The 72089-nt window shown below is 35.9% G+C and overlaps 3 protein-coding genes, 1 long non-coding RNA gene and 1 pseudogene across 15 annotated transcripts; 2 read left to right on the top strand and 3 right to left on the bottom strand.

Moving 5' to 3' along the window:
- Positions 1 to 15921: 15921 nt before the first annotated feature.
- Positions 15922 to 18798, top strand: LOC113356316. Of its 6 annotated transcripts, none has more exons than XR_003362936.1 (8): positions 15941 to 16093; positions 16244 to 16301; positions 16433 to 16493; positions 16633 to 16820; positions 16963 to 17082; positions 17214 to 17264; positions 17961 to 18063; positions 18343 to 18798. It is a non-coding gene; the product is annotated as an uncharacterized LOC113356316 (long non-coding RNA). The 6 variants fall into 6 exon arrangements; XR_003362935.1 differs by having other exon boundaries at positions 15941 to 16102; XR_003362937.1 differs by lacking the exon at positions 16433 to 16493 and having other exon boundaries at positions 15922 to 15953; positions 18343 to 18790.
- Positions 18799 to 19048: 250 nt separating this feature from the next.
- LOC113356315 (inositol transporter 4-like) lies at positions 19049 to 22472 on the bottom strand. 3 transcript variants are annotated; one of them, XM_026599429.1, is made up of 8 exons: positions 22242 to 22472; positions 22056 to 22140; positions 21428 to 21559; positions 21022 to 21092; positions 20559 to 20906; positions 20202 to 20309; positions 19972 to 20101; positions 19049 to 19840 (listed from the first exon to the last, which is right to left on the bottom strand). In XM_026599429.1, the coding sequence occupies exons 3-8, from the start codon at positions 21477 to 21479 to the stop codon at positions 19656 to 19658; spliced, it is 894 nt and encodes a 297-aa protein (XP_026455214.1). In that variant the 5' UTR covers positions 21480 to 21559; positions 22056 to 22140; positions 22242 to 22472; the 3' UTR covers positions 19049 to 19655. The 3 variants fall into 3 exon arrangements, with proteins under 3 accessions (XP_026455214.1, XP_026455215.1, XP_026455213.1); XM_026599430.1 differs by having other exon boundaries at positions 21022 to 21330; positions 21428 to 22140; XM_026599428.1 differs by lacking the exon at positions 22056 to 22140.
- An 876-nt stretch (positions 22473 to 23348) lies between these two features.
- LOC113356314 (splicing factor 1-like) lies at positions 23349 to 28300 on the bottom strand. Of its 4 annotated transcripts, XM_026599424.1 has the most exons (9): positions 28177 to 28300; positions 26915 to 27274; positions 26441 to 26566; positions 26313 to 26358; positions 26150 to 26232; positions 25631 to 25708; positions 25470 to 25523; positions 25209 to 25343; positions 23349 to 25095 (listed from the first exon to the last, which is right to left on the bottom strand). In XM_026599424.1, the coding sequence occupies exons 2-9, from the start codon at positions 27218 to 27220 to the stop codon at positions 23599 to 23601; spliced, it is 2325 nt and encodes a 774-aa protein (XP_026455209.1). In that variant the 5' UTR covers positions 27221 to 27274; positions 28177 to 28300; the 3' UTR covers positions 23349 to 23598. The 4 variants fall into 4 exon arrangements, with proteins under 4 accessions (XP_026455209.1, XP_026455210.1, XP_026455211.1 ...); XM_026599425.1 differs by lacking the exon at positions 26441 to 26566; XM_026599426.1 differs by lacking the exon at positions 28177 to 28300 and having other exon boundaries at positions 26441 to 26614; positions 26915 to 27052.
- Positions 28301 to 28650: 350 nt separating this feature from the next.
- LOC113356313 lies at positions 28651 to 34298 on the bottom strand (annotated as a pseudogene).
- Positions 34299 to 46872: 12574 nt separating this feature from the next.
- LOC113356312 (putative 1-phosphatidylinositol-3-phosphate 5-kinase FAB1D) lies at positions 46873 to 54979 on the top strand. 2 transcript variants are annotated; one of them, XM_026599422.1, is made up of 15 exons: positions 46873 to 47147; positions 47424 to 47480; positions 47669 to 48060; positions 48150 to 48183; positions 48327 to 48947; positions 49188 to 49371; positions 49454 to 49795; positions 50121 to 50313; positions 50422 to 51008; positions 51133 to 51446; positions 51537 to 51660; positions 51732 to 51893; positions 52364 to 53827; positions 53914 to 54177; positions 54278 to 54979. In XM_026599422.1, the coding sequence occupies exons 3-15, from the start codon at positions 47826 to 47828 to the stop codon at positions 54509 to 54511; spliced, it is 4758 nt and encodes a 1585-aa protein (XP_026455207.1). In that variant the 5' UTR covers positions 46873 to 47147; positions 47424 to 47480; positions 47669 to 47825; the 3' UTR covers positions 54512 to 54979. The 2 variants fall into 2 exon arrangements, with proteins under 2 accessions (XP_026455207.1, XP_026455208.1); XM_026599423.1 differs by lacking the exon at positions 47424 to 47480.
- Positions 54980 to 72089: the final 17110 nt, after the last annotated feature.

Raw genomic sequence — 72089 nt, 5'->3', positions numbered from 1 at the left:
AATCCCAAAGGTTGTAAGTTTAGAATCATCATTGTTGAAAATCCGTAGCTATAACAACAAGAAAACAAAGTTCTCAATCATTGTTATACAATGTCATAGTATCATTACACAGCGTCAAAGTCCAATTGTATCACAACTTCAACAACAATACTATGGTGATATGTATCACTCCTCCTTAGTCAATACTCCATCTTACATGGAAACCACTCCCCCTTACATAATGATCCGAAAACCATATGTATTTGTAGTGTGAACTACATATTAATTCTCCCTCTTTTTGTCAATAAAATTGGCAAAGGTACAAGAACGGGATCCTAATGAAATTTCTGAAAGAGACATTTCTTGACCAAAAGAAAGCAAAAATATATCATCTTGTTTAGATGCAATCATAAAGCCGAAGCTAAATGCATTCACCAAGGAGTTTAAAGATACAAGATAACCCCTATAATATTCCACAGTCGCACTCCCCACGGAGATTTGGCAATTAAGCGCAAGTTCAAAAAGAACCCTCCCTCATAAAATATCATTCCCGAAAGAACAACAAGATCGACCTTAATTTCGAAAGAAAATAAGGATTTCTTTGGACATAACAAATCACATACGAGTATGAATTTGAATTCAAAATACTCAATTAAATTAGCCACAAGAGAATCCATGATTAATTTAATCGAAAATGCTCAAAAATAAGTGAACTTATGGAGACTAAAAAATATACAATTAGAATAATCACAAGAGAACCCATAATTAATCTAAGCGAAATACACAATCAAACTAATCACAAAAGTGATCAATTTAATTGGTCATGCTCCACATAAGAAAACTTACGGAGCAACAACTAAATAACCAAACAAGATGATTAATTTAGTTGAAAATGCTCGACATAAAGTTCCTTACGGAACAACAACAACAAAGCTAATCATAATAATCAACTTGGTTGTTTAGTGCTCAACATTAGACACTTTATGGAGCCTCACAGTAATACATAAAATATGGATCAGGGAAGATCAATCACTGCGGAATACACAAGGATTCATTTTATTCTCCATCACTATTCGTATAATGACATTCAATAGACATAATCCTTGCAAACAAAAGATTTTAACCTATCTTCCATAAATAATTGACAATATAGGCTTAACTTTTGTAATTGTCAAAAGTCTATTCATTCTTTTATCAACATATGAATATCGATTTACGAAAGACTTTACTTTTGACAAGATATGGGACAGTCAAGTTCACGGACGTAAACACACAAATCCCATAATAATATTGCAATATATAAAACCATAAAGATTAATACTGCAAAAATCATCTTCCAGACAAATTTAGAATTTAAACCAATAAATCTAAAAACATGAAGATGAAAACGTTGGACATAGCTATGTGTAATCACAATAATGGATATTCCAAACTCTAGTTATTCTTCTAATAAAACAAGAAAAAATAGAATTCTCATCCGAAGACTTGCTAGTCTTTGTAGATCTTTCGCAGAGTCTCTACTGAGAATTCCTTCTCATTATTGAAAAACCCATTGATAATGGGATCGTTCAATTCCTCCAAATCTTCAGAAATATCAGTTAACTCACTAAGTTCTCTTTTTAGTTCACGCAAGGTGTTCTTTGAAAGAGACAACATTTGTTCATAGTGAGCTATCTCTTCTAAAGACGAAACAATTTGAGATTTTAAATTATTTCTTTTGTTGATGAAATCTTTCACCAAACCTCTGAAGTTATTATCAAGCTGATAAAAAGACAAGAGGCAGTTAGAGGAAGAACCTTCTCCACACTTTGTAGTCTTCACTTTCTTTACCCTTGAGGAAGAGATTCCTTTACATAGATACACATTAAATGATTCGACTGCATCCCTTCTTGTGGTGCCTTTAGTTACAGGAGCCATGAAACTGTATCTTTTTACAGAAAAAGGAAGTCTACAAAAGTATTAAATATACTTGTGAAATGTCTAAACCCTAGAAGAATATGTCTTCCGTAGTTTAAAGATTCAACATCTATATTGATAGGAGAATATTTCTTTAACAAAAATAAATACACTACTTGAGTCACAAAGACGCAAAAACCCATTTTCTCAAGTTAAAGATGAGGATGCGGACGTCTATGGAGTTAGACAGAGACGTTGTGAGCCAGACGCTCCCCTTGTTTACCAAGGCTTGTTGTATAAACAGATTTCCTACCTCTTCTGTTTCTGGAAGCATTGGTTTTATGATTATCCAGATTCATCTTTTGCATGTTCTTTTGCATGTTCTTTTGCAGTATGGAAATTCTTTTATTGTTCCTCTTGAACCTCCAACACGTGCTTTGAACATGATTCGCATTTCCACAAAACGAACAAATCAAGGATCCTTTGTCTTGTTGAAGTGCCTTATGTTTATCACAACCGTCAACCTTTATTTTTTCATGAAACAACGAGGTTGACAATACCTGCAGTCTTGCTTTTAAATCCTAAACCATTTGTGTTTCCAAAGGATTTCTGACCAAATAAAATTGCCGAGATTTTGTCAGAACTTCCAGATAATCTTTGTAGATCATCCTTGAGAGTATTACTCTCTTTTTCCTTTAGAGCAATGGTTCTGGTGAGTTTATCATTAAGACAGTCTATCTCAAGATCTTTCACCTGGATTAATGATTCTAGTTTCTTCAATGAAGCTTTTAATTGAAGATTTTCTTGAAGAACCTCTCTATTCAAGAAATCAAAAATCTTTGTGTCAGACTCAATTTCTAAATCAGACCTTGAGTATGTGGATGTTTCTGCTGCAAGAGCTGCGGGTTCATCACATCCATCAGACGCATTCAAAGCGTTGACACTTAAAGACTTTTCTTTCACAGAATCATTAGCAGCAAAAGCTGACAGAAGATGTTTATCACATCTAATGCTTCTTTTTACAAAATCCTTGATCCTTTCTGTTATCAATGGTTTATCGAACCAACCACCATTTGAACAACATTCATCAGCCCAGGACAAGTTAGAGGACTCACTTGTGTCGGAAACAGCATTGAGTGCAAAGGTTTGAACAGAATTTGGATCAAGAATTTTTACTTTTCCAAGAGAGGTATCTTTGGAGAGGGTGTTGAGGTTATTTCCTCCATCGATGGCATACTTCTTAGAAACGTATCTATCGACTTCAAATATAGTTTCTAAGATATCCCAGGCATCTTTATACTTAGTGCAGGCAGACACATAGTGCTGAAGTTCTGGGGTAACGGCTTTTCTGATAGCATTTAATCCGTCAGAGTTTTGCACTGCGGCAAGAGATTCTTCAGGACTATAACCACCAACATCCTTAGGTATAGATACATCGAATTTTGTATTAACCGGGGGATCATAGCCTTTAACTACACGTACCCATGTTTGAAAATCACGAGCTTGAAGATAAGCATATATAGAAACTTTCCACCCTGGGTAATTTGAGTCATCGAAAACTGGTGGTACGTATATTGAGATAGCACCTCTGCCCATAGAGTCAGATCGCTACAAACACAGACTTGTGAGGTCTTGAACGTGTTTGCCTGCTCTGATACCAATAGGAAAAGCGGGTGTACAACAACCACACCCAATATTTCGCTTAGCAATCTGTATGGAAAAACTCCAATATACTTTCTAGAGAATCAACTAGACAGTCAGACTCAATCTAGATCAAACGTATATCAAAGAGTTTATATCTCAATCTCTCGATTTGATATATATACTCAAGCAAATAGAAATCTGCGAGTCTTTATCAAATACTAGAGAGATAACTTGGATGGTACCAAAGACCAATATCCAAGTGTCAATCAATTTAAATCAATAACCAAAAGGTCGGATATTCTAATTGATTGAACAACGCACAACCTGTGATATTTCACTTATATAAAAAAAATATAATGCGGAAAAGAAATAACACAGACATCAGAATTTTGTTAACGAGGAAACCGCAAATACAGAAAAACCCCGTGACCTAGTCCAGATTGAACACACATTGTATTAAGCCGCTACAGACACTAGCCTACTCCAAACGAACTTCGATCTGGACTGTAGTTGAACCCCAATCAATCTCACACTGATCCAAGGTACAGTTATGCTCCTACGCCTCTGATCCCAGCAGGATGCTACGTACTTGATTCCCTTAGCTGATCTCACCCACAACTAAGAGTTGCTACGACCCTAAGTCGAATACTTTAATAAACAAATATGTATCACACGGAAAAGTCTACGGTAATAGATAAATCCGTCTCCCACGAATATACCTACGAGTTTTGTTCCGTATTTTGATAAATCAAGGTGAACAGGAACCAATTGATAAACCATACTTATATTCCCGAAGAACAGCCTAGTATTATCAATCACCACACAATAATCTTAATCAACGCAGCGAAAAAAGATATTCCGGAATCACAAACGATGAGACGAAGTGTTTGTGATTACTTTTCTATCTTGCCTATCAGAGATATAAATCTCAAGCCAATTATTATAATTGTACTCAAAACGATAGAAACAGCAAGATGAGATCACACAACTACAAGAAAAGTAGTATCTGTCTGGCTTCACAATCCCAATGAAGTTTTTAAGTCGTTAACCTAGTTTTAGAAGAAGAAACCAAAGGTTAAAGGAGAATCAACTCTAGCTATGCAACTAGTATCACAGGTAAGGTGTGGGGATTAGGTTTCCCAGTTGTTAGAGTTCTCCCTTATATAGTTTTTCAAATCAGGGTTTGCAATCAATGTTAGATTGGTAAAAAAACATTCAATATTCACCGTTAGATGAAAACCTGATTAGATTCAAGCTAATATTTCTCAACCGTTGGATCGAAAACTTAGCTTGTTACACACAAATGAAATGTCCAATTTTGGGTTTATGAACCGTTCCCAAACATTAACATTTGTTGGTTCAACATAAGTTAACCAAATGGTTAGCCATATGATCACTTTCATATCCACCATATTCTTCTTCACCATAACTAGTCCAAATGACTCAAATGAACTAGTTATAGAGTTGTTCAATTGCTTAGATCTTATGTAACTACACAAGACACAATCGAAGCAAAATTGGTTTGATTCACTCGAATCGGTTCATGAACCTTATAGCCACGGTTTGCAAAAGCATTCCTTAGTTTATATAAACATGAGTTCAAGAACAACCGATTTTAGATATAACCTACTCAAGTTCGCGGACTGGATTCGCGGACTTAAGCTTGCGGAAGGAGTTCACAAACTCCAGCAGAAATTCTCGGATCGAGAACTTCCGCCAGTTCGCGGACTTGGCTCACGCCACATTCTGTTTCTCTTGATCAACAAAGTTCGCAAACTTTGGTTCAAGGAATAAGGACTTATACATATATGTGTTTCCACAGTAATGCTTATATCATACCAATGGTTACGTAATCTAAACTCTCATTTCAATCATTGAAACATTCTCAGAGGACGTTATATAGCCGTTATTCACAGACCATTTTTCGTCAGAGCAATTTCCAAAGTGATTGAAACATAACATGACATTTGTCACTAGGTAAAGATGAATTTGGCTAAAGCGAAAGTACCAACACATATTTCGAGAAATATATAGGAAAGTTAAACTCGGCTCAAAATAGCAAATGTGTATAATGAAAATATATATATCAAAACGACTTTTGTCTCAAGAGTAGGAGATAGAGTAGATAGACTTTTGAGTGACAGATAAGTTCAAGTATCCACATACCTTTTAGTCGATGAAGATTCACATGTTCCTTGAGTATTCCTTCGTCTTGTATGATGATTGCCATAGAGTCTTGAGCTCAACTACACTTTCTATCCTAGTCCGATACCTTTAGCTATATAGGCTAGAAATCAAGACTTATAGTTTTGATCACTAACATTGACAAACATGCTTGAGATAGCAACGCATGCGAGTTCGACCGAGCAATGCTCTAGCACTTTTTTTTCCCTTTATCCTCACAACCAGATTTCTTGAAGGAATCATCAAGATTGATAGTTTCAATAGAATCTATTCCACTCAACGCTTTCAGAATTTTAGCTTGAGATCTGTTTGAGGATACATCCTTTAGTATTAGTTCTCAAACAGGATGAGTACATATACTCTGGAATAATTTTTAAACACATACCAAACATAGGTGTCAGCCTTAATTAAGTAATTTTGGCTAGATTTGAAAAGATTTCACATCTAATATGTTTTTTCATTTTTAAGATTCTTTGGTAAGAATCGATCTTCTAGATCAGGTATCAGATGATATATTAGACAAGTAAACTTATCTTGTTTTCACAAGTTTTTATAAGACAACTTTGCTACCCATGTAGAATGTGTATTCTCTTTATGTAGAATAAGAGATATTTACAGGATACATGATGCCCAGGTACTTGTGCTTCCTTACATCAAAAGATCGGGCATTGTAAGGAAGCACTTTCCAACGCAACTAAGCATTGGGGTGAGAGGTATCTTTCTCACCGAGTACCTTTTAAGGAACTTCTTCCTTCTTGTCTATAGGGACACGATCATGTTCCCTTGAGTGGGTTTCGGATTCAATCTCTTTATCAGGAATATTACGTGATGTTATATCCTTGATTATATCTTGTTCCCAAGATGGTAAGTTCTTTGAATTTGAACCCGTGTGATCTTGATCTGCCATTAAACAGATTTTAGATGTCTTTTGTTCAAAACATTCTATATGTCCCTTTAAGATATTCATTCCCTATTAAAAATGTTTTTCTAAACACGTATCAAGGTATACCTTTCGACATGTCTCTGTAAGAAGTTTTTCTATAAGGATTTTGTTCCTTATTTGTGAATGCTCCAGTGATTGAGTAAGAATTTCACACTCTGAAGTTTGCTGATATATTTCATCGCACAAGGCCAATTTTTGTTCCAAATAATCTGCTAGATTATTTTGAAGACTGAGTTTTTCTCGCTTTCCTTCACGGATTCTTACATTTAGTTGAACAATAAGTTCTAAGACATCATCTACGTTGTCAATGGTTTTTCCTTCTTCTGAATAATTTTCAATATGTTTGAAAAAACTTTCCAACACTTTACGAAATTCAGAACTTGAACAAACCAGTGAATCAAATCTCTTTTCTCTTTTAAAAACATAAGATTTTCCACTGGTGATTGGATATGGATCCAAAACATGTTCCTTGTTTTTTGGATGCATTCTTTTCTGATCAGAATCCTGATCCCTAATCAAGTTATCAGTCTTAGACTTTCTCCTTGATTTTCGAAAAGATTTATGAGACCAATTTCCATTGACCTTTTCTGAGACCATATTCTCATCATCTTGATGAACGTTAACTGAGTTCTTCATAAGTTTAGCTTTGCTTTTATTATTTTGACTCATTTCTTATAGGTTGGATAGCACCAAACACAGATTGTTAGATCTTTTCGTGTTTGTCTGCTCTGATACCAATTGAAAAGACGAGGGTACCCAAATACACCACAATCTTAAACTTTTACACCTATAAGTCCTCTTACCGAAAGTGATTGTCTATGTACTAAGTCGAGACAATACATCGAATCGGTATTCACACTTTGTGTGATCGTCTATGATTACTTGATAATAGGTTCGGACTTAACCAAACTTTATAGGATCACTATCAAGTAATACGGAGTTAACGTTTGTGTAATTTACTTTAAATTATAATAACAACAATTATAATTGCGGAAAACAAAAGTAAATGACACAGCAAGATTTTGTTAACGAGGAAACCGCAAATGCAGAAAAACCCCGGGACCTAGTCCAGAATTGAATACTCTCAGAATTAAGCCGCCCTACAAAATCAAACCAACTTCGTATAGTTGAGACCAAGAAACTAAACCTATAGTTCACCTAGTTTCTTCAGTATCCCTGCGCTTATGACATTCAATAAGTGCACGCACTGTAACAATTCCTTTGGTTCGTATTCCAAACAGTAAAGGAACAACAAATATGTTCGGTAACAACTCTTTTCAATCTCAGTGATATGAGTTAGACAAAGGCTCTTCTGTTTAGTCCAATAATCTTCTTTGTCGGGTTTAGATCAATCTATCCAACAACTACCAAAGTAGCAGAGTTTAGATTATTGCAATCAATAATAGGATCTTATCAAGATGCTAAATACTCATACCGATCTACGCAACTAATCAATCAAATCTATCAAGGATAAACTGGTTATAGTTGGATCCCAGCTGATCAAGTTTTGTGCACACCAAAGATTATGAACCCAAATCAGAAATCTTCTTCGTCTTCAAATCTTCTTAAATCTTCAATAAACACCTGCACACCACAACTTGAATCTCTTGTGATCAATCACGCACAGAACGGAGTATGTTAAAAATGGATTATCACAAGACGTCTTTAGATCTACAAAGAGTTCTAAAGATCCCGTCGACACTTCGATCTAGTTTGAGTGAATCTTACATCAGAAGAGAAGATTCTCAAGAATAAACAAACTAGGTGCAATCAAAGTTCAATAACCGTTAGTCAATCAAATCAAATTGAAAACTAATAATATTGCAATTATCTAGTTTCCCACCAACGGTACTCGTAGAGCTTCTTTATTCCAAAGAAGTTTTTAAACGAGCGGTCGTAAGAGATTTCGCCTAATTAGGGTACTTTCCTCTCCGAATAGACGGCTCCACCAGTAACAACACAACAAGGTAGTTTTGCTGGCTCTTAAGATAGTTTGCTCGAAATGCAAACTTGGGTATTTGTAGACCAAGGAATTTCCAAACCCGAAAGTATTCTCAATATATGCAATATATTTCCAAATTCGGTTTTCATAATTCCTAGAAATGCTCTGTCCAATACTAACCGAAATCCTACTAGAAAATCTCCAATTAGTAAATGCACATTACCAATTTTTATTTTCCAGAGATATGCATTTTAATTGCTGGTAATTAAAAGCATATAAAATTAACAACCTTATTTAAAAGATTCTCAACTTATTTCAGTCTGAGATCTCCTTAAGTTATTAAGGAATATCTTTGAACAATAAAAGATAAGAGTTACTGAACATGTTCAAAGTATGTCGACATCTTATTTCTTTGTAAATCCTCTTTCATATTTACAATCTTGGAAACGGTTATACCACACTTCCAAACAAGTTTAGAACTAGTTCATCTGATTTCCAAGAACTATGTGATTGATCAAATCAACACAGTAATCATGGGTTTACGGTTCTACCGAACACAATGATCGGTTCTACCTTAATATGGTTACTGGGACCGGTTACATCAATTTCCAAATTGGTTACATCAATTACCAGTACCGATTACCATATTCTCATGGTATTACTTGTGATTAGTCACACCAGTTACCAGGATCGGTTACACCAATTACCAGGACTAGTTACACCAATTACAAGGATCGATTACACATCTTTTGTGATCGGTCAACACCAATTACTAGGATCGGTTACACCAATTACTAGGATCGGTCACACCAATTACAAGTTCCATTTATTTATGTACGACTTTAAAAAATTATTGTATTGGTACAAATATATGTGAATATTGATTTCAATGTCCAAAATCAAGTTGAATGGAAAGAGAAAAGAGTATGCACCAATTATTCGAAATATTGTGACATAAAATTAAGAGATAACAAAAAAAAAAATCAAAAAAAAAAATCCCATGTGGTAATTGTACCAATCAAATCATTGAAGAAACCAATGATAATAGAGAAAATAAGAATGCATATTGTAATATTAACAAGGGTGCATCATTAGTACAAAACAAAGTTAGGATAAGTTAGCATGTGTTAGTGGTGGTCAGGATTTGTCCACACAAAGATAAATCAAGGGTTTTAGTTCTCCTGACCACCCCCTACAACTCGCACGCGTGGCATTAGTTCCAATATTATGAATGAAAAATGAATACTCAAGTCAAGATATGGATTTTCAAAAATTATAACGAGGAGGTTCGAACTTATGACATATTGTGTCATAAGAATGGCCTCTAACCAGTGTTCCACCTTGGTTGGAATTAATAGAAAAGATAAATCAATGGTGGTGGTTTGTTCAACTTAAATATCATAATTGCTTTATTAATTAGTGTTTCACTAATTGCACATAATAAATAATCTATTCATTATAAAGTGTTTTATTAATATGTGTTTCACTAATTGCTCATAATAAATGACTAATAATTTTTTAATTATAAATGTTTTCTTAATTAATTATAATATGTATTTCTATTAATAACTAATTTTGATAAACAATATCAATAGACATTTTTGGCGACAATGAGTAGTAGAAGAGGTGGAGGCCGAAAGATTAGTGGTGGTTAAGGGCGGCGCCAAGCACAATTATATTTATTTTTGTTATTTTATCATAAAATGGGATACGAAGTCCATTTTTCACGTGTATCCAACTTGCCAAGAGTTTTTTCTCCCTCTTTCCTCAAAATCCTGGCTTCGCCCTGGTTTGTGGTGGAAGAAGTAGTGACGGTGAGCGCTGGTGAGTAGTGATGGACGATATTAATTTTATGTTATCGTTACAACATCGATAACATCGTAGTGTGGAAGATGTGGTTGGTTGTTTTTAACACTTTTGATAAAGGAAGGTACCATATATTTCCGGGATGATATCATACAAGATAATATTTTCATGATCGTAGTTGGATCACCCAAATGGTACCCCTATTATCTTTGGTACTATATCGTATAAATCATGATTTTTTAATGTTAAAATAAAATTGATTGCAATACAAAAAAGAATATATATACACGGAAAAAAATAATGAAACCAATCAATTGACGACATTTTGTTCAATCTAAACCTCATACATGGCATTTGTGATTGAAAATTAGAATTGCGTCCAACAACCTACATGGGGTGGACGGCAGTGATGGTGGCAGTGGTGGAGTCAAAAATTGACATTGAGGAGGCCTACTTTTAAAAAAAAAAAAAAACAAGTAAACTTTGGTGGACTAAACTATAAATATATATGGACAAAGTACTATTGATAAAATAAACTAAAAAATTCATGTAGTTATTAAAAATTTAAGGGGTTAGAGCCAGGTTAGTCAACCCTTGGCTCTGCCACTAGGTGGTGGTGGATAAAAAAATGGATTCATATGGTTTTATGGTGGTGGCGGGTATTGGTGAACAAAAACATATTATGCTAATTTTGTAATGCCACAAAATATGTAACGTTATATTATAAAGTATAAAATGTGGTTGATCATTCTAATGTTAAAATAAACTCGATAAAACACATGTCCATTTTAAAAAATTGGTGCAATCAATTGTCATGTTGTGTAATAACTAAACGAACGACACGAAACAAGATCAGAACATATGAAATTATTTATTATCGATTTGTCTATGTAAAGAGTTGTCAGGATTTGTCCTTGGCAAAGATAAATTTATCGCTAGGGTTTGTTTAACTTAACCATTTTTAAATACTTTATTAATTAGTGTCTCATTGATTGTTCATAATTATTAATTAAATTTATATTATAAATGTCCCTTTAATAATCTAACATAAATACATAATTTTATTAATAAATAATTGCACTAAAAGCTATATTAATTCTAATGGTGGTAGTGGAAGTAGGGTTAGTATAAACGGTGGCGGGTGTTTGTGAATGGTGGAGGCGGTAACATTACTATTGGTGGAAGAAATAGTGGATGGTTTTTATGGTGGTGGGTGTTGGTAATAGTAGTGGAAAATAATAGTTTTTGCTTTTTAGTGAGTTTTATTGACCGAGTAAAAAAAATCTTCACAAAACATGCAACATTGTATTGTGAAAGATGTAATTGGTTGTTTTTAGCACCATTGATAAGGACAAAAATCAAATATTTCGAGGATGATACCAGAACGTATAAGACATTATGATCATGATTGTTGGATCACCGGAACGGTATCCGTATTATATAAAGGCAATTGGTGTGCCCGCGTAAGAAAACATTATCGCTCTCTCAAGTACTATTACATTTTTTCCTGAAAGACCATCAATGTCGAGTTGTTTCGCGACAACTACCTATAGAGACAACAATTGTTTGAAAATATTTGTTTGTTCATCAAAATCATCATAAAAAACTCTAAATCATAAATCTAAATTTCGCCTCCGATGTTTATATAATATTTTTTATATTTTACATTCTCAAATCATGCGACCTCTTGATTACAAATCAACAATATCAAATTATGGATCAATATATATAGGTTTCATTCACTAGGTTAGAAGGTAGAGTAGATACAGATGGGTAAATCACACAAAGCAGAACATGACTGAGAATACTTCAATAATTTGGTCAAGAAATAAGGTCAAAAATTTAAGATTAACTTTCTATAGGACTAATTAGATCGGGTTCGATAGGAGCCGACTAAAATATGGATTAATAACAATTTCCACGTAAGACAATTTCAAAACATAGTTTGGCTAACTCTGCTTATGTAAAGAGTGGTCAAGATTTGTCCTTCCTCAATTGCTATGTTATATGAGAAGAAGGTGATATCTAAGATTGAGGTACAATTCAAATCCATTAGATTCATACCATTTACAACTGGACGCCTTGAAAAAAAATTGACGTGTTGTTATTATTATTACAGGTAAGGGATACATTGACCACACTTGCGCAAATAGCTCACTTCGCAAATGATTGGTGTTGCATGTACTGTCTAGAATGCAACGATGAATTTGAGGAAACAAGGCACCAGAAGCAGTGTCCAGAGTATTTTGGATGTAGTAACTTAGACCCGATGAAATACTTATGTTCTTTTTTTTTTTCCCACAATCTATTTATTTAAGAAAAATGAACATTGCAAATACATAACATCAACAAAAATTTGACAGATTGCGTTTGATAATAGTGGATACCGATGGTCCGGAAACGGCAAAAGAAATGAATTGTTGTAGAAAAACTGTTGGGATATACAATGAATTACTTGATACGAATGAAAGAAGTATAACTATTTCGATTCTGAAATCACATAAAGTTCACAGTAGAAGATGACATCAAGTTTAAAGTTAGTAACAAACATAATATGGCTAACTAAAATGTTAAAAACAAACAGGATATATAAACTTAGAAAGTCGTGGGACTTGAAGAGACCAATTTTGAAAACTACAATTTAAGAAAGCAACGATCCACAATGCCATAAATTTTTTTTATAAATATTCAATATAGAAGATGTCAACTTTTGGTAAAGGATCTATTGACAATCTATAAATTTGAAATAGGATCAGGGAGTACAATATGTGTTCAAGGTTCTTTATGAGGTAATGTGTCGTCAGATTGTATTCCAAGTGAAGGTAGGAACATATGGAAGTGACAAAATGTCCAAGACTTTTGAAGTTTCCAAAGCCTTCGTTAAGACGAACTGTTGGGCACAATACTTTATTGAAGATTTAATGGCACATGTTTGCATATATACAATCCTTTCGGAAAGGTAATTGGTACACATTTTAAACATTGTCATCTGATGGGTGTTGAAAAATTACAGGAAAATCATGTCACATTGGAGAGTTTGTATCATCCGTTCGATGCAAAAAAATATTATTCTCGGCCTATTTGGAGGATCGACAACATGACCATGATAAATGAGTCAGCTGGAGCGAAATAGGAGCATGGGGAGACTTTTATGGACGATATTGATTAGTTGATTTCACTGAGATGAGCGTTGCTGACGACATATTTCCAAAAAATATTTAAACTTCCATGTTCATGTAGAGCATTATCTCATTATAAGCAATGAACCTAAATAAAAAATTATCTGGAAGTTAAGATTATATTTCTTTCGTTTGAGCAAATCTCCGGCGGTAAAATATTAAAGGAAAAAAACAAGAAAAAAGAGAGGAAAATACCGACTATTTTTATGACAAACCCTTATTAAATCATAAGGAGTTGATAAGCATTCGGGACACAAATTATACGATATATTAAAAATGAACCAACATCATGGCCCGTGCCGTTACGGCACGGGTTAAGGGCTAGTGTTTTCATAAAACAGATGGCTTAAATCTCCATAATTATATGGTTAAAATAAAATTAATAAATAACCTGAAAGTTATTGAAAGTAAGTTCTGTATATTAATTCGTTTCTAATTTGATGGAATTCCAATGAATAACTTTTGAGCATTGTTTGAGGTTCAAAAATCCTTAGGATGTTCAATTAACTACTCCCCTTTCCATTGTAATTGTTAAACACGATTTTAAGAAGTGTAATTTATATTTGAAACATTAGAACAAGATTTTGGATGTTTTTTTCTTTTTTTTTTTGGTCAATCAACAAATTTTAGTCCATTCAAATCAAAATAGTGATTACAGGTTAGCGTACATGATTAACAAAAACATCAAAATACATAAAAAAAAATATCAAGATAATCAAAACCCTAATACAAATAAGGATATCAACTATAGATTGCGAAGAGAAAGAGCAATAAACCGCAGAGATGCCCAATATTTGATTATGTATAAGGGAGAGATGATGGTATATTCCGAAATTAATTCCGACCATTTGATTTGATTGTATTCTTCTTTGAAAAGAGATGCTCCTAGAAGGAAGGAGTATTTTGCCCATAAACTTGTAGATCGAATCGTTGATGTTTTTGAATCAAGAGTAGTAAGACACGAACCAGCCATTAAAGATTGAAGAACTCACCCCACAACGACAAAGAAAAATCGCCCCAAAACGGCGAAGAAACATGTCAAAAGACACAAAAAGTGATGTAGAAACATCTTATTCAATAATCTAAAACCTAAAACTAGAAAGGGAAGAGAAATCCTTGCTCAGATCTGGTCCAAAAGGACCAAATCTAAGCAAGAAAGATGAAAAGACTTTAGCCTTTTTTTTAGAAGAAAGAGAAAAAAAGAGGAGAAAGAGAAAAGTTTTCTTCCATGAATTAATTGGGATGTTTTTTTTTTCAGTTGTCGTATAGGTGTTTGGGATTTGAGTGTTTACCGATATCTTTACTATTATAAGAAGGCTGTTATTAGGGCGTCACACTCCTTTAGAAGGGCGTCACTTGGATATCTGGTGACCAAAAATTTGGTTAAGGGATACTTTTGATTCAATAGCAATTTGTCCAAAATGACCCTTCAATTAAAACTAATAAAAACAGATGAGGAATAAGCAAACTGATCCTAGTGATGGTAATCAACATCTCAATCAACCTCAACTTCATCCTCAATTCATTCCACCGATTCAATCAATTGAAGAATGAATTTTTCAAACTCCTCAACAACAACCCATGGTGTATGTAAGGTAATAATCGAACAAACCCATCTTTTTGTACTCGTTTTTGTGCTTAAATCGAATGAAATCAAAGTAAAATTATGATTTTATTTACTTTCTGCTAGTGTTACGCCTGGGTACGGTACTAGATTTTTCAATCGTAATTTAATTTTTGAAGAACTTACGCCTAGGTTTAGTTCAATTCAAGCGTAAACTTTGATTTCCATGTCGTTCACGTCTAGGTTTAGTTGATTTCCAGGCGTAATTCCAATTTACGCCTAGGTTTAGTTGATATCCAGGCGTAATTCCAATTCTACGCCTAGGTTTAGTTGATTTCCAGGCGTAATTCCAATTTTACGCCTAGGTTTAGTTGATTTCCAGACGTAATTCCAATTTTACGCGTAGGTTTAGTTGATTTCCAAACGTAACTCCAATTTTACGCCTAGGTTTGCTATATGTCCAACCTAGACGTAATTAATTAAATTAAAATTAGCCAAACAAGGATTGTTTGGTCATCATAAAATTATATAAGATAAGGGGTTTTTGATATTACTTGACCCGTTTTTGTCTTATTAGGTGGCGCCCCTCTAAAGGAGTGTGAGCCCCAATAACGGCCTTTTATTATAATGCAAAGAGGGTTTTTAAGCCTCTTTTACCAAAATGACACCGCAAGAAAATTGAATGTAAAAATAATTCGAGGTCGTATGCGTCATTTCAATTCCTGAAATATCAGAGAATAAAAAAACTATTGCATCACTTCCAAGAATTCAAATTTCAAATCTCGCATCCCCTTGTTAATTCCATTTCCTCTGATGGTGAGAACTGTGAACTCTCTCTTATGCTCTAATCAATTTAATCCCTTGCCAGGAAATATATAATCAAATCAATACTTACAATCAAAATCTTAAGCTAAGTTGGGTTTTTTAATCTTTTACAGTTTTTTTGTTCTACATAGGTAATACAGGTAGTTAATCTCCAACCAACTTTTAATTCAATATTGTACAATTTCATAGTTTCAGCTTTGTTTCTCTATTGTTCATTTGAGTTTTTCCCTACATATTCTGTTGCGGTGTTATATGAATCTTGCTTTTTCTTTTGGATGCAGCACAAAGTGCAACATCGTTGCAACATGTGATGGAGTTTTGAAGCGAAGAATTCTCAAGGTATACAAACACATTTTGATCTTCCTGGAAAGAAAATCTTTTGCTTCTCTTTTTTATTTGAGAAAACTGTAAACTTATAAGATACGGTTTCAATTCGAAATTTAACTGTTGATAGCTAACCTCTAATGCAGCCTAAGTGTTTGCGGAAATGCCTAGCATAAAAGAGTTGTTCAAGTCCTTCTACTAAACATGGTTACCATATATTTCTTTTAGTTTCCTGTAATTCTTCTTTCTACATGCATAAGTCACAAATCCATTAACATTGTCTTTAAATATTCACATGTATTTATTGTTTATAATTATTTGGTTTGTTTCCGGCTATTTGTTATAGGACTTAGATGACTTCTTAAAGGACTTCAGATCAGAACAGGCTAGGAAGTTAATGAAAGATATCTTGGTTGTAAAGAGACATCGGAGGATTCGTACTCCAGAGGAATGACATCTTGATTGGAAAAGAAAAAAAATGTCTCATGTTTTTAAGACTACTACTCACAAAACATTGTTACAGCAGAGTGATAGGTAACAATAACATTTATGGTGTGTACAAATTTTTACATTAATGTATATTAAATTTTCATGAATTTATCATCATCCAGCAAGTGTGCATTTTCCGACTTCCTAATGAAATTTGTGTCTATTTTGGTTATATATCTTGAACCAGTACCGGTCAAGCAACAACGATAAGTTACAATTCCAGCTTTATGCTTGAAAATGAAGAAGAATGAAATTTGGTCGCTACGGCACGGAAAAAAGTCTGAAGTGTCGATTATTGTTGATCCCAGTAAGTCAGCTTTCCCTTATTTGTTCCAGATTTCCTTTATTTCATTAATTTGTTCCGGACGTATTAGCTTACCACCCTATCACTATTGGTGAATCTGATTTTTGAATTACATTTTTGCATAACCATTCCAGGTTGGTTTATCTGAGCAAAACAAAGTTAGAAGCTTTGTATATGAAAAACAAGTAAGAGAACATCTCTGTATTTAGTTCAACCAAGCAAGTTATATGAAATGTGTGCAATAAGCTTACATTTGTCTTTCCACAGTTTCAAGTTTTTGATACTTCATTGGTGAGTTTTCGTGTGCAAGAGTTCTTAGGTTTTGCTTTCTATTCCTCAGGGAAGTTGACATCATTATTCCCAGTTGCTTTCATTTAGATCTTGCCCGCCTATATTAAAACCAATTATAAACATCTACTGTGTTGCTTTGTTTTGATCTTGGTCGCCTGTTTTGAAACCAACTATAAGCATTTATTTCTAAAATTTGGTCATTTTGAGTTTTTTTGTTTACTTGGAGTTCCATTTCCTTGACCAGAGATATGTTTCAAGAATTTGTAGCTGAATAAGTGTTGAAGTCCAAAGTTTATTAACGAGGATGAGGAGACGCCTCTCTCGCGGCTCTTTCATTGTTAGAACTTGCAGTAAAATTTTGAGTTCTAAAATACCTACATCATTGAACACAAAAATGCACACCAAATTAGTAGTTGGAAAATATGGTACTTAAATTTTGTTTTGCTCTGACATAAATTTGGTGATCTGATGCTTTGCGATTTGTAGAACAAGTTAAAAATCCTTGACATGTTTATACGATGCTAGAGCTTGCTTTGCGAGTTGTGCATTCTACTATTTCCTTATAAAATTGTGTCTATTTTTGGTTGTAGATCCTGAACCATAACAACCCAACAACAATTAACACGCTTTAAATGAAGATGAATTTCGCGCCGCGGATACAAAGTCAACGTTTAGATTATGTTGTTGATCCCGGTAAGTCAAATTTTTCGGGGATTCCTTCTTTCATTAATTTATTAATTACTCCATGTTTAGTTTTTAGAAGAATCCAACTGTTCTTCAAGAAAAAATTTCTTTGGAAGTACATATAAACATATTTAAGGCGAAAAATGAAAATTCTTATGTCACTGCCAGGTTAAACTAATTGAACCACGCCATTATCAGGTGATGAAAAGGCATGTTACTTTTTCGATGGCATTGATGATGATGTGTGAATATTATACTGACAAGAATCTTTGAATGAAATTTTTCTAGGAGTGTTTTCGTTTTTCTGTTGGACGATCAACGGTCAAGTCCAAGACAAACAACAAGTCCTTCCTGGTGAAGACATATTTTATACAGATAATGCAAGAAAGATTGTCCATTGAGCTTCAGGTTAGCTACTGTTCGAAGTGCGTATGTTCTTCCTTTTCTTTTCTTTTGTAACCGTGTACAGGTAGTTTTATGTGTACGACAATCATGTGCGACACAGAAAAACACCTTAAGTAGAAACGTCGGAAGTTAGATGGTTGATAAAAAGAGGGACTGGTGGAACAAGAAAAGAAGTTCAGTTTTATGTGTCTTTTGTTTATGATGGTGTGCAGTTCTCTTTATGATTGTGTATATGCACAAGGAGGGTGAGCCACTGATCCTGATCCTTACATTGATAAACTTACTGAAGTATAATTATATTAGAAAAAAACAAGAAGTTGTGCTCCAGAATGAACTGTTTCTGGGTTCCGGTGATGGTGTAGGGCTTACAAAATGCTAAGTATATTGGCAATAAACAAGAGGTAGTGCTCAAGAATAAATTTGGCGAAACAACTGCATACGGATGAAATGTTCAGCTTGAACAACACGTGTGATGCACGTGCCCTTTACTAGTTATTATAGAGGTAAGATTACCCTGGAATTGTACAAGTTGCCTATTTTTTAAGACTTGCTAAAAATAGAGGTGTTACGGCCCCGGTGATACCAGTTATAAATAAAAATTATCTTTTGAATAGAATAAAATAAAAGAGATTCAAGCACGACAAAATTTAAGTGCGTTGACTACTAATCTGCAAGTAAATACGCAAGGATAGATAAAGGACCAACAGTAATATCTACATCTTCACACTAGGTTATTAGTCTGTCCTTGCATTCATCGTCACCTTCCCGGAGCTTGTTATTTTCCTCTTGCTGTAACAAAAGCTTCTCCATGTCTTCTAAAGGGAATCCCTTGGTTTCCGGAACGTACAAGTAGATAAACAAACCGACAAGACATGAGAAAAATTGCAGCAGAAAAAGCATATAGGCAATTCCAACATAGTATCCGATGACATCCAGAAAAATGTGGTGAACTACTATTTTAGAGGCCCAGTAAACCATCATACCCCTTACTCCACCAACAATTCTATACTTCATTGGGTATATCTCAGAATTTATGATCCACGGAACCGCTTCTATGCCAAGAAGATAAAGTACATTGCTACTGCTACCAGTGCTAATATTCCGAAACCCGATATTCCGTCTTCTTTGCTGTACCAAATATGATCCTGTGCACCAAGGTCACGGCCCTTGACGCCTCAAGTGAACACATAAGATAACTACCCAAGCGATACCATGATTCCAAATATGCTAATTAAAAGAAGTTTTCTCCTCCCACAACGATCTACCAAAACGATACAAAAGATTGTCCCAACAACACAGAGGACAGATGTGATGAGAGGAATTGCTAGTGCTGCCTGTTCCGTCATCTCGTCATCACTTGGACTATTAAATCCTCCGCCGCCTATCAAACGAAATATAGTATAGCTGTAGTGCATAATCATGTTCATACCAACAAAGTGCTGAGCAACTAGACAACCAATACCAGTGACCAGCCTTTCATATGGGGCGCGAATTCAGTGTCGTACCACTCACCATGATCGTCAATACTACCTTCTTTGGCTATTTCAGCTTCCATTGATAATTGCATCGCCTTCACTTCTTTGGAAACTTCACATGGAGATCTTAAAGTATTCAGAATTTCAACAGCTTCCTTTTTGTATCCCTATAAACAATTTGAAACTTCTAATTTAAGAAATTAAATACGATTGGGTATAATTGATGCAGCCTACACTATAGACCCGAGAAAAGGTATATATAATCACCTTTCTGTAAAGCCACCGAGGAGACTCAGGAATCCCACCTGCGAGTAATACTATAACATGAATTATACCAGGAACGATTCCAAGCTTCCAGTTCCATGTTTGATCCTTCTGAAAAGATGTTGATTAAAAGAGACAAAGTGACTTGTCAGTCATGTTAATCTAACTAAACACAAACAGTAGTATCCTAATTTCGAAAGCGTGATTAGAGACAAACCGCTATAAACCTGTATTAGCGGTTTCAAATGTTCTAAGAATTCTACCCAACAACGACAAAGATCAACAAATAATTGGGTGGACATATCAACAAGCCCCTTTAAATTTATAAAGCCAGATAGTACATAGTAAGGATAAATATACCTTAACCGAAGAATACAGATTGTTGAGATAGTAAAGTATTTTCCCTCCTGTAATTTGCAAGAAAATTGTGCTAACAAAGGCACCTCTCGCAGTAGGTGAAGAAAGTTCTGATATATATATAGGGAAAGTTGTCATAGTCATCCCCCCTACGCAACCTACTAAAATCATTCCCCAGATTGTATGATACCGATCCACGATATACACATTGAGAAGTGGAACAAACACAATGGCCAACAAATCTACAAACCCAATATCTACCAATCGACCTGCATTGTCAGTTGTCATATCAACCAAGAAAGCAGCAAGGGACATAGCTCCAAATGGAATATATAACATATTACTTGCCTCCTGTGTATCGACAGATTCAGAAAACATGAACGGTAAGTATTCAAAAGAACCAATAAAGAAAATATTAAGGTAACTTATATCAAGAATAACTAATGTTGAGTTGAAACTAGCTTACTATCTGCATCAAAAACCTCCAAGGAGATCTCTTAAACTCTCTTGGAAAGAAGGAAGTTGCATAGATTATTGCTGCACCCACAAGCATTATCCCAAGTTAATGAAAACTAAAAGATCAATGATGTAGTTAAGTCTTTTTTTTTTTTTTTTTTTTTTTTGATACGGCATAGCTGGACCCACCCACTTGAGCACTATAAGTCCAGCGACATCGCATAGGAGAGATGGGAACAAATAGGGGATCCAACCCTCGCATTGTGGGAGTGATCCCATTTTTTGCACTATAAGCAAAGAGGGTGGGTTTATTGTTGTGCTACACAATGGAACCCAATGATGTAGTTAAGTATAATATACTATATGATACTGGTACGTAGGCGACATATAATTCATAGACGTTTACGAAAAATTACCAGAATAATATCCAAAGAAGAGCCCCCCTGTACCAGCTATGAGTGCAATCATGCAAGGGCCGAGAAATCTTTTCTTCAAATCCCCAATACTTGTTTCATGCCCGTGATTACTCAAGCAGTTGCAGCATTGATCTGGATCATCACTATCTGGTTGTCATTCAAGAACTACAGCACTTGTCCCCATTGAGGATTTGTAATTTAAACTTTTCTCTTAGTGAAAACAAAAACAAAGAATATGAAGTTCTCAATGAATAAGAGTCTAATAAAAATGTACAGTTAAACAGCGTTATATTGCAGATGTCACAGTAGTACAGTGGTAAAGAGTGATACTTTTCCCTCTTTTTTATTGTCCCAAATAAATTGATACTTTTTTTATTGTCCCAAATAAATTGATACTTCAACATTGAGTAAGGCCACATTCCTAAGATCACCCTTTTAATTAATTATTGTAGTTAAAATTTTAATCTAAGAAATATATAAAATTTGATAGTCCTGTTTATAGTATCAAATTTCCTGTGTACAATTGGAAAAAATAATGAAAGTACCAATCTTTCAGTAACGATGAAACTAAAAAACCTAATTGAGATCGGAATACTACTTAAAGGACTTAATGCAGAAGTGTGAATACCAGCATATGTTCACCAGATTTTGATTAAAACATGGAATATGTTAGTCAGGAATTTCAACCAACAATTCAAAAGCATTAAACATATCTGCAGCACAAACAATAACAACAAATCGAGCAAAATAAATAAACAAGAAAACCATCATAAAAATTTAAATTTGGTAACTAGAAATACCAAACACCACTTACCGATCGGTTCAGAACCTGTTTTCAGTCTTAGGGATCGGTTGTTGTTTGCAAGAGTATTCTTTTTCCTTTACAAGAGAGAAACTTGCGGTGATGGTGGGGAAATTGAAGCTAAATAACGTTCAAACTAATGGTTGTTTGCGAACCCTAGACCGTGATAAGGTAACGAGTCTTTCTCGTTTTTGCTTTTTATTTGCGAACCCTAGACCGGGATAAGGTAACTCCCTGTTAACCTTCCATCTATGAGTCTTTCTCTTTTTGCTTTTTTTTTCTTTTTTAAAAAGACAGGCAAGCTGGGCCGGCCCCTCTGAGAAATCAGCCGGCCCTGCCTCCAACAAAGCCCGCTAACCCTCCAAGAGGGTAGTTAAAAGTCAATCCACAACATACAGTTGAACCTCGATAAACAAATGTTCGGTAAATGAATAACCTCGCCGAATGAATAATTTTCTCCGGTCTCGATTTGGGCCAAAGTAATAAGTGAATAACCTCGTTTAATGCATTAATGAATAAAACAAATTGGATCCTTAAAAGGCGCTATATAAATATAAACGAATAATTATATATATATATATATAAAAATAAACCAAAATACATAATCAGAAAATTTTACATAAAAATATGTAGGAGTGAACTCAAAAAAAATCATATATGGTTGATTGTTTTTTTCTTCCACCCAAACCAAAATGCACCGTATTCTTAATTTTATGTAATGCTTGCATAATTTCTGGAATATTTTTCCCGTGTTGTAGCAAGTAGTTTTTTAAAGTGACCATCGCTTTAAAAGCATCTTTAGATGACACATTTGGTACGACGCTACTATCATCTGGTTCAGGATCATTCTCATTATTTATTACTAACTCAATAACTGTATCATTCTCGTTAGGATAGTTCAAAAGATAACATTTCTATAACGTAAATTAGAAACGACGCCAATTAATCTTTGGATTTCTTCTTCTAATTGACCATTTTCTGGTATACTTACATTTTCTCCTATACAATTTAACTTCTTAATTGAGAAAATATTGTTTAAATGAATAAATATTCGTTTATCGATAAATGAATAACCCCGCTAAACGAATATTTTTTGTTGTCCCTGGAACATTCATTTATCGAGGTTCGACTGTATTTCCTTATGAAGAATCAGAGCATCTTACCACTTAGATAAATCAGATACAAAACTGACTGTTATAACATATTGTCTAGTACATTAAGCTACTTTGATTTCTATTTCTAGTCCTCTTTTCTTTTTCAGGATGTATTCAAAGAAAAAAGCACTGTCAAATTTTCCACAACTCACGAAACTAACCACTTCAATGTATCCCACATTCATCAAAAATCCACCAGATCTTCAGAATATGGTTCAACTCCCCGGTTTCCTTGCTAAATCTTCTCTTTGGTTCAGCAGTGCAGAGGAAGGTACCGCAGTGGGGGAGAAGGGATCGTAGCCTTGATTCCAAACTCCAGGACTAAACCCTTGCATATTATTACTAATTTGTTGGGTTTGAACAAAGAGGTTGCCTGATGGAATAGTAACACCAAACTTGTTCTGCTGAAGTTGAAGATGATTTACTGTCCGAGGCGGCGGCAAATTTCCAGGGGAATTGGGCATTTGGAGTCCCTGATGCGGGATTTGTGATGTTAGCATAGGATTTGGATTTGGAAATGCTGGAAATCTTAGTTGAGGCTGTGGAATCTGAGCTGTGTTGGCACCAAAAGAAACCAGAGCTTGAGGTTGTCCAACCTGATATGCAGCCCTGGGGCTTTGATTACTTAGAATGCTTACTTGCAATGATGAATTGTTCATGGCTGGTCGGTAAGATGGCAGCTGAGTCGGTGAAGTCTGTAGCGTTGTTGGTCTTGGCAGCATTTGAGGAGCTAGGGATGGAGATCCTGGACTTGCTTGAGGAGGAGGCACCAGAGGTCGAAAAGTGAAATCACCAGAATTTGGGCGCTGCGGTCTTGGAGTTGTGACTGGTAGCAGAATACTTCCCTGCTGCAGTTGGGATAATGATAGTGCGGGAGGAACATGTAATTGAGTGGAACCTAATGTGGGTTCAGCAATTGACGAGGGAGTTGATGCTGATGTAAAAGAAGGTACATTTGAAGGTGGGGGATACGGAGACCGACCTTCAGAGGGTGGACCCATTGGGTGATTTATACGCATCATACTAGATATCCCTTGAGATGTTGATGCAGCTGGTGATACACCCGACCATCCAACAGAGCTTCCAGAAGGAGTTACAGGTCTACCAGTCAATGGTCTCATTGATGCATGTTGAAGACTTGGATATGAGAACGTTCCTGTTGAAATTGGTCGATTACCAGTATTTTGATGTGGCATGGCAGAATTAGGTTGAGGTGCCATGGCACGGAAAGCAGGTGAGTTCTGCTGACTCTGCATGGGGTTGTTCAACATCGGAAAACCCTGAGATTGTTGACGAAGTTCAGGCATGTAAGACTGCTGTAGACTTTGCATCGGCTGTGGTTGACCAGGAATAAAAGGACGCTGAGAATGACCGCTAAAACTTGGATGCACAGTTGAAGTATTGATGGATGTTGGACGACATTGGACAGCATTGGACATGTGTGATGAGGGGGCATAACCAGAGTGGGGATGCACTGCAGGTTGGGGTGGGCCTAGTGGGAACCATGGACCATGGTATGGCTGAAATTGAACTTGTGTGCGACCAGACTGTGAAGGTCCTGCCATTGGCTGCATAAAACCGTGGTTAACACCAGCCATAGGTACCACATAACCAGCAGAACTAACGGCATCCTTCTGATTCTGATCAAACACATTCACACTATTCCCAGTGCCTGTTGCTGTATCTGTGGTAGCCGTCGCTGAATTTCCATGCTAGGAAACAACAAAAAAAAGAAGCAGAAATGAACAGAAATTAGGCTTATTAAGAACTTGGAAAAGGAGACGGCCGACTGCGTCTTCATCAATCTTATGAATGCTGAACTTACCAGTACTGGGGAAATGAGTAGTTCAATTAAGGAAACCGCGGCATCAATTTTCTCAAACGAGTCAGCTGATACATGGACATATAGCTCCTCATAAGCAATTTGAACATCATTTCCATCTGATGAGGTTGTTTCACCCTGGATATATGTTACCAAAAAAAGAAATCAGAGCCATATCTGTGCACAGTCTAGAGTATTTACATCTGAAGAGGTCGTTTTGATGCAACAAACGCGGATTTTCCTTCTATTGAAGTGCACAATTACCTTCTCTCCCGTACCCACTTTAGTACCATGAATTTGTATAGTAGCTCCAGTTTCCTGATATTGATTATAATAAGGAATTAATTCAAAGCCTTTTGTGGAGATTTTGATGAATTGCATTTGTTGAAAGAATATATAGATGAAAGCAGTTTAAAAAGAATCACCTCTTCTAAACGCTTTTGAGTATGGCTTCCAGGCCCTAATATCACGCCAACGAAATTGTATCCAGGGTAACGTGTGACCTGCACAAGTACACAGGGAATAAAAATATATATCACGCTTTCTAGTAAAAGTCAATCTTTGAAAAACCTGCTAAATTTGTTCAGAGAATAATCAATGTATAGATGAGTAGGAAAAGACACAATGTTGCCAGGAACCAAATCTCTGTAGTCGTCAAACAACAAAGCTCCCCTCTAGACAGTACAGATACCCTTAACAACGTCTGTTTAACCTAAAAAGCTGGTAATCTTACGGCTCTTGCAAATGCTGCAGCACCATGAACGATGACAAGAACAGTCCATTGATATAATCTTACACCTCTACTCTGCGCCAAATATCAGCAAATACTTCTATATTGCTTTTGGCCACAAACTGGCGAAGCCAGCAAGGATTATCCTTTCAAAGAATGAAAAAGATCTATAGAAGAGCAGACTATAATAAGAATGTAATAATCAGCGCCTTACAGGAATAGGAATCTTGGCCTCCTTCAATAGTGGTTTGTAATCCGGTGGAACCTTGTAGCTCGGATTCAACTTTAGTATCTCCCCTGCAGGCAGAATGACAGATTATTGTATTTAAGATTGAATAAATATTAAAATTAAGGTCTGAGGATGGCTGCCAACTTACCAATAATCTCTTGTTTCTCCAGTGCTAACATTTCAAGCTTCTCCATCTGCTTTTGCAGGGAAAATGATTAGCCAAAAGCGAAAAAAGAAAATGTAGACACTTAACTAATCACATACAACGCTCTTGACCTGGTCATCTTTTTGAGCCCTAGAAGATTCAGGATGTGGAGCATCTTTCAGTAGTTCTGTGCCTTTTTCATCTTCCTCCTCGAGAACTCCCGATTTCAACTGTTGTGCTATTTGGTCTACTCGAGTCTGCTCAAAATTTGTACCACCACACAGGCAGTAATATCACTTAATCACCTGGAAGTGCAGCTTCCATATGAGACTACACAAGGAAGCTACGATATTTTAGCACCCAAACAGGGAAGGAAAATGCTCAATTGCTGAAGGTTGAGCAATTGACTTTTCTCCCTAACAGGAGCTAAAAATATCGTTGACCATATCTAAAAGTTTCCATTTTTTAAAAGCTAAATTGATTAAAAAGAGATGATACACTGAGAAAGATGTAACCATTTCAAAATGATGGTATATAACAAAATTCCAATATACACTAGTTCATAACTGCTTAACCTTGCAACTTGCAAGGAGTCTAGAGGATACCTGATATGCTAAAGCTCTTCCTTTCCGAACAGCAGCATCTTCTGAGAGATCAGCACCCCATTTTGTTTTCCTTTTGATTTGTTTATTATCCTCTACTTTGGCTGCATCTCGGGCTTCAGTCTTCCTAGGACGGATGGCAGGAACCAGCGAACCTGCTAATTTATTCTTTGGTATAACAAATCCAGCCTTCTTTATGAACATGGAAACTTTTGGAGTACTAGCTGATGCTACAGATGAGGTGGCCATTACAGTTGTCTGAGCACGATGAGGTTCAACTGAAGATGCCTGGTCAACTTTCGTGGCCATATTGTCCCCAAAATGCCTTCTTAAAAACGGAAAAGGATTTCACCCTCGAAAGCACTAGAAGAATACCGAAACAATAAACCAAATGAGTCTAACCAGTCAATATCCATGTTCCATTTTTTAGTAAGCATCAAGAACAAACAAAACACAATCAATATAAAACATAACCAAGTAAATTAATGGAGCAACGGAATTGAGAAAAACAGAAACATCTGAAACAATGATATACTGAGCATATCTAAAGCCAACTGTTTAAAATGATGGACTGATAAGACCTATCATCACATGCCTCTGGTTTTGAACACTCCTCATCTGCGTTTTTACATTCTACCTAAATACCAATTATATGTCGGGTTTATAGCTAACTAAATGTTAAACCATAATAAATTAAACCCATTAAATTTACATTGTAATGCTGACCCCTTACATCTTGAGCAACTAAAGGAAGGGGGGTTGTTAAACAATGAAGACAATGTAGATTAAATACCCCTTACATCTTTGAGTTGCTCTCAATAAAAATGTACTTCCAGGATCTCTTAAGTATTTATATGACAATGTAGATTAAATACCGACTACTTTTCTCAAAACCCTAGTAGAGGCAAACTCTAATGTACAGAAAAAATATGTAACTTAAAAGAAAGGGCATTACCATAATGAAACTATGATTTTAGAATTGCTTAAAAACAATATCAATTCTACCACAACATTGATAATAAAGAACAAGAAACAGTGTTTTAATGGAATCTTGAACTCAAATCAGTAAAAAAAAAATTAGGTTTTAGAAACCCCTAAAACTTAACAGTGATTCCACCTACAACAGCAAATCCCTAATATATACAGAAGTAATTAACTCATTTAAACATCATCAACTTACAAAAAAATCTCAAAAAAGCAAGAGAAGAGTCGGTGATTACAAAAAAGAAAAAAAAGTAGAAGAAGCAGAAAAAACAAAGTATTACCTGAAAAGTTGAGAGTTGTGATTTTGCTTCTTCAGATTTGTGTTTGTGGTTTTGCTTCTTGTTTGAGGGTTTTCAGAGAGACGACTGTTCCACTACTAAGTTTCTTTTCTTCGATGGGGAACAGACTTGATGTTCTAGACTTCTAGTACTCCTTATTCCTTATGCTTTTATGCTTACAAATCAAGATACCCCTCTTGTTTGTTAAAATTACAAATTACCCATGCCGGCGTTCAGTTCCGATGGGAGGCAGATTCCCGGCAGCAGGTTTTGGGGTCACGGGGGAGATTTTTCATTAGTAATGCTAGATGTTGCCATGTTGGCAAGAACTATCTCGCCTTTGCGCAATACCCACAACAAATCCGCAACTACATACCTATCCTAGAATTAGCATCGGAAAAAATTATCTTCATATTCTGCAGATGAGATGAACCGAACAGTTTATTAAAAAAAATGGAGATGAACCGAACTAAGAAATGTAGAACAACAAGCGACATTTTGGACTGGCATTTGGAGTAAGCAACAAAGATATCCACACACAAGATCTTTCATTCCTTAGATATGACAATTGACATTCTTCCCAGTCACAAATATAATAGGATAAAAACTTCATACTTTCTGTGTACAAATATTACAGAAGGAAGTTTGGAAATCTAAAAGTGACGGGATGATGGTGTTCCTCTTTTTTTTTCATAAGGTGTGGATGTGAAGGTAAGCCACCAGAGATGACATGGAACGATCAAGCATTTGGACCTCCAAAAGCTGCAGAATATTGCTGAACTGGTCCTGGTATTGCAGTTTGGATTCTTTGTTAACTCCAATAATCGGAGATCATCTTCTTTCCAGGAACTCTGAAACCACAAGATGTAAAAGTTACAAAGACAGCACTAAAACAAAAAGATGGAAGAGGCTCCCTGATGCAAAGATCAACTGTAATCTATCCCAAGTCAAGTCATCCAAAAAAGCCCGATTCCAATCTTTAATGGGAAAAACAGACGCATTATGATCAGTACTTAGTTCTACATAATTAATTGTGGGTGCACCATACATATAAAACGGACCTGTTTGATCCTAGTTCTAGCTTAACTGCTGAAGCTCTATATTTTGACTTGGATCACACAAAATCATGTCCCCGCTCAGCTAATCATAATGTCGATAACCTTTCTATGATTGGAACCCCTATCAACTCGAACTGAAACAAATGTCATAATACATAAGCATCTTCATCTCAGAGAATAAGTGACATATGGTGTGATAGTTGGAACTAAACTAATGTTACAAATAAAATCACCTACAAATGATGTTTTTGAAGTTACAGCGAAGCCGAGAATAGAATAACAGAACCAACATAAGATGAAAAATCAGTACAGAACAAAACCCTTACTGGAGCAATTGTTTTCTAAGAATGCAAAAAATACTTACACTTGAAGAAATCAACTTCAACTTTGTATGATGTTTGTGTTGTTGTTCTCGAACTTCCGTGGTTCTTCTAACATTTACGGGTTTCTTCTAACAATTTGATGAAGTTGGATAAGACAATAGTGTCGTTGCTGGCATCTCTCTCCAAGCAACCATTTCTCCTCAAGCTGAACATCCACATCCCTGAACAATATTGCATAACCACAACAATAAGTGCTTTGCACATAAGCAAGAAACCTATAATAAAAAATATGTTAGACCAGGCATTCAGGAAATGGAGTTGTTAGGTATGCAGTAAACCTCCTTAGACTAAGAACTTCATAATTCTTCCGCAGGTAATCAGCATGATTTGTGAGAGCATCTTGAGCATATGGTTTGCCTACAGTTCTTACTGCAGCTGCATTTAGTAAATTTTCTAATGAGCCGTGCTTTTTCAACAGCTTAAGGGCTGTCTTTCGACCAAAACCAGGGGCTAAATGTTGAATCCCAGGAACACCATCAACCTCATCACCCATAATACATCCTGCAAACAATCATGCAACTAAAACCCAGTAAATGACAAGCGAAAGTTATCGAGTGTCCTGACAAGCTGTGTGGTATCTGTTGGAATTTCAGCTCCTTAACCTTTATGCTTTACCACTAGACAGCTTACAAGCTGAAATTAGACTTGAACCTAGTATTAGCATACTCAAGAACTCACTGAAAAGCACCACATATAGCTATAACACTACATATGATTCATACTAAAACAAGATGAGAACAAGGAAATAGAAACATTCAAGACACTTAAACCTTCATGACTTATCATCAACTTCTATTTCCTCACATTAATTAAGAGCAAGGGCTATGGGATAGAGTGTTTTGACACCCTATCCCTTTCAAAATGGGAGAGAGTAGAGCTGATAGACTGTATTTGCTACCGTGGGATAGAGGGGGCAAAAGACTATAAGGGTAATGATGCGCCGTGTAGAAGAAAAAGTTGACTCGTAAAAATTTAAAGCTAAAAGTGAGTCAGAATTTTTTAATAATAAAAAACTAAAGTTTGATGGGTCACGGTGATTTTTGAATTTTTTAAATAACAAAAAACTTAAAGTCCGTAGTGGGCCATGCAAAATTGAAAGAAGAAATCTATTAAACGGGAAACAATGAGCCGTATGCTTTCACTTTTATTTTAAACGGCAAACAAAGAGCCGTTTTATATCTGTTTTTTTCAAACGGCAAATCGATAGCCGTGTAGTGAGCACTTTCACACACTCGTTCGGACAAAAGAGAGGCCGATTGAGTTTGGGATGAAAGGGTGTTTTTCTCTATCCATAGTAGGACCTAACTTGATCAACTCTTTCATTTTGAAAGAGACTCTCAACCCCATAGCCCTTGCTCTAATGATGGATAAAAATTGATTTGCTTTTAAAATAAACTTGTGAGGCTAGAAGAGAGTCTTAGTCATGCTTGCCACATGTCACTCCAACCTTTCTATCATGAGTTGGAGGACACCTCATGGCTACAAAGGACAGCTCATATGACATGTCAAGCTAAAGGACATGTCATGCTTTGACACAACCATATCTAGCATCCACCTTAAGCTAGTCTTTAATGCATGATTAATACCATAAACATGCCTTAATGCGGATTAAGACTAATCCGACTTAACTTAATCTAAACAAGCATTACTTTAACCATATGGGATTTGTTGCGCAAAACACAAAAAAGTCTTAACAGTATCATCTTCTACAACTTTTAAGTTAGCTTCCTAAACACTGAAAACATTCAAAAAGGGATAGCATGTGATCATGACCAACGGCCAGAAGGTGAAATTATAACACAGATGTCAGAAGTACAATCACATGATGAGATACAAAGATAGTGTGACTTGCAGACACAAATTATGCAACGACAAGTGGAAAATAATGCAAACATTTCTCTGAGAGGATCATTGTATACCAAGTGAACATCTATAGTTGTACATGCACAATACAACATGAACCAAGAGAATCTCTCATTTCCAAGGCCACATTTTTTTTATGGAAAGAGAGTGCTCCACAGGCTTCAGTGTAAAAATCAGTGAAACATTTTGAAGACAGCATTGCTTATAATGCAGTACTGTGATAAAAGAAAACACTATCCCGATGTGGGTGATTTTTGCAATTTTAATGAGGAAAGTAAATGTCAGTTTTACTACCAAGAATATTCTTGAGAAAAGGCTCTACTAAGGTGCGAAAAGATAAATTATATGGAGGAGTAACAGAAGTCCTATGATACCAGAAACACCATCCCAGGTGGGTAATTTTTGCAATTTTAATGAGGATAAAAAAGGTAGTGTCAGACTGTTGCAGGAGCTTTTTATGTTGGTTACTTATAATTGGGATTTACTAGTTTCCATTCTATAGTAGAGCATCCTGTTCCTTTATTAGTAATATTTTATTTTCTTAGGGTTTTGTATTCTAGTATATGAGTAGTTCTTAAGAGTATGTTTTAGGTAGACTTGTCTTATTTTGATTTAACTTATAATTAACAGACAACAGTGCTAGGTATTAACCTCAGACTCGATTGTCTATGTTCTTTGGTTCCTACTGTGCTTTCTACTAGTTTATGTCTGATCATAGACATAGAAAAAGATATGGAAATGTTACTCCTACTATGCATCTGAGAAACAATGCTCTCGATAAAAGGAGTAAGGTGTAAAGTATAGCGACGCTGCCAAAATGCGAGCATTATCAACAACAAATCCCGGATAACCAGAAGTTATTGTTGAGTATTTTAATCTCCCAAACATGGCTATATTTCTTTTTTCTACTGTATATTTGTTCAATCCAGTGAAAGTTTAATATTGTAGCACATCATGGTTCATTAAAGTTCACATATTGATCCATTAAGAATCTTCTAACTCCCATATATAGTTCTAAAGTTGTTCATCAAGCTATTCTCGAAGGTCCGGTTTCATTTGCTTAGGACTTAGGAAATGGCAAAAGCTTCAAAAGCTATCTATTCCTTCCCCCCATCACCCCTAACTTATTAGCACAAGTTCAATGATGTCCACTGGGTGATTCAATAAATAACTGTCATTAAAAATCAATTGGTTCCAGTGGTTACTAAGTTTCATCAGTTAACAACTGCATCAAATTGAATTTGTACTTTTTCTGCTTATGGGGATCTTAATAAGTTGTGAAATACGACATTTCTGAAAGTGAAGAGCTAGTGAAAGAGTATCTTACGCAGACTTAAATCAGAGCTTGGATCACAATCATACTGAGCCATATAGTGCTTCAATGTGTAAAAAGACCAGCGGCCGAATTCTGGCATGGGCATGACAATTTGCACTTCTTCAGATATTAACTGCTTAAAGTCTTTATCTGGAGAACCAATAACAACCCGAAATCCTTTCTGTAGAACTTTCTCAACAAGCGTAGCAACAACATCATCTGCTTCATAGCCTTCGATCTTTAGCACCTGCGTTGGTTTACAACTTCAATATTCAAACTTTTGGAACAACAGTCAACAAGTTGCAGCAGAACCCTAATCGAAATAACTTGTACATCAAGAAGAATTTTTCACTTACTGGCACATTGCATTTCTGTAGGACCTCCGTAATGACATGCCGCGAATCTCTCCCAGGCTCCGCAACCCTCGTATATCGTTTTGTCGTTGATAATTGTTTGGAGAATTTTCTCCTATGAGCTTTATATGAAGGTAGCAAAACTCTTCGGAATTCATTTGCTCTGTCACCATCAAGAACCTGAAACAACATACATAGTTGAGGTAAGGCGAAGATAACTACAATGAGATTAGAAGTTACCAAATGAAATAAAACACTTGAGGAAAATATCTCAATCCATCTGGACAGACATTGGTACCAAAGAACTTAATTTAAGAAATGTACTTACTTCCACATTCCAAGATTGGGCAATTACATCTCAGTGTTAATAACTCTGAAAACATGCATTAATAATATGTATATATACTGCACTGTCAAATCATATACCAACATGGGTATCAAAATTCATGAAATTTGGGTTACCCCAAAAACTGTTGAATAAATGTGAAAAAGGAGAATATTGAGACAGACATAGAAATAAAGGTACATTCAAGTTTAACATTTGGAGGTTTCACATCTTATGGAATACAATTTGAATCACAGAGATAAATAAGAGAACAGTGAAACCAGATAGAATGAAAGGGAAAACTTACAGCAATGACAGGACTACGATGGCTGACTTGGGAGAAGAAAAGAGAAACCCAATGAGCAAATGATTGTAAACTGGGTGTACTTCCTTTATAACAAAGAGGATTCACATCTAAGAAGAAAACCCTTTCTTGCTTGCTGCTGGTATTATTTGGTGATAAGAGTAATTGCCCACAACTTGTTTGGTTTTGTGACGAAGTGGAGAATGTAGAAGAAGAAGGGGATGAATTGAGTCTTCTTGTACTAGTAACTGTAGTTCTATTTGGGCATGGCAAAGAAACAGATGGGATGGAAGTAAATGAAGGAGAATGGTTTTTATTTTTGGGAAGATGGGCGAGAATGGTTGCTCCTCCTAGTCCTACTGTTGCCACTTCTACTACCATCTTCGTAATTCCTACGCGGAACCAAAAAAGAAATAAAAAGTACGGTTTTCTGGGTTTGGGAATTTTCTTTCGTTTTCTTTTTCTTTACTGGGGCAGATAAAGCTATACAAAGATCGGCCCTTTTCCCCTTTCTCGAAACTTGTTGTAGGGTGGGTTTTCTGTTTACAGAAGCCATTACAGGTGAGATGAGAAGTAGTGCCGTGAGGTTAGCGGGACCTAGACAAGACCAATCTATCACAACAACCAATTTAACGGTTACGGTTATGTGTCATGAGTCATGACCATGAGCACCAATATGAAATGAAACATTTACCTTTCTCAAGTGATATATACCAAACTCACTCTCAGGTTAGTAGCTTAAAATTGTGTTTCACGTCGCGTTTGGATACCAGAAACATAAGTCAGGAGGAAAAATATTGAACCTTATTATTGGGCTTAAAAAGGGTGAGTTTTGGGGGGGGGGGTTTGAGGTCATGAAATAACAACCTATATGACCCCTTATCTATATTTTTCTCTAATGTCTAATCTACCCTTAATTTGATTAGTGTTAATTAAATTGATTTAGCTAATTAATCAGTCTTAATGAATCGATTAGCCTAATAAAAACATTAATCTTATACAAATCAAAACTTGATATTTTTGAGTTTTGAAGAAGTGAAAATGGTGATTTGGATGATTTTTTTTTGACAAATGACGAAACCCTTTATCACAAAACTCAAGATAACCTTATAATCAACTCCCAACATCAATTTTATCAGTTTAAATCAGTCGGAAATCTGAAAAAAAATATGGAATTTTCTGCTGTTACGGCCGGGAAATTGTATCGAACCAGCCGTAATTAAGCACTTACGGATAGGATATGAGGAATTCCCAGCCGTAAACTGTAATCACGGATGGGAAGTTAAGAACTTCTAGCCGTTATACAACCAAGAATCTCCTGAGTCTGTTTCACGGCTTGGAATTCTTATATTTCCCGTTCGTAAATAGATTTGAAAGTTGAGAAATTTTTTGATTCAACATGAATTCTTAATACGAATGAAAATTACTAACAAATTCACTAACTAGACCATAATAAAACTCATTACAAAGATGGTTTTAATAACATCCCTCTCGATGTATTAAGAAGTCTTTGATGATGGCGAATTGAGCTTCCAAGTTGAAATCATAATCTTTCCATTTTCTCCATTCTTTCTTAGCTTGAGCTGCGACTTCTCTATCAGTCTCACCTTTAAGTCGAAGTTGGTTGCACATACGATGTAAAGCCATATATTCTTCCACTTTTTTGCGTATGTCTGAAAATCGAAGATACAATTCAACCCCATCGCGGTTGTTAGTGTTACCTGTTTCACCAAAAAAAATTCTCGAAAATATTACTCCAATACGATTGACTTGGTAAACCGCGTTTCTTTCGTTCTTCTCCCTTCTTTGGATAGCATAATACAAAATTTTTGCAAAGAGATAAGTCTTCTTCCAAAGTGAAGTTGGGTTTATCCTTTGAGTACATTGTATTGAGTTTGTAGGAGTTTTGGTGGAGATTATTGATGTAGAAGGTATGATTTTGATTTGGAATGAGTGATTATAGAGAGATAGTGGAGTTATTTCAAGTTTAAATAATTGGTTGAACAACTAGAACCTTCTATAGATCAGTCTTCCAACGGGTATATTTTTCAAAATTCAAAAAACTAGCTGATTTGAAGTGGTACAAGTGAAACTATAGATACTTACGGCTGGGAAATTCAAAGGAACATCCAGTCGTAATTCTGTGTGACCTGCAAAGTTGGTGGTCTGCCAAAGTTACGGTTAGGATTCCTGGCCGTATACCTGTTTTTTAACTATTGATCAAAAAAACGGCTGGGATTCATGTCCGGGAACAGAATTACGGCTAGGATATGTAGCCGTCGTGTAGGAGTCTTTTTTTGGGGGTTTAACAGAGAAATATACAGCCAGGAATGTCCAAACCGTAAACAACGGCGGATGGGTTTCCAACCGTTTATATTGTAACGGCTAGGAAGTATCTAGGTCGACTAAGACGTAAATAAATTCACGGATATAAAACCTAACCGTGAAACAAGCACGGCTTGGAAACCTGGCCGTAAACATGACTCAATGTAGTTCAGGGAAGTCAGACCAAAAACGGGTAGGTATTTCTCAACCGTTGAAGCAAAACGGACGGGTTTCCTAACCGCAAGAAGTTTTACGGCTGGGAGTTCCCAACCGTTCTAGCTTTTACGGCTATCAAATTTTGTTTTTCAATATTTATGGGTATTTTCGGCTAGGTTTTGTGAAGCAACGACCTAGCCGAAAATGCCTGAAAAAAACAATGATGTTGTTTTTTTCCTCATTTTTCTTAGATTAACCACAAACACACTGAAAGACTAACATTAATTCATAAATGCAAAGTTATAAAAATCCATCCATCTCAATCCTTAACCAAAGTAAAATGTCAAAGGCTTAGATAACAAAATATTCATTAAGTAAAATACTAAAAAACGAGTAGATTGCCATTCACTTGATTCCTCCCCAGAAGACTCTTGTAAGAACTCATCCAAATCGTCATGTTTAACAACTGGTTAACTCTAGCCTTTTTACCTCCTTTTCCCTTACCAGCTTGAGTGGTAGTCTTTTTACCTCCACCACGTCCACCTCGAGCAGCACTTGTTCTACCACGACCTTCTTTTTTTCCACCTCGAGCACTTGATCCACCTCGAGCACTTGTTTCAGCACGGCCTCCTTTTTTGCCGCCTTTTCATTGCTTTGATGGAGCTTGCTCGCGGGAGGGAGTATTCGAGTCGTCGCTAGAAGAAGGAGACCTAGCCCTCTTACTTCTCCTTGATCGGTCATCTTCTTGAGTATATAAACCTCATTTCTCAGGGTGTATTATGCCTTGGACTCGATTCCGAAGTAATCTTAGTTCAGGTACGGTTAACTGCTCTCTCGAATCAATCATACGGGTGATGTCCTTGGACACCCAACGAACTCGTTCAACCTATTTTTCATATCAAATACACTTATTCATAGCTAATCAACAAAAAAAAACATTTATAAACATAATTAGTAGTATACGTACCACCATCTTCTCCCATTCATTTTGTTCATTTATCTCTTTTGCTGATTTTGAACTCTCTTTCGCCGCTTTCTTCAAATATCTCCGCGCCTCGGGATCAACATTTTCCACATAAAGATGAGCTCACTCTTGATACCATTCATGTAATTGGCATCCGCTTCGGATGTCCCATGAGCAGCTTCAAGCCCTCTTCTACTCATTTGGTTTTCCGGTTGGGAACGATCATTCCAATCTTCGACCGACGGAGCTATTGTTGTTGCATACTTCAATCTGACATCTTTGTCCTTAAATATGGAGTAGGCTACGCTCAGTGGAAAACGAGATTCTTGAGGTACAATTTTCTGGACAAAACCTAATTGGCGGAGCGTTCTACGAGGATCCAAAATGACGAACCCGGTTGAATGAAACAAAGGTCCCGTATAGGTCGCCACATTAGAAAATACTCTATCACCAACTTCCTCATCTCCATCCTCATCAAGTTTCAAATATGGATCAAAGTTCACATCATCAATTGTCAAAGCATCCAATTTTCTCCTCATTTCGACCATTTCGTTCTCCTTACCCTTGTGTTGGGTCCCTCCAAAGGGGTATCTTCCTCTTGTAGGTTTCTCTAGAGGCCATTTTTTATCCTGAGTAGGCCTCAAGGATTTGAAATGGTCGTAAACCCATGACTACGGAACAAAAATTAATCAATTAACACAAAAGTAAAATAAAAGTAAAATAAACCAACATTTGTTATATTAACACAAAACAAATACCTGGATAAGAGCAACACAACCCGTAATTTGTGGTATGTTCCACCTAGAAGCTTTGCAAAGATTCTCCATCACACTAGCAAGGACGGCGATGCCCCACGAGTATCTGGGAACCTCGTTTGTTTCCGGATCGAGACTGAGAGTCTTCAACCACTGCAAATAACAAGCATTGACCTTATTTCCTGAGAAATCTGGAAAAAAGACGGTCCAAAGAGCGTGCAACAAGTAAGCTATAGCCGTATGTCTAGCTCTTTCAGCGTACATTATGATCTGTCCATTCCTGGTCTTACGGTCAGAATCCTCAAACTGCTCCCTCAGACGAACCAGTTTAATCTTCCTTGAATTATTAATCGTTTGATAAGTTTCACCCGGTTCATGAAATCCCCTTTTAGCTCTGGGAGCGGCTCCATAACCAATCTCAAACTCTTCTTCCGCTTTCTCTTTGTCCCATCCAAGATAGTGGTTAACCAAAACATAAAGCTCATCATAAGGTAGAGTTTTGTTGAAACCCTCATACACAGCCTTTCCTTCCAAAGCAAGACCGGTGATTTCCTTCACATCATCCGGAATAATAGCCATCTCGCCGAATGGGAGTTGGAAAGTCATGGTTTCGGTCCAGAATCTTTCTCTAAAGTTGCAAACCGTCACAACATCATACGTTTTCTGCAGCGCCTCGATTCCGGACCATAACCCCGAAGCTTTTACCAAAGCTACCACATCTGGATGCTCTGGATTCTCACCCTCCAACGGCCAAAACTTTGGTTGTTGGTGCTTTAGTTTAGGGACCGCTTTATCAGGAAACTACAAATAATATAAAATTTTGGTTGTTACGATTGAATATCCGTAATAAACTGAAAACAACATATATTAAGTTTGATTTATTACCTTTGTGGCACAGACTCTAGCAGCCCATGATGACTCGTAATCAATCAAGACGGAATGATCTCTTGGCGAACCCCAAGGTCTCCCATTCTTCTTTTTAGGTAAAAACTCCATAGCATCAATGATGTCTCTTGCATTATCCTTTGGTGGATACTTCTTCTTGTCTCTTGCCACTGCTTTACCTTTATCAAGAGCAGCACCACTAGAAGTGCCAACTTCAGTAATCGCAAGTACACCTTGATTCCCACCTTCATTTCCTCCAGTAATAGCAATAACATCATTTCCTCCACCTTCATTTCCAGTAACAGCAGCATCATCATTTCCTCCACCTTCATTTCCAGTAACATCAGCATCATCATTTCCTCCACCTTCATTTACAGTAACAACAGCATCATCACTTCCTCCACCTTCATTTCCAGTAACAACATCATCATCACTTGTATTCCTTGCGTTTGCACCCAATGGTTTTTCGTTGACGGGGTTGCGGAGTGGGCTCACTAGAAGGTGTTACTTCTACTGATCTTCTCTTCCTTTTTTCTTCTTTTCTGTTCAAAGACAAACCATACCAAAATGCAAAAGAAGATAAGTCACAATGGCAGGAAAATCTAGGCAAACTCTAGCCGAAAACCAACAAACGGCTAGGATGCGTACAAAGTTCCAGATGAAACATAATTACGGATGGGATGTTTATCAAAAGTCCAAGCCGTAAAAAAACCGGCTCGGATAAATAGAAAATCCCAGCCGCAACTATAATAACAGATGGGAAGTTGACTTATCGACCAAGCCGTATAAACTATAACGGCTGGGATTTTTTTCTTTTCATTGCTTTATCATGTTACGGATAGGAGGACCTAGCCGCATAACATAATCGGCTGGGAAACTATAATTTATGGTTTGGAAAAACAATTACGGACAACAAAACCTAGACGTTACCAGTACCGCTGAAACATGCATTCGAACTCAGAGACATATACGGCTACGAAAGTCCCAGCCGTGATTCAGTCTTCACGGATGGGAATATTCAATCTCGTACGCCTCGACCAGAATCACGGCTGGGAGTTCAACAATTTCCCATCCGCGAAAATAAAAACGGCTGGGAGTTCTTATATCTCCCAACCGTGTTACAACTAAACGACTGGGTATTCAACTTATCCCAACCGTGATACCTATTTACGGTTGGGAATAAAAGAACTCCCAGCCGTAATCAATTTCTGAAACTGTTTTTTCAGACCTAAAATCTTCGAAACCAACTGAAAGATCGAGAAAGAGCTTAAATAAACAGTGGGTATTTCGATTCATACCTTATTGCTGTCATCTCAGGAGTCTGGGAGGTTGGTCCATCTCATTCGTTCAATTCCTCTTTATCTCCACTTACCACTTCATTAGTTGGAGTTGGTTTCTCTGCTTCAATAGGAGGTTGATTCGACGAAGAATGACCTAATTTTTCCTTTGCTTTCATCCTTTTATACAATGAGTGTAATCGACGGCGATTTTTTTTTGAATCGACGATTAATCGTTGATAAACGAAGAAGAATGGAAGCAGAAGAAGCAGAAGAAGAAGAGGGGCAGAGAAGAATGTAAAGGGGGCAATTATTCTTTTGATTTTCAGTTTTTTTTTACATTTAATAAAATTCAGTTTTTTTTTATTGATTATCAGTTAATGGAAGGGTAGAAGTGTGATAAGTGAAAATGATTGAGGGTGTTTTTGAACTTTTACATAATTCTGATCTCCCCCTATACCATTTAGTCTCCACCTAGCATTTTAAGCCCCCAAAGTCACACCCCCTCAAAGCCCCAATAATAGAGTTCAAAATATTTTGCTTCACAAAAAGTTGATTTTTCTGCTTAAATTCACTTTTCACAAGAGGTGATATACCTAACTCATTCTCAGATTAGTAGCATGAAATTTAGAAACACAAGTCAGAAGCAAAAATATTTTACTTCACAAAAAGTTGATTTTTCTGCTTCCGGAGGTTGTTCTGAAATTTTACCCTCAAACTAACTTTTTGTTTTACTTCTAGATGTGTATCTACACACTCTGTCAAACAAGGGAGATGATACACACACCAGGGGTTTTCCTGAATCCCAACTCTCACAAAATCATGGAACCCGCTGTTGCAGACAATATTTATTAATTATTATTTTTAAAGGTTTTTTAACTAAATAAAATTAATTTTGTTTTCTTTATAAATAAAAATCTTATTAGTCCCACATCGGGGAATTCCTCTTCTTAAGTTGTATTATTTCATCATTATATAAACAAATTCTCTATTTTTGTAAAATCAATGGGAAAGGGGTTTCTCTATATTTTAGAGACACCCCCAAAGGAGAATATTTTATATTTGTTTTCTTTAGTGTTCGCTTCCTTAAGGGTTTTTTCGGAGTTGCTAAGCTCAAGTTAAGCATCTACTACATATACTAGTAGTAGGTGTAGTAGAGTGTTTTATCCTGGAGATATTCGTCCTGTGAGGGCTATAGCATCACTCTTGGTAATGTCTTTCCAAAGTTTTATTGGTAATAACTCAACTTGAGTATCTACTAAGGACAGCATGTTCAACACGTGACTCACTCTGTTTTTCCAAAGTTTTTCCTTGTTACTGTTGTGGAGATAGGGGAGCTCGTACGTTTCGTCAAATCGATCACTTCCATTATAAAAAAGCTAAGTATCAATAAATTTTGCTTATTTGATTTTTCCTTATTTTTGATTATTGCACCCAACAATCTTAAGACATTAGAATTTGTAATAATCATGGATATTAATTGTGGAGTGAAAAACAAAAAACAAATTTTTGATCAGCTGTAGAGTTTCGAAGTTATCTCTTAACCTATAAGGAATTTCGATGAACCCTTTTGACATAATGTAGTAGACATCCTGATGGTTACCCACACAAAATTTTAGAATTTTAAAGTTGTAAAAGTATTTTTTTTGATATTTTACAAAACAGAGAAACGTTTTTGAAAAATTTTGACGAGCAAAAATTTGTTGTTGACTAATTAGTTTTGATGGGGTAACCATGATTTTTTTGAAATGGTGATTCAAACGAAGTTTGCATATCTAGATGGTATATTCAAAACTCATATTTTATTTTCCCATTCGGAACTAAGGTTTGTGAGATGTGGTATTTTAGGTGATTGGGAAATTACTGTCTCCTTAGTCAGAGTATAAACGAAGATTGCAACATGAAAACTGGAAAGGGACATGGTTAACAGACGCATGCGGATGAACACAAGTTTTCTAAAGCTGACAAAGGTGAGAACATCAAACGCAATTTTAAGCGTAGTATTCTTAAGAAAGGTATGTTCCGTAAACCTGAATCTAGCATTATTTTGATTAAGGGTGATTTTTATGTTTGTGAACCATAAGGCAGTAAATTGTAGACAAAGTAAAAACCTTAATAAGTAGAAGCTAATGTTAATTTAGTTGAAACAAACTATAAAGAGTTTAGTGGCATGATGTCGGAATTTATTTTAATAACTAATGTGAGAGACTGGTGGGTGGACTCTGGAGCCACCAAGCATGTTTGTTGAAACACAAACCTGTTCACCTCCTATCAGAGGATAGGGGATGTCGAAAAACTCTATATGAGTAATTCATATGCGACAGAGGTGTCATAAAGGGGAAAGGTCGAGCACAAGCTTATATCTTTAAATATTCTCACATTGAATGAAGTTTTCATGTTTCGGGAATATGCAAGAATCTTGTATCTTGTTCTCTTGTAGATGGTAAAAGATTGAAGATCTTAATTAAATCTGGAGAACTTGTTATAACTAAGGGCGGTGATTTTTTAGGCAACGATTATACTTCTTAGGGTCTATTTAAGCTTAACGGAAAAATGATGAAGTGAACATAGTTGATTCTTGTATTTTATTTTGTGTGATTGAGTGTTTTGCATGGTAGACTTGGAACCGTAAACTTATAACTTAATGCATAAACTGGCTAGCATAGGTTGTGTTCCCAAATTTAATTTGGATATTGAACACAAAAGTTAAATCTTTGTAGAATCAAAATATGCTGTAAAACCTTTTAGCAAAATTGTTCAGAGTAATTTTAAGCCCTTAGAATTAATTACTTAGACCTATATGACATGAATCAACCTAAACTAAGGTGGTAAGAGGTGGTTTATAACTTTCATAGATGATTGTACGAGGTACTGTCTTGTATACTTGCTTAGGGGTAAGGATGATGCCTTAGAAGCCTTAAGAATATAAGTTGAAATTGAAAGCAAAGTATATGCTACCACTAAAAACGTAATGGCAAGTATGAAATTCATATAGGATAAATAAACTTGTTAAATGACATTATTCATGAGATTGCACCTCCTTATTCACCATAGTTTAATGGTACAGTTAAACGTAAGAATAGAACCATTAAGAAAATGATTTATGCCATGTTAGTTAAAGGATTAACCGCTAACTTGTGGGGGAGGTCATCCTCTGAATTTGTTATATCTTGAATAGAGTATGGAAACATAGGAAACCTTTTTATGCATACGTCAAAAGTGTGGGGATGTTTGGATAAGGTAGCCATTCATCCTCGTAAAAGAACTAAAATAGGACCCAAAACTGTTGACCGCGTCTTCATAGGGTATCTTGAGTACACTACTGCATATAGTTTTTTGGTTGTGAGATCTGATTTTTCTGACATTGGTATGAATACTTTTATGGAGTCTAGGGATGTTGAGTTCTTTGAACATGTTTATTTTGAAAACTGTCTCTCCTTAGGGATGTATTGATCCTAGGAGAAGTAAAAGGATTAGAACTGAGACTTCTTTTAGACCTGACTTCTTAAATGCCTAGCTTAGTCTGAGCTCCAAACTCGTAAAGAAGCCATAACATTTACTGAAACCCCATTCTGGTAAGAAGCTTCATTTAGTGAAATGGACTCGGTTCTTCTGAACCAGACTTGGGAGCTTGCTATTTTACCTCTAGGATGTAAATGATTCTTTAAGAGGACACGTAAGGTAGATGGAACTGTGGAAAAATATGAGGCTAGGTTGATAGCTAAAGGCTATAAACTAAAATAAGATGTAGATTTCCTTGATTCTTATTCACCTGTGACGAGAGTTACTTCCGTTGAGATGCTAATTGCTATTGATGCCATAAACAACTTATAGATATATCAGATTGGATGTTATGACAACTTTTTTAAAACTGTGAATTAGATAAAGAAATTTACATAGATCAACCCGAGGACTTTGTAGCGAATGGTTGTGAAGACAAAGTTTGTAAGTTGAAAAATCTTTGTATGGTTTTCAAATAAGCACGTAAATAGTGATATGGAATTTGATCATGTGACAATGAGTAGTGGATTTAAGTAAATGAATATGACAAGTATATTTACAAGTAACTTGTTAAGGATGTCTGTGTGATTATATGCTTGTATGTTGATGATATGCTTGATACAAACATAGATGTGATTAATTCCACTAAAAACATGCATTGAATGACAACATTGACTTGAAATACTTAGGCCATGTTGATGTACTCTTAGGGATGATGATTAGAACATATTCTAAAATGTATAGTCTTAGTCGTTCTCACTATGTTGAATTTGTGCTTAAGAGATACAATCGGTCTGATTGTAACCCTACTTGTACCCCGTACGATTCTTCTTGTAGACTCAAGAAAAATAAGGGTAATGGAGTATCTTAACTTGAATACTCAAGAGTTATAGGATGTCTGATGAATTTAATGAACTGTAATAATCCAGACACTCCTTATATTGTGAGTAAGTTAAGTAGATATACTTGTAGTCCAGATCAAGAGCATTGGGATGCACTTAGAATAGTATTACGGTGCCTAAAATACTCTATTACCTTTTGTTTGATTTATGAAAGGTATCTTGTTGTCCTTGAGGGACTTTGTGATGCAAACTGGAAAATTGACTCAGAGGAGTCTAAGTCTACGAGTGGATATGTCTTCACTCTAGCAAGAGGGTTTGTTTTTGGAAGATTTCCAAACAGACATATATTGCTCAATTCATTATGGAATCTGAGAGTATTGCGTTAGATAAAGCACGAGAGGGGGCCGAGTGCCTAAGATGATATTTAGAAGACATTCCTCTCTGGCATAGGCCTGTGCCAGCTATATCTATTAACTGTGTTAGCTAAGCTGTGATAACTAAAGCTAAAAAACAACTAATCTCAACCGGCGTCAATTCCTATTGATTGGATAAAGATATAGTCAGTAATGCATCGAATGGGATGGGGCTTAAGCTCATAAATTAAACTTGCCATGAAGGATACTCAAACTTACTGACTGGAGATCCCAAGATTAAGGTTTCGAATGAGACAACTAATTTGTGGTGGGTAAAGGTAAACACTATCAGAGAAGTTAATTCTCTATCCATTCCCTATGGTGTAGACGTGATAGTGTGACTTCATGTGGAGGATAACTTTTAAATAAGTCTTAATTAGTTCTATAGTTTCAATTTAAGATTGAAGTGGGGTGTAGGTAAACACTCTTGATGGAATTCACCTATCTGAATGAGGAAGTGGATCGCTTCCTATGAGAATATGAGCTGATTCTCTAGAGCATTCTGATAAGCGGAATATGCCAGGGCCAAAACGGACACAACGACACGAGCTTGGCAGCACACTTGGAGATATCATGTGCGGTTGTTATCACAAATTACATCAAATGCTAGCAGTTCAAGACATCGCGTTCACTGTTTCTAACAAGTAGTTTCGGTAATATCTCACTAAGCAAAGGTTCAAGACCTCATGGACACCTCTGCCTAAAATGGTATTTCCTACGTTTTTATGTGATTTTTGGTCTTTATCGAAATTTAATTCATTTTGAGAAAATGAGTTTCATTTTGGTTTAATGGTTTTGGTATTACTGGAACTTAGGACCTAAGGGTCACTAAGAGTTCACTAGTTCATGCTTTTTCACTTTGATGAAATAAACCTTTAGTCTCACGTGTGATAAACTAAAGATGAAAGCTCTCTGTACTATTATGATTTATGCAATTTATAGTATGACCATGGGATCAACACTTTTGTGAGAGAGAGGACGTTGAAATAACTAGTATGATTTCAACACATAGACGGTCTGTATGTCTTTTCGGTCAGATAGGGTCGTGGGGATTAGGGTGTTGGTTTACTAAGATCTATATGTGTTTTTATGTTTTATCGAGGTTTTCATTCATGTGGGGGATTGTTGGAAACAATATTTATCAATTATTATTTGTTAAGGTTTTTTAACTAAATAAAATTAATTTTGTTTTCTTTGTGAATAAAAATCTTATTAGTCCCACATCGGGGAATTCCTCTTCTTAAGTTATATTATTTAATTATATAAATCTACTTTTGTAAAATCAATGGGAAAGGGGTTTCTCTATATTTCAGAGCCCCAAAGAAAAATATTTTATATTGTTTTCTTTAGCGTTCGCGATTTTTCTTAAGGGCTTTTTCGGAGTTGCCAAGTTCAAGCTGAGTAGTAGGTGTAGTAGAGTGTTTTATCCTGAAGATAATCCGTCCTGTGAGCGCTATAACCTCACTCTTGAGTGTAGCCGGACGCTTATATATTAAGGACAGTATGTTAAACACGTGACTTACTCCGTTTTTCCAAAATTTTACCTTGTTATTGTTACGAAGATCGGGAGAATTCGTACGTTTCGTTAAATCGATCACTTCCATTATAAAATAGCTCGGTATCCATAACTTTTACTTATTTAATTTTTCTTTGTTTTTGATTATTGCACAAAACATAAGAATTAGTATGGACGCCACTTTTGTGTTGCGGGTCCCATGAGAGTCGAGTTGGGACAAAAATCCGGAGAATCCCTCGGTTTCTTTATCATTTCCAAACAATGTTTTGGATGTAGTCATAGTCGTAGTAGGCTCGTGAATTTGATCATGATTGCAACTTGCAAGTGTTTTGGGGAGACCAAATCAGTCACCTGTCGTTGACCCGTATAATACCGTGTTAAATACTGCAAGCCTGCAGACATGACGTATAAAAGACCGTGCAAAATGATTAAAAAATAGAAAAAGAAAAAACACACCGAAATCTGTCTACAAATCAAAATCTCTCTTGCGCCGTACTCTCAATCCATTCCATTGTTCTTACTCTGGGTCCCACAAACTGAAATTCGCTTTCTTCTTTTTCCACTTGTTTTATGTTTTCTTTTTTAATTCTATTTCCATTTCATTTTCCCCGAAATTCTTTGTTGAGAAAGTAGCTAGACAAGAAGAAACTGAGAACATTTTTGAAATATTCTTTCCTTCACTTTTGAATTTGATTGATGATCGTGTTTAGATGGGTTTCTTCTTCTGGTTGCTTTAACTGTAAGTTTATTACTATTCCTTACTTTTTTTTTTTTTTTATTTCCTTTTCTTTCTGGATTTTGGATATGCTTTGTATTCAATGACGGATTAGATTTCGGGTTTTTTTGAGTTTTGGAAATTGAGGGTTTTATATAATCGGCAGTTAAAACCAATGCATGAGCTTTATTACACTTATTCGATCTCGATTCTTGAGTTCGAGTTCATCGGATTAACAAAAAAGAATTCTGTAATTGTTATTTAGCATTCTGAATTTGTGAATGATTTCTTTCTTTTTAGTTTCTTGTGTGGAGGAACAGTAGACATTCTCTTGATCCAATCCAATTATTAATTTCTGTAAGTTTTTGTTAAATTTTAGTCTATTAATTGCTCATGTGTGTTATGGTTTTAATCTTAATTTGGTGTTTAGCATCTGAAAATTTGGATTAAGTATTTAATCTTAGGGGATACTTTTCAACTAGAGAATCAGAGATACAAAGAATTATTAACTTATCAATCCTTCTTTTGTGGTTATAATTTATTAGGATTCAAGAGTGAACTGGTCTTTATCTGAATTGCAAGACTTTCTTTGGATTGGAATGCGCCATCTCTTTGGTGTAGCACTTACAAAATCGGACATTAAAGGGGAACGTAACATGAACACTGGATCTTGATTGCTCTTACGACATTCTTTTGAGTTGAATGTGCCATGTTTGTGGTATGGCACTTACTAAGTCAGACATTGAAGAGGAACTAAACATGAAAGAAACTCAATTGCAATTGGATTGCAAAGACATCAATTTGCATTGTCATTTCTGTAAGGATCACGAATACATGGAAGAGTCAACGGATCCAGATGGTTCGACTCCGTATGCGACACCATTGCTTAGTCCAACTGCTTCATTACAAAGCTACGATAGCTTCGTCTCAGTATTCAGTAAATTTCTCTCATCTTTCTTTTTCTACATTGTTACTTTTGCTTCCAATGAACTTCAATTATTTATTCCAACCTCTTTTTATATTCAGGTGAGCTGTCGGAGGATGAATTTCCCTCAGAAAGGTAAGTAAATATTGACATGGACACCTTTGTGTTCAGTACTATGCTCTCAAAGTTAGTCAATGCACCAGTTTTGTTACATGATGGTATTAATTTTACTTAACAGACATGCAACTCATTTCTTTTCCTCCTCTACTGCATGGTAGTGATGACATGAATGAAGGTGCGCTAGATACTGGTCAAGAATATAGCGAGAGAAGCACACTTCTAGTTGAAGGAACTAATGGGTCAGGTACAGTCAACGTGGATTATGTTGAAGACAACAATAGTGATCAGAGTCAAAATATTGAGATTACTGGAAAAGAGGATACAGAGGATGCAACGGAACCCTATTCTTCTTTTGATTTTGAAGCAGCTCCTGACATTTGGTTGCCTCCTGGACCACAATATCTTGATGATGATACAGCAAGCACGTTAACTAACAAGAACGATGAAGATGAATATGCTGGTGAAACGAAATGGTTGAAACCCAGTTCGCTAAGTGGAATGGGAAAAGAAGTAAGTACGGGCATTGGGTTTGAAGAGCTTTGCCAGAAAGAAATGGCAGCGGTAATGAATGGGGAGTTCAAGAGCTATGTTGCTCGACTTCTTACATCAGCGGGCATTTCTTCGTTAGTGGAGCCTGGTGAAAGTTGGGTTGACATAGTTACTTCTCTGTCTTGGGAAGCGGCATTACTTATTAAGAATGAAGCTATTGGGGTAAAAACACTAGATGCCGAAGCCTTTGTGAAAGTGAAATGTATTGCAACTGGTCGCCGCAGTCAAAGGTGAGTAACTGAAACCAGTTGTATCTTCTATTGGTTTATTGTGTTAAACCCACACACAAAACTTTAAAAAGCTGGCACAGAGTAGATAAACCTGATTTACAAATGTATATGTCAATCACATTGCGGAAATAACATTTGACATGCGGTCATTTTGATTTTGTATTGTACTCCATCAACTCGCTGTAAGTAGCATTGTACAATTCCTTTTTATCTTATTTTAATATGAAATCCCATTTGCAGTCATTTAGTCAAGGGATTGGTTTTTAAGAAGAACACTGCACACAAGAATATGCAAACCAAGTATGAAAACCCTAGACTATTGTTGCTTGGAGAGGGCAAAAGCGGGTTGTTGTCATTAAATTCAGTGCCTCGGAGTGCACCTGGAGAGAGCACAAACGGGTTACTGACATTCAATTCAATGCAGGTAGCATGGTTTGCATTTTGATTGGTCATCAACCCTGGGTGAAATTATTATTCAACTGATACTGGTAGTTTGGTGCATGCAGGAGAATGATCTTAGTCCCCTCCGTGAGATTATACGGATCTCTCATCCAAATGTCGTTCTAGTGGAGAAATCTGTTTCTCGTGATGTGCAAGAATTTCATCTCGGAGAAGGAATAACTCTAGTCATTGACATGAAGCTGCATCGCTTGGAGAGAATTGCTCGTTGTACTGGTTCAGAGATTGTATCTTCTGCTAACAGTTCGTTGGCAACGAAGCTCAAACAATGTGACTTCTTTCATTTCGAAAATTTTTCAGAGGAACACAAAAATATCGGGGAAGGTGGAAGGAGGCCGATTAAGAGGTTGATGTTCCTTGAGGGTTGTCCAAGATATTTTTGTTGTACGGTGAGTTTATTTTGTTATTAATTGCCTCAATTGTAAATTTAAAGCAATATAAGGATATTTAATATGTGGGTTTTTGTTTGATGCCTTATGATGCCCGAGTTAAAACTTGCATATGGCCTTGTAGGAATCACCCAAAGTAAAATTTATTTTTATTGCAACCTACTGCTAGGATAATTTTCAGTCAGAACTACAAATAGTGGCATAAAAATATTTTATCTCTATGGCTTCATTCATGTGATATGACCTTGTATCTGAATATATCATTTAGATTTAACAGTCACAAGTCCAATATATTCTCTAGTTTTGAATCTTTTGATATCTACAGGTTTTGCTGAAGGGGTCGCACACTGACGAATTGAAGAAGGTTAAAAGCGTGATGCATTGTGCAGTTATTGTTGCATATCATCTAATTCTTGAGACTTCGTTTCTTGACGACCAGAAGGGCATGTTCTCAACCCTTGATTCTGCTGTGCTGGATGGTTTCTTAAAAGATGAACAACTGCCAGTTGTTAGTTTGGGTACTTTGCTATTCTTACTTAATTCTAATGATTCTTCTCTCAAGGATTACTATGGGTGGAATGTCAGCCTCGTTTTCTAAAGATATTCTGTTTCCAATTGCTTTGTAGGAAATTCTGCTGATAAAGGAAACATTTATGCACACCAAAACGGGTTCGAACATGGAAACAATAACCAGATGGATACATCTCATGCACTTCCTGTACCAACCATTCATCACGGAAAATTAATATCGTCTATCTCAACTTCTCTTAAGAAAGTTATCGAGGACAGTTTGCCTATCATTTCATCTGCTTCTCATGGGTCCTTCTCCACATGGTTTGGCTTTAAGGGAAGCGAATCACATTCTCAGGATAAAGCTGCCTTGCCTATCTCCACATCACCTGACATACATATCACTAGTGAAGCAGAAGCTGAGGATAAACCGCAGGATAGTGTTCAATCTGAGACCAAGGCTAGTTTTCGTAAAGACCCATTGAAATCCCAGAGGGGCGAGATTAATAATGAAAACCAAGCCAATAAAAAGAAGGATGACATAAGCAAAATGTTAGATGCCCATAGCATATTGCTCTCGACTTCTAGCCGCAACCTCAAAAATGCGAAAGTTTGTGAACCAGTCCGCTTGTATCGTTTCAAGTACTACAGTAATTTTGACATGTCCCTCGAGCAGTTCTTGTGCAATCATCTACTGAATAAGGTTGTCAGATATTCCTTTCCTTTTTCCTTTTCCTTTCATTTTCATATCTTTAACTATAAATTTGTTAGGCTCGACTTTTGTTGTCACTTGAACTATGTACTGATAAAAACTTCCCTATTGGAAGACACATCGATGCTCTGCGTGCAATGATTCCAGAGAATCTCATGTTTACCAGTATATGCACCAACGTGGGAAGCTCACAATACGAGTTAAATGCTATTCTACCTTTTGCTTGCCCGGTGAAGCAGAAGGGAAACTTTGGATGTGGAGCCGATGTTTAAAATGTGAGCGGGCTACGAGGAGAGTGGTGATGTCAAATGCAACCCGCTGTTTATCATTAGGAAAGTTTTTGGAGCTTTTCTTCTCAAGTCACTCCACTTCTATCAAATTATCGAGCTGTGGACATTCTATGCGCAAGGATTATCTTTACTTTTATGGGTATTGTGCTGTGATCCTAATAACTGGCATTTGTGCATTTTTTAGTTTTGTGTATTTGTATCCGTAGTAATCTGTATGGGTGTTATGCAGATTGGGCCCCATGGTGACAATGTTCAGATACTCACTGCTAAAAATCTACACCGTGTCTATGCCTCCTCCTGTTTTGGACTTCAACAAACAGAACGGAGATTGGATGGAGAAAGAAGTTAAAAAGGTTCATCAGCTGTCTTAATTAGCCTCTTGCTTACCAGTATCGGAAGTGACCTTTTCAATGGATTTCTGCAGGTGTTAGAAAGAGGTATCTTGCTGTTCTCGGAAGTCGAAAACATGTTGCCGAAAATCAAATCTTTATTTTGCAGCTTAAACCAAGGTTTAGATCATACATGTCCACTAAAGGAATTATCAAAAGTTGAAGAGATGTTAATTCAGGAGAGGTCCGATTTTGAGGTTAGTGGAGCTGTCTTGTTAGTTACATTTGTTTTGAGTTTCGCTGGTACTCTTTGCCCGCTTCTAGATTCCTCTTATGATCCTCCATTTATACTTAAAAAGGAAATATAGGCATATGTTAGGATTTTTACAATCCAGGAAAACCTTTTAACTGTAACTTTACTATTTTGCCAATCATAAGCTCTAGTCAACTAAAAAATCATATGATGTCTCCTAAAACCACGGAATCCTTAAGGTATTAAGCTTGGGTTGTCAAAAGTGCCTTGACCAGTAGATATTGCTCATGCTCCTTTCTCTTATTTCCTGCGTCCGCGCTCTTACTCATTTAGATGATCTAAATTAATCAAAAGTGAAACTCCTAGGTGTCTACGTCTGATCTTCAGAAATAGGTTTGTTTCTCATTACCATGTTATCATCTTACACGATGCTATTGCTGAGATCATTTTTTCTGTTGTGTTTAACAAAACCAGGATCTCATTCAAGTATATTTTGATAAGGAACGAGCTGGGTGCACAATGCATGAGATGCTCAGCTTGAATCGTTTAATCCGGGAACTGGTTCTTGAGTCATATATTTGGGATCGGCGCTTCCGTTGTCTTCAGTCTACTGATCCCAAAATGATTAACACTTTAAAGTCAAGAAAAGCAATCCATAGAGACCAAGTACAGTTGCAGAAGGATAATATTGCTGGTGAAATAATCGAAGAAATAAGTACGATCCACCCTGGTGAAGAAGTTTCTGGCGTAGCAGCTGTGACATGTGTTGCTAACATCACTGATGTGGTGTCTGATCATGATAATGCTGGGAATGACAGAAAATTTGATCAAATATGCAAGGAAGCAAGTGAAGATTCCATTAAAGAATTCCAAGATCCTGTGGAGCAACCGAAAAGGGCACCGTTAAGTTCTATTCTTGGGGCAGACGATACACTCATCGAAAGATTAAAAGATGATGGGGTCACTCTTATTGAGTCGTCAGCATCCACTGCTGGAAATGATTCTTTGATAGGCCAAGGCTCTACTATTGGACTATCTCAACGCACCTCTAGTCTTCCTTTACTTACTTCAGACCCTCCGAAAGTTGCCAATATAGAGCGTCATGGGTTACCCATGGGTGAGACTTCAAAGTCCACGTTCAAGGAGCTATTCAATTCTGCTGACTCTGAAGAATGGGTCTGGACTCCATTTTCAAAAACTCGAGAGGCATACATGGAAGATCTCCAGAAAAACTACTTACAACATAAGTTTGAACCCATCAGTAGGTGTACTCCAGAAATTCTATCTACCGCCACTCTGCTGGTCACCGAGGAAAGATCCAGGCTGCACATTCCAGTTGCCCCTGATGCCAAAATTGTGTCAGTCTATGAGGATGAAGCTACAAGTGCAATTGCAGGAGCTTTAGCCATATTGCATAACCGACAACATGAAAAGGTGGCCTTTGATATCTCTATTGCATCGCCTCATTGGCCTCCAACACGTTCTGCAGATTCAGGAGTGTCTTCGGGGGAACGTGTTTCATCAACAAAGTTATTCTCAAGCTCAAGCATCGATGTCTCATCAATGGGGGATTATCTTTCATCATTGGAGGCATCTCATTTAGAGATCCATCTAGGAGATGGGAAACATTCAGGGAAAAGCAAATACTCTGTGGTTTGTATATATGAAAAGGAGTTCCGTGCTCTCCGAAAACAATGTTGCCCATTCGAAATCGGCTATATCGCTTCTCTAAGCCGTTGCAAGAATTTTGATGCAAAAGGAGGAAAGAGTGGTTCATTCTTTGTGAAGACAATGGACGACAGGTTTATCGTCAAGCAAATTAAGAAGATAGAATATGATTCCTTTTTTGAGTTTGCCCCAGATTATTTTAAGTATGTGAACCAGTCTCTAAGCTCAGGCAGTCAGTCGTGCCTTGCAAAAATATTAGGGATTTATCAGGTCAGTTTTCCTACAATCTCTATCATTATGCAGCTTTATTGTCAGTGAAATTCTGATGGATATATTTCTGGTATTCTTTATTGTAGGTTACTATAAGGCAGACCAAAAGTGGAAAGGATCTGAAATATGACTTGATGGTCATGGAGAATATTATTTTTAATCGAAACATAACACGCATGTATGATCTCAAAGGTACGCAGTATGCCCGATACACTCCACATGCAGATGGCAAGGAAGTCTATCTGGATGAGAACTTCGTTGAAGACATTAGCATCTCTCCGTTGTTTATGAGTCAAAAAACTAAGCAACATTTGCAACGGGCTATTTGGAATGACACATCTTTCCTCACTGTAAGTATGCAGTTAAAGTACTTCTTTCTTTGATTATGTATCGCCAACTAAAAATAAAGTATAGGAGCTGAGCAATCTGTGTTTTGTTGATATCTTGCAGTCCATTAATGTCATGGATTACTCTTTGATTGTGGGAGTTGATAACCAGAAAGGTGAACTTGTATGTGGCATTATTGACTATTTAAGACAGTATACCTGGGACAAACAACTTGAGTCATGGGTGAAGTTGTCCCTTGTTGTTCCAAAGAATGTGCAACCTACAGTTATCTCTCCTAAAGAGTATAGGAAAAGATTTAAAAAGTTCATGTCTATGTATTTCATATGTCTCCCCTGATATATGAAAGTGCCTGATCAAGAAGAAGATACGATGTGTCATCCCAACTGACTAACACAAATGAGAGACCTGCATAATCTCAGCTCTCTTGTCTGGTTTTATTTATATATACATACATGTCCATTTTTGAAGGATATGAAATAGGTTACTCCTCAGTAACTTCAAGTAGATGTCAGATACAACTTATACAAATCCCAAGTTTTGCGCTTCAGGATTTTTCAGGGTCTTGGTTTATTTTATGGCCCGTTGTGATTCATTTTTTGTACCTAGCAGTATAAAAGAGAAGGAGTTTGTAAAAAGTACAAATATACTCGTAACAAGAATGGTATATGCAAATCGATGTAAAGCTGCATTTTATACAACCTAATGATGTGAAGTACAAAAGAGATTGTAAGGATACAAATATAATAAGAAAGGTATATGCAAATTATCTGGATGTAAAGCTGCATTTTATACAACTAAATGATTTAATGATTTTTCGTTTATGTGCTCTTTAATGATAATATTGCATCCGTTCCTAAAGAGGAGGCACTCACCTTTTTATTTTATCCTAAAAATATGTCAAATTGAAAATACAATAATAACTCTTTTTTAGAAACGTTTTCATTTTAACCTAAAAATACGCCAAATTGAAGAAACAATAGTAACTCTTTTCTAGGACCGAAGAGTATATAACTTGCCATTTATGTGCTTTTCACATGGAACTTAGAATGCCACATCTTTGGGAAAAAAAATATCAAAGATTCTTTCAATCAGATTTAACCTTGAATCATCATTTGAAAACATCAAGCATAATTTTTTCAAAATTCTAAATATAAAAGAGATTAGATAAGTGGTTTTCAAGATAATCGTTGGGTTTCAGCAGGACCAGAATATGGTTTTCAGGTAGAATTTTATCAAGAATATTGGGACATTGTAGCTGACGATACGGCGCCTATACGGTGCAACATTTCTTCATGTCGATTTGCATATTAAAACATTTGAACCAAACTTTCCAAGTCTTAATACCTAAACAGGTTCGTGTTGAAACTACATTAGGCTTTTTAGGCTTATAAGTATATCTTACAAAGTCATTATCTTACAAAGTCATTTCAAAACTTATAACTAATAGGCTTAAGAAACTTCTTCACATATTTATCTCACCTTGGCAACCGTCTAATGTGTCTGGAAGAATAATTATAGATAATACTGCCATAGCATATGAGGTGATAGATTACATGAAGAAGACCATACATACTTCAAGAGATTGCAGCGAAGCTAGACATGGATAAAAGAGGTTGCACCGAAACTAGACATGGATAAAACTTTCAACATAAGAGTGAGATTTTGTTCCGAAGAAGATGCAACAACTAGGCTTCAACACAAGATGATTTCAAATTATAACTAGCGTATAAGTATTTTAACTATTTCAAATCTCTTAAATGGTTCTCTAACTACTACTTTCATATACCTTCAAGAGGGTTGAAACAAGGTGATGTTTTTTCACCACACAATTTGATACCAAGTATGAAGCCTTTTAGAAAAATGCTTCAATATGCGGTTAACAAAAATCTCATTACTTCAATCAAGCTAGTTCCATAACGTCAATATATCTCTCATCTATTTTTTTTTGCAGATGACTGCATTCTCTTCACCGTTGATTTAGGAAGATTAATTCATAATATAATTGGTATCATAAATCAAATCAGTCAAGTGTCTTGTAACACCCGTATTTTTTGCATGGCGCATGCTCAAAGATACGTCATTGACTTGAGATGAAGCTTCATATCAAGCTTACATTGTGTGTTGAGAAAAACTTTGGCCTAGAGCCAATATGGCGCATTGCGAAGGCATATTGGCCAAAATCGCGCCAAAATGACGCATTATGTTGGGCATATTGTCAAAGGGCTAATATTGTCCCAAGTATGGCGCATTATGTGAGTTACATTGGCCATGGATCCAATGTCGCACCAAATGGTGCATCTGGCCAGTTGGGAGGATGACCTTGAGCGAAGTAGCGCTACCATAGCGCATTACACATGTCATTGGCTTATTGCCAATATCGCACCATAAGAGTGCATTAGGCCAGAGCAGACTGGCCGAGATAATGTACAACCATCGTGGATGTAAATATTGGAATTGGCTTATGGGCCATAATGGAAACACAACCATTATAACGGTTATTCAGAGATACATGCCAATGACCATGAATAGTAAATCAAGCATGTCAAAATGATCCCGAACTTTCATTTGTAGAAATGTCAATAAAATATATATATAAGGAGGGATAGTTGGTTGAAGGTGCATATGCAGACTATTCCCAAGTAAGTTTCATAGCTTAGCCCAAAGAGTATAAATGATGGTTAAGTCTTATAGTTGTGTAGCATTGCCAATGGGGAATATGATGCAAAGGTATCACTATGCCATATAGCGGACTAAATATGCATCACCTTGATGCATTTCGATGGAATAGCCTATACGGACTAGGCATATTGCTTGACCACGACCTTGCAACACGAGTTGGCTTAAGTTGCTTGTCCCTTCGAGGATGAACTACAGTTAGTGTTTGATTCCTTTCGAGTAGGGAAGGGTACGTAGGCATCTAGAATGAATTGTATCATTGTCGGTCCAACACCCTGTCGCTCATATCATCTAATTGCGAGATGATTGAGACATGTTGGCCTCTAATATCATCTGGCACAGTGATGCCATGCAAGAGATGATTGTGGCCATACTTGATGAGGCGAGTTGCATTTCATTCCTTGGTGCTCATACTTCCTATCAAGTCGTTTTCGACGTAGGCATGTACCAATGGCGAATTGGGCATGGCCAAGAAAGTAAGCTATACAGGTGTGCATGTTAGTGGAGCTTGCACCCTTGGCACGATCAATATCAGTGCATGCTTCAGCTACACCAAATCTAAGTAAGGAAGCTCGAAATAGGATTTCACTGGCCTATGCGCAAGTTCAAGGCATGTATTATGCCTGGAAAGAACTCGGAAGCCAATGATGCATGCAGATATGCACCAAAAAAGGCCTTTAAGGCTTTATAACCTTTGCAGAACAATGGTAGGTTGGAACGGTGTGGGAGCTAAGTTAAAGGCAACATGCCTGGTAAGCATGCTTGCAAAGGAAAATGGGCGTGCATTTTCCTGGCATGAAGAGGAATTTTAAGTCCCGAACAATAGCACCAGAGTGGCTCATCAGGAAGTTATGGCCTGGACGCCCTGGTGCGTTAGGTGTAATTTTCCGCTCTATCACATATCTGGTCAAATGGTCAGACTCAACAAATCAAATGTACACTTCAACAACAACCTAAGTGAAGAAGATCATTAAGGCATTTCCAACATTCTTAAAATGAATATCACACCTTTTAGTGAGAAAAAAAATTAGGAATCAACTCATTGGCAGAAATATTTTAAAGAAATTATGGAGAAAATAAACTCAAAATTACAAGCTTAGCAAGGAAAGTTTTTAAATGAAGCATGCGGAAGCCCACAAATTCAAGTTGCATTGAATTCCATGTCCTAATACCAAATGAAAGCATGCATATACCAGATAAAATTGTAAAATAAAATAAAATAGAGTCTCTCCAAAGAAAATATTGGTGGAATAAAAACAACTCTAAAGGATACTACGTACTTAAAAGCATGGAAATATCTATGTAAAATAAAAATATATGGGGCTCTAGAATACAAGATGTTTAAATGGAACTCTTATGAAAAATATGGCCCAGAGAAAAATACTTCGGAGATTTAGATCCTATTCAAGATTGAGTCAGTGAAGGAAGTATTCAAAGGGGTTTGAAATGGGTAAAAAGATATCACATATGGGAGAGTGGGAATGAAAAAAAATTGGTTTTAAAAATAAATAAATACATAGATCGGTTCAAAGACCAACAAAGTCAGAATCAAGATAAGATGAAGGTTACCGAGTTAATAGATAAGGAAAATAAAGCCTGGAACAAGGAAAAGATGACAAATCTATTCACTGCAGACCAGATTAACAAGATAAAAGACATTAAAATTCCGTTGAAAGCTAAGACAATCTGAAATGGTCCTTAACTAGATGCGGAGAATTAACTGTCAACTCAGTCTACAAAGCAATTCTAACAAAATGATATTGATCAAAAACTATTATTCTCATCAACCAAAGTTATGGATCCTTATATGACATTTTTAAATTCCATATGAGTTTCAGATGTTTATTTGGAAGGTAAGACATGATACTTTTACAGTTTTTGCAAGATTTTAAAATGTCGCAAGGATGCAAAAATCAAATTAGCTTCCTTTTCAATCAAATTCTTGAAACAAAAAATGATCCTTTGTTGCATTGTCCCTTTGGAATGGCAGTTTGGTTACCTCTAATGTAATTTTGCAGAATACTTACCAGTATAACAATATCCAAGGGTGGCTCTTAACTATCTTGGATTGTCAAATAAAATATAGCCTCTAATGCAAATATAAAGTTGATGAAAATTGTTGGAATGACATATGGCACTTCAAGAAAGCCAGATGTACAAAAGTCTTCTATTTTAAAAATCAGAATCCCATAAATACTCTAGAACAAATCCATATATTCAAAAAAATTATATTAAAATCACTCAATAGAAATATGCATGTGTAGATACATAAAAATGGGTGAAGGGGTAGAATTTATATATGGGGTTTTGAGTAGAGTTACGAGAGTTTGGACACTAACATTCTTCACCTAAATCAAGATATTAGTCGTTAGAAAATTTCTCTAGTCACATGTGAGCCAGAGATGGTCTTAGGGAGATAAGTAGATACAAGAGAGAGATTATAATAATTATTGGTTGCTGAAGAATGATCTGTAAGATGTATTTAGAAGGGCTGATGAATGACCTATTTATAGATAAACTATCTGATATCAAGACGGTGAGATTAGGATGGACTGACGTGAGGAGAAATCCTTTCGTGACTAGAGAAATAACTAAGGATGGGTCGATCTTATTCCTTGATTTATGTAGCCTTCTCGACCGACTGTTCTCTTTAGTGGTGATAAATACATTTGGGTATTACCAACACGTGTTGTAGACCGCCATACCAAAAACCTAATTGACATTTCCCCACTTGTATGACTAAGTCAACCTTCATGATGATGTGTTGGTAGTATTAATACTCTTTATAGCAGTTGTTCACTGAGACCAAGGAATATATCCTGATTCGTGCGCTATGAATTCGCGGGGACATACCCACTAAGCGTATGTCAAGTTTGGTTTTTCATATTTTAGCTCCAAAATTCGAAGCTGATTGATTAGATTAATAGAGTCAACTTCATTAGGTTAGACTAGGAACAATATAATTATTGAGACTCTCTCGTGTTGCTCTGAAGAACCTGAAGACGTATCGGCATCAACGAACACGTCATCCTTCTGTTCTAGGTTAGTAACGCGGACATGACTTGTTCCATTTCTACTTGTGTTTCTTTCAAGTCTTTTAGATTGAAAAAATAACATGCGAAGTATATTTATGTATCTCTAGTTTTAGTGACTTGACCATTTCATTATGATCAAAGTGTTAAGGAAGCATATCCTAGTTGTTGTACACAACTTTGGTATATTATACTATGAAGTATAATTTAGCTGTTCGGACTTTGTAAATTCGACATAACACTATTTGGTAATTCTTTACTAGTTAGTGTGTTGAACTTTCGGGTTTATTCCATACCTCGAAGGTTGTATTTAACTAAATGAGTTTAAGGAAGACGTACGAAACTTGTTCCGTAGTTGAACGGAATCAAATGATTTATTCTAGGATTGATCCCTTACAAGTATCTCTAGTAAGGATGATCCATTACCAAGGATCTCTACTAGCACCGGTCCTAAGGATATTTATCAAGACAGATCTATATGTTAACCAAATTAAATATTTTCGATTCGGTTATTAACTTAGGGTTTGGGTATCTATCAAAAATATGGTTTGATTGATGTCAACATAGTATTTGAACATGTGATAAACTCTTCTTACTTAATGTTCAAGTATTTTCCTTGATACTCAATATGAGATCCCGAACCGAAATATTTCAAATACCTTTTTGAAATTCGGAATTAATATGCTTTTCATATCCCAGTGAATAAGCATATCTCTGGTTTTTATATTAGTAAAGTATATGTTATATGCTATCTAATATTTAGTCGTCAACCAAGAGAGATTTTGGTGTATGTTGTAGTAATTCGATTTGCGGTAAATACGGATTCGATGCTCGGACTTGAATAGATTTAAAAACAAAAATATATACAAAATTTTCACAGGATCAAGAGATACTGGGACTCAGGATTTCACCAATTCTTATACTCATGCGATTCAATTATTAATTCTAGACAATTAAAGCTTATATTGATAACAAATATTGACTCTTACTTTGCCAAAAATAGATTTTGTAAGTATTATATGTAAATCATAAGCATGATGCATCAAGAATCTCATGGATTAAGCATACATCATCAGACAAAATCACAAATAATCAATAAAAATCATAATTCCATTCATAATAGTGCAAATAGTCATAAAAGAATTAAATAAAATTATTCATGCATAAAGAATGGTTTCCTCCATCATCCCAGTATTGGGGTTTAGCTATTCATATCAATCACACACTCAACATCTTAATTCAAAGCTCAAAGTGTGATTAAAAGAGTCAAAAGTTATAAAAAAGTAGTTCTGAGACTCACAAAACACGTCCAGAAAAGAACGACAACAGAAAACTGCAGCGAACTGCGACACCTCTCTTCTGCTGTTGAGCTGCTGAAAATAAGACTGTTCTGAAGCTGCTGAAAATAAGACTGTCCTGGAGAGTCTATTCTTCGTGTTCTTGAAGTTTTTTAATGGCAGCAGCAGCAGCAGGTGAACATTGCTGCTACTCCTTCTTCTTCGCTCCTCCTGGCTCTGTATCGACCCCAAACTCTTCATCCCCCTTTCTACCACTTCTCAACAGACTTTATATACATAACAGGGTCCAAATAACTCGATTAAATCCGAGTTTGTCTCTCTTTTTCTTCACGTGCAGTTGAGAGAGAAATCTCTTTTCTGTTGCTTTGTACGCGTATTCTGGCAATTTCTTACGCTCCAAACTTATCCTAATACTTGAACAAGATCTGTTTGGGTTTTGATCCCTTCTTCCGGCTTGTCCAGCCCAATTGGTTGGGTTAAATCGCTTGTATCATGCCTGTTATCCTCTAGCAAGTCCAGCCCAATGATTTCCAGTGATTTAATCACCATAAAACTCATCAAAAATCCGAATCCTAAACTGCCAGGCGTGAAAGCTAGTTTCCCGCCAATTTTCTTCTTTTGAATTTGTGAAGAAGAGATGCCCCCTATCCAGATCCGGTGTCCCTTTAGCAGATGTATGGAAATGGGTCACCCCTTAGTAATTAGGTTACCCCTTATCCAAAGTGAGAGTCCGTATAGTAATTTTCTCCCACGAGCGCAAAAACCACTTTTTTAGCCAATTTCGCCGCAAAAGCTTATTTCTCCAGAAATACCTACAGGGACATAAAAAGCCATAATAAGTACAAAAATGGGTACTAACACAATATACAATTGGGCTATATTAGACACATAAATGCTTCTATCAGTGTATTAGTTGGATTACAGTTGGAATATTACAAAATCGAAAATAAACAGTTATTGTATATCTTTAGTGAAGTTTGTCATTCTTACAAACTTATCATTTGGACAAACTAAACTAATGGTTTGTGTGTGAAACCCACTGAAGTATTCTTGTAATGCTCGTTCGAGATGTGAGTATCTTAATTATGTGAAATCTTTTATCTGCCATTCGTTTAAAAATTCTGTGGGATCAAAGAAGCATTAATAGTATCGTTGGTGGGAAAGAAGATTCGTGATGTAATTTAGTTTTCGATTATTGATTTGATTTACTAACAGTAAAGTTGAACCTTGATACATCTAGTTTGTTTATTTTGTGATCCTTCCCTTCTGATATAAGGTCACTCGAAATAGTTCTAAGGATCGACGATTTCAAATCTGCTTTATTGTATCTAGATCTAAAGATAGAACTTTTTATCATCCTTTGTTAACAGACTCGTTCTGTGCGTGATCGATCATTAGTAGAATCAAGTTGTTTGTGCAGGTGCTTTGAAGACTGAAAGATTTCTTTTTGGTATTCTGATCTTTGTGATAACTTCTGACCCACTTGATTGACTGGGATCTAATAATCTTGTTTATCTCGTATAGAATTTTAAGCTTGTTGTATAGATTGACAATCTATCTTTGCGTTTTTCTTTGATTCTTTGAGATATACTTTGATAGTTTTTAACTAATATTAATTATCTCGGTAATCATGATCTTAGTTGATCTAACCGAACAAAGGAGTTTATATTGATTAAACGGAAGATCCTCTGTACTCAACTATATCTTTGATTAATTTGTTGATCATGGAAATTGATAGAGCGCTTACTAAAGCACATTTCCATATTACGATCCAAAGAACTTGAGTTGTTGAAGTCTTCACAACATGTGAAACGACATAAGATAGTGGAATCTATCTTGAGTTTCACGTCCATAGATCAAATTGGTTGTAGATGCTGGGATATTGAAAGAACTGAGTAACTTGGAGTTAGTTTGCTTGGTCTCAACTATACGAAGTTGTAGTAATGTAGTAATATTTGTATAATGGCTTAACTTTGAGAGTCTTCAACTGGACTAGGTCCCGTTTTTTTTCTTCAGAATTTGTGTTTTCCTCGTTAACAAAATCTTGTGTGTCGTGTGATTTACTTTACTTCCACCTTATATTTCTTTGTCTTTATAATTTAAGTAAATACACTTGTACGTCACGATCCAATGGTTTGGTCGGTTTCGAACTTACGTTATACACCAAGTGTGCATCTTGTTGTTGTAACCTTCTTGACAATTCGTGTCTGTGTTAGATTACACAAGGTGTGTTTTGCATAGATTTCTATCGAAATATTATAGTGTACTTGGTAGCCTCGTCATTCATAAATATTCCCAATAGTCTTGTCGGTATGCAATGTTGCTTGGACAATTTCCAAATGATCAACTTGAAAAAAAAGTGAATGATAAATTGTTCTAACTAAGATTGTTAAGGATCTATCCATTCTTTGAATCATATTTCGAGAGTTTAAACAAGACAAGTTTGAACTTGAAATTTCTTCTCCCCGGTATTAAATCTACTGAAATCATATGACATAGTCTCATAAGATATAATGGTATATTACATGAGTAAATAGGATAGTCACTCTTAAGATACCTATTTGTTGATGAAGTTCTCGCAAATGTCTTCGTTTGTTTTTCAATCTTCGAGGGTTATTCAATGATGTATGATATCCAACGACCATACTCTAATTCTAGTCTGAGACTTGACTCTAGTAGACTAGAAATCAAGATATGGTTTTGTACAACTAACATTAGCAACAAGTTCGGGATAACAAAACGTGTAAGGTCCGACCGAATGATGTTTTAATAGTTCTTTTGTTTTTGAGTCCCATTAAATTACCACTAAAACTATAAAGTTCATAAAATGGCTGACTTCATATTCATGGTCAAATTGTCAACTCACTACTCATGTTAACAATTACATATTAATATTAGCTTGATTTTGGTTGAATTTGAATGGACATGTCATCTATATATCTATCAGGTGAATCCCATACTCTACGAGAGTGACACACAAAACTAACATTAATTATCTCGGTAATCTTGATCTTAGTTGATCTAACCGAACAAATGAGTTTATATTGATTAAACAAAAGATCCTTTGTACTCAACTATATCTTAGATTAATTTGTTGATCTGGGAAATTGATAGAACGCTTACTAAAATAGATTTTCATATTACAATCCAAAGAACTTGGGTTGATGAAGTCTTCACAACATGTGAAACGACTTAAGATAGTGGACTCTATTTTGAGTTTCACATCCATAGATCATATTGGTTGTAGATGTCGGGATATTGAAGGAACAGAGTAACTTGGAGTTAGTTTGCTTGGTCTCAACTATACGAAGTTGTAGTAATGTAGTAATCTTTGTATGACGGCTTGACTTTGAGAGTCTTCAACTGGACTAGGTCCCGTTTTCTTTTCATCAGGATTTGTGTTTTCCTCGTTAACAAAATTTTGTGTGTCGTGTGATTTTCTTTACTTCCACGTTATATTTCTTTGTCTTTATAATTAAAGCAAATACACTTGTACGTTATGATCCAATGGTTTGGTCGGTTTCGAACTTACGTTATACACCAAGTCTACATCTTGTTTTTGTAACCTTCTTGACAATTCGTGTCTGTGTTAGTTACAAAAGGTGTGTTTTGCATAGGTTGATATCGAAAATATTATAGTGTACTTGGTAGCTTCGTCATTCAGAAACATTCCCAATAGCCATTGTCAGTATGCAATGTTTCTTGGGAAATTTCCAAATGATCAACTTGAAACAAAAATAGTGAACGATAAATTGTTCTAACTAAGATTGTTAAGGATCTATCCATTCTTTGTGTTAGAGCACTGCTCGGTCGAACTCGCAAGCGTTGTTATCTCAAGCTTGTTTGTCAAGTTTAGTTGCCAAAACTATAAGTCTTGATTTCTAGTCTACTTATAGCTAAGTCTCGGATTAGGATAGAAAGTGTAGTTGAGATTTAGACTTCACGGCGTTCATCGAATGAAAACGAAGAACTACTCAAGGGAACTTATGAAACTTCATCAACAAAAGGTATATGGAGACTTGAACTTATCTATCACTCAAAAGTCTATCTACTTTATCTCTTATCTGAGACAAAAAGTCGTATTGCTATATAGACTTCAATTATACACATTTGGTATTTCGAGCCGAATTTATCTCGCTTATTTATTTATCGAAATGTATGTTAGTAAGCTTTCGCTTTAACCAATTTCATCTTTTAATCTTGACGAAAGTCAAAAGATGATCATGTGAAAATCGGCTTGTAACATCTTACATGATTTGTGTGAGGCAGTCATTTGATGTAGACTCGGAATGTTTCGTATTGATCATTCGATCACTTGAAAAATGCTTTGAAGCTAATAGTTTGTGTGAGACAGCTATTGTCGTCTTCCAAGAATGTTTCAATGATTGAAATGAGGGTTTAGAACACATAACCATGATCATATATGAACATAGTGTGTACACTCACATTTGTGTAAAGTCCAAAATCTGTGAACCTTGGTATGCGTACCCATACGTGTACTGGCTGGTTATGGAAGTTCGGGAACCAAGTATGCGTACCCGTACACATACTGGCGGAAGTTCATGTTCCGTGAATATCTGCTGGAGTTTGGAAAAGTAAATGGTATGCGTACCCATCTGCGTACTGGCGTAACCAAACTCAGTCCGGCCACTTAGGTATGCGTACCCGTTTGCATACTTAAGTAGGTTATGTTCTAAAACCGGTTTGTTCATGAACTAATACATTTATATAATAAGGAATGCAATCTTTTGCAAACCGTGGCTATAATGTTTATGAAATGATTCGAATGAATCAAAATCAATTTTGCTTCAATTGTGTCTTGTATACTTCTATGAGAATGTAAACAATTGAACAACTCTCTAACTAGTTTCATTTGAGTCATTTAAACAAGTTATGATAAAGATGAATCAGGTTGACATGAAAGTGCTCATATGGCTAACCATTGGTTAACTATTGTTGAACCAACTAAGTGTACACGTTTAGGTACGGTTACCTTTATCTAAATGACGGTACATTTCATTTGTGTATAACAAGCTAAGTTCGATCTAACGGTTGAAAGATAGTGGAAACTGTATTAATACCCCTCCTTTTCATGGATTTCACAAATACCCTTATCCATTAATAATTATACCCCTCATCTTCTAAAATGTAATTCATTTAATTTTGAATCATATAAATACTTTTTCAATATTAATAAAAATTTAGATGAAAATCATTTTATTTATTATCTCACATGCTTGTGGTGGTGGTGGTGATGCCGGCGATGGAGGTGGTGGTGCCACCATATTTTGGGATCAACTTTTGTTGTTGACACCAGACTTTGGTGTCAACTTGGGCTGTTGACACGTAATCTTTACCTAACAAATTTCCGAGTTTTCAATTTTGGTAACAACTTGGGTTGTTGACAATAAATATGATATCAACTTTGGTTGTTGACATCAAAATTTGGTGTCAACTTCGGTTGTTGATAAAAAAATCTGGATCAACTTCGGTTGTTGATACAAAAATCTGGACCTAACTTATTTCTAAATTTTCAATTTTTTTATCAACTTAGCGGCAACGGCGGTGGATTTGGAGGCGATGGTGGCCGCGATGGCGGTGGCGGTGGTGACGATGAGTGGTGGAGTTGTGATGGTGGAATGTTGGTGATGGTTGTGAAGTGATGGTTGCGGTGGTGATGGTTGTGGAGTGGTGGTTGTGGTGAATTGCTGTCATTGTAGTTTGAGGCGGTGATGGAGTGATCGAAATAGAAAATTATTGTTTTTTGAAATAAAGAAAAATGTTATATGGAATAGATTACTAAAATAATTTATTTATAAATGGATAAAGTTTATATATAAGAGGAGGGGTATATTTATAATGTGATAGGGGTATTTTTGAAGGATTCCAAATCTAAGGGTATTTAATTAATATACCCGATAAGATATTAGATTGAATCTAATCAGGTTTTCATCTAACAGTGAATATTGAATGTTTTGTTACCAAGGTAGCATTGATTGCAAACCCTGATTTGAAGACTATATAAATGAGAACTCTAGCAACTGGGAAACCTAATCCCCACACCTCCTATGTGATACTAGTTGTGACCAGAGTCGATTTTCCTTTAACCTTAGGTTTTTCACGAAACCCTGTAGGTTAACGACTTAAAGACTTCATTGGGATTGTGAAGCCAGACCCAACTATTTTCCCTGTAGTTGCATGTTCTATCTTTCTATTTTCTATCGTGATTGAGTACTATCTTCTTTAAGATTTACTCGAGATTTATTCTCCGATAGGAAAGAATGAAAAGTAGTCACAAACATCTTCGTCTCATCGTTTGTGATTCCACAATATCTTGTTTTTTTAATAGATTAAGATTATTGTGAGGTGATTGATAACATTAGGTTGTTCTTCGGGAATATAAGTCTGGATTATCAATTGGTTCATGTTCACCTTTATTTATCAAAATACGGAACAAAACTCATAAGTATATCTATGGGAGACAGATTTATCTATATAATAGACTTTTCTGTGTGATACAGATTTGTTTATCAAGTCTTTGACTTTGGGTCGTAGCAACTCTTAGTTGTGGGTGAGATCATCCAAGGGAATCAAGTGCGTAGAGTCCTGCTGGGATTCAGAGATGCAAGGAGTGCAATTGTACCTTGATCAGTGTGACATTGATTAGGGCTCAACTACATTCCAGTCCGAAGTTAACTTGGAGTAGGCTAGTGTCTGTAGCGGCTTAATACAGTGTGGTGCTCAAATCTGGACTAGGTCCCGGGGTTTTTCTGCATTTGCGATTTCCTCGTTAACAAAACTTCTGGTGTTTGTGTTATTTCTTTTTCGCATTATATTTTGTTATATAATAGAACTATCACAGGTTGTGCGTTGAATCGATCAATTGGTAAATCCGACCTTTGGTTGTTGATTGAAATTGATTGATCCTTGAACATTGGTCTTTGGTACTGTTCAAGTTATTTCTCTTATATTCAATCGGGATCGCAAATTCCTATTTGTTTGATTGCGGATTGAATTGAAAAATTGTGATACAACTCTTGGAAATACTTTTCTTGAGATTGAGTCTGACTGTCTAGTTGAATCTCTCGAAAGTATATTGGAGTTTGTCCATACAAATTGCTAAGCGTAATATTGGGTATGGTTGTTAGACCCCCGCTTTTTCACTTTGAATCATATTTCGATATTTTAACCAAGACAAGTTTGAACTTGAAATTTCTTATCCCAAATATTAAATCTACTGAAATCATATGACATAGTCTCATAAGATATAATGGTAAATGACATGAGTAAATATGATACTCGGTCTTAAGATACCTATTTGTTGATGAAGTTCTCGCAAATGTCCTTGTTCGTTTTTCAATCTTCGAGGGTTATTTAGTGATATCTGATATCCAATGACCATAGTCTAATTCTAGTCTGAGACTTGACTCTAATAGAATAGAAATCAAGATATAGTTTTGTACCACTAACATGAGCAACAAGTTCGAGATAGCAAAACGTTTGAGGTCCGACCGAGTGATGCTTTAATAGTTCTTTTGTTTTTGAGTCCCATTAAATTACCACTAAGACTATAAAACTCATAAAATGGCCGACTCCATATTCATGGTCAAATTTTCAACTCGTGACTCATGTTAACAATTACATATTAATATTAGCTTGATTTTGGTTAAATTTGGCTGGACATGTCATATATATATATATATATAAGGTGAATCCCATACTCTACGAGAGTGACACACAAGTATTCGAGAATTTATATATTAGACCGTTATTTATATATTAGACCGTTATTTTCGAACTATATATGAGGTCTTTGGACTATCGATTGGCAAACAATGTTTCATTTTAATTTCCTTAAAAGGATATACTTATATTTAATGATATGTAATTACATAAATTACTTTTGATGATTGGCAACCTTTTTTCTTTCTTTTTAATAGGCTGATAATGGCAAGCATACAAGTGGTTTTAATATGCTTTGTCCATGTTTACACATAAATTACTTTTGATGGGTAATTACATCACCCGTCTATTGAGGATCTTACAAAATAGTATGTATCTCGTAGTTAGATTGTATCTATTACATGATTATTTGATTTACACATAAATTACTCTTGGTGGGTAATTACATCACCCGTCTATTGACGGTCTTACAAAATAGTATATATCTCGTAATTAGATTGTGTCTAACATATAAATTATTATACTTTAATATATTTTTTATTGTGATCAATCATTATTTTAAAAACTTAAAAAATGACTCAAAAGAGGCAAAATAAATAAATAAGTTTTGACCTAATCCATTAAAAAGATTGGGCAATTTTTCAGAATGCTATGTTACATGTGAATGATATTAACTTTCTTTATTTCGTATTTGACATCCTAAGTGAAGAATCATACTAAAAATAAATTATGATATATAGTATTTGGAGACATAGTGATCGGATATTGGAAGGCAGAAAATTTTCAATTATTTTGTAATATTGGTGTCGAACGTATATACTGAGGAGGGCATACTGAAGATGGACAAACTCCTCAAATGACAAGTGGTCATTTCCCAGGTGAATATAGATAACATAGTTTTTGTATCCATGCAACATCACAATGCGTCTGGTTTTCTTTTAGATCTCGGTGAAAATTTGATAACAAAGGTCATTATCTGCAAGAGAAATTATGATATCAAATATTATGGATAACAAAGATCAGAGCTTGCAATATGAAGGGCCCACGGAAAAATGTTAGTTAATATTGCGTGTACCCTAAATTGCTACTTATATAGCTGGCTTGCTTGATGTACAAAAGGAACTCCTGGACTATTGTGTGTCTTTCATTGCGCTACATGTCATCCCATTATATAAAATTAATATGATTAATTATATTTAAATCCTTTTATAAATGTGAATTATTTTTTACAATAAAGGAAATATTTATATATAAAATGTCACTAATAAGGAGAGTCTAAAAACCGACTTAGTAAATTGGATCTTAGTATAATACCTTAAAATTTATGAGTTTCGAGTCCATGGCTAAGAAGCTTTCGTACGAAATTAGAAAGATGTATAAATTTCAAATGAGTGAATAAAAACGGAGTTACACCAAAATAAACCGACAAAGATTAAGGGAAAATTTTAATATATCCAGGGATGCTAGACCTAGGGGGAAAAAGACTCCCCGAATTAGTGGTAGCTCAAGGAATGAGACCTAAAAACTACAACCTATGTTTTACCTACAAGTATACAGGGTCTTGATGAAGATAGAATGTAAATAGAGGTTTGTCCACAGGGACTTGGAGGATTTGCTAAAGTTTTCTAAATTTCTAAAGTTATCTGAATTCAAAAGAAGGTACTAAGGCTTTTGATTCCACTACTTGACCCTAGGCTAAGGAAATTATGATGCAATGTATGTCTTGTTCTTTCATGAAAGACTACAATGAGGATTCTACTAACTATCCTAACCAAATTACCCCTAGCATCAGTTGTCTTTAATCAGCACAACTAATCACAGGCATTTAGCTCCTCTAGCTAGTTTAGCTTAAGGCAATCTCTCTAGTGGATTGAATTCTTGGCCAAAGACCTAGCTCCACTCCTAGTATCAGCTGTCTTCTAACAGCACAGGTGATCACAAGCAGGTAGCCCAAATGGCTAAGCATTCATCCTAAGGCAATTCAGCTCAATAAAAGAACATACAAATACATTAACATTCCTAGCATATGATCAAGAGCTTCCTCTAAACCCTAGCAAGTGAATTAGAACATGGACATGCTTGTAATCATGATACTAACAGGTATAAACATGCTCCACATTACACAGCATACAATTCACATTCAACCTTTATGCATAAGAGAGATTCAACATGGATGAATTGAAAATGAATTTTGAAATTAATATTGAACTGCAAATATTGCTCACTGGCTAGCCCAGAGATGCCGAATTTCACAACCCCTAACACCCTTTTATAGTTACAACAAAAAAATTCCAAAATCCCCAAATCAGTGAAATTAGGGTTCTGACAAAAAGTGAGATTAAATCACCTAATACATTGAAAACTACTCGAAAACTTTCACCCATGCCCCTAATTAGATACTACACTAACTTTCCCCAAAAATCCCCAATTTATGAAATTAGGGTTTTACAAAAAATCCTTACCTAATCTCTGAAAACGATGATAGCTCTCACCCATGCTTCCTTCTCGTCTGCTGATGCTACCCATGCCTTCGATTTATCCTCTAACCTCACCTATTTCATCAACTCCTAACCTAGGGTTCCTGTGAGATGAAACGATTAGGAGGTGATGTTATAAGTGGCTAGAAAGGTAGGTCTTGGTTGTTAGAAGTGATGATGGCTCGAGTGGTGGTGGTTGAGTGATTTGTGGGTTATGGTGGTGGTGATGGAGACAGCGTCGCTGTTGCAGAAGAGGGGAAGAAGGAGATGGCTCGATGGGTTTTGGCTAGGGTGTGTTTGTTTTGGGTATAGGGTATTTGGTTGTTTGGGTGTTGAGCAGACCCATCAAATCTCGATGTTTTGTGAGGGGAATCCGTAGGATGATAGGATGAGGGAAAGATCCAACGATGTGATGTAAATGGATGTGGAGCGACCGTTGGATATGGAATACATCAAAACTGACGGTCCAAGATGGAGTTAGGTGTTGTAGTGTTTGACAGGAGCTTCAGACTTCGATGACGACGATGAAGCGACCGTAGGATGCTGAGATGATCCAATCTGACGGCTGAAGATGAATGCGGGTATGGATATTGGAATGGGTTTGGGTGAGGGTTTTGGGCCTTGGGTATGCCAAGCCCATATCTTCTTTAAGAACAATTCTTCCTCTTCAAGCCCACTTCTAGCCTTTTGGTCTTGTGCACAACATTCTTCGCGGCTTCCTTGTGTAATTCCTCCCTTTTCACTACTT

This window comes from Papaver somniferum, chromosome 3 (genome assembly GCF_003573695.1).
Source record: "Papaver somniferum cultivar HN1 chromosome 3, ASM357369v1, whole genome shotgun sequence".
Lineage (NCBI taxonomy): Eukaryota > Viridiplantae > Streptophyta > Magnoliopsida > Ranunculales > Papaveraceae > Papaver > Papaver somniferum.
This window is presented reverse-complemented; position numbering and strand designations above follow the sequence as displayed.

Coding starts and splice junctions, on each gene's coding strand:
- LOC113356315 (XM_026599429.1), bottom strand. CDS start 21,479: ATGATTGCACTCATAGCTGGTACAGGGGGGCTCTTCTTTGGATATTAT. Junction 20,310..20,558: donor ATCTGTATTCTTCGGTTAAG/GTATATTTATCC, acceptor ACATCTTTTCAG/AAGGATCAAACATGGAACTG. Junction 20,102..20,201: donor CTCGGTGGCTTTACAGAAAG/GTGATTATATAT, acceptor AATTGTTTATAG/GGATACAAAAAGGAAGCTGT.
- LOC113356314 (XM_026599424.1), bottom strand. CDS start 27,220: ATGGCCACGAAAGTTGACCAGGCATCTTCAGTTGAACCTCATCGTGCT. Junction 26,359..26,440: donor GGGCTCAAAAAGATGACCAG/GTCAAGAGCGTT, acceptor CTGCAAAAGCAG/ATGGAGAAGCTTGAAATGTT. Junction 25,344..25,469: donor AAGTGGGTACGGGAGAGAAG/GTAATTGTGCAC, acceptor ACATATATCCAG/GGTGAAACAACCTCATCAGA.
- LOC113356312 (XM_026599423.1), top strand. CDS start 47,826: ATGTGCCATGTTTGTGGTATGGCACTTACTAAGTCAGACATTGAAGAG. Junction 49,372..49,453: donor TGACATTCAATTCAATGCAG/GTAGCATGGTTT, acceptor TGGTGCATGCAG/GAGAATGATCTTAGTCCCCT. Junction 51,009..51,132: donor GCAATCATCTACTGAATAAG/GTTGTCAGATAT, acceptor CCCTATTGGAAG/ACACATCGATGCTCTGCGTG.